The 70,885-nt window shown below is 41.7% G+C and overlaps 14 protein-coding genes across 14 annotated transcripts; 5 read left to right on the top strand and 9 right to left on the bottom strand.

Moving 5' to 3' along the window:
* Positions 1-2,792: 2,792 nt before the first annotated feature.
* On the bottom strand, positions 2,793-3,540 carry SERLADRAFT_404830 (uncharacterized protein; the record flags this gene model as incomplete). The annotated part of the gene is made up of 3 exons (XM_007312653.1): positions 2,793-3,004; positions 3,026-3,144; positions 3,224-3,540. The coding sequence occupies 3 exons, from the start codon at positions 3,538-3,540 to the stop codon at positions 2,793-2,795; spliced, it is 648 nt and encodes a 215-aa protein (XP_007312715.1).
* Positions 3,541-3,766: 226 nt separating this feature from the next.
* SERLADRAFT_404829 (uncharacterized protein) lies at positions 3,767-4,180 on the top strand (the record flags this gene model as incomplete). Its single annotated transcript, XM_007312652.1, has 1 exon — positions 3,767-4,180. One exon carries the CDS (start codon positions 3,767-3,769, stop codon positions 4,178-4,180), a length of 414 nt encoding a protein of 137 aa, XP_007312714.1.
* A 6,968-nt stretch (positions 4,181-11,148) lies between these two features.
* On the bottom strand, positions 11,149-14,402 carry SERLADRAFT_432468 (uncharacterized protein; the record flags this gene model as incomplete). Its single annotated transcript, XM_007312651.1, has 3 exons — positions 11,149-11,520; positions 14,177-14,277; positions 14,327-14,402. 3 exons carry the CDS (start codon positions 14,400-14,402, stop codon positions 11,149-11,151), a joined length of 549 nt encoding a protein of 182 aa, XP_007312713.1.
* Positions 14,403-23,825: 9,423 nt separating this feature from the next.
* Positions 23,826-24,038, top strand: SERLADRAFT_344424 (uncharacterized protein; the record flags this gene model as incomplete). Its single annotated transcript, XM_007312650.1, has 1 exon — positions 23,826-24,038. One exon carries the CDS (start codon positions 23,826-23,828, stop codon positions 24,036-24,038), a length of 213 nt encoding a protein of 70 aa, XP_007312712.1.
* Positions 24,039-25,438: 1,400 nt separating this feature from the next.
* SERLADRAFT_404828 (uncharacterized protein) lies at positions 25,439-26,607 on the top strand (the record flags this gene model as incomplete). Its single annotated transcript, XM_007312649.1, has 5 exons — positions 25,439-25,557; positions 25,758-25,824; positions 25,875-26,255; positions 26,373-26,531; positions 26,560-26,607. The coding sequence occupies 5 exons, from the start codon at positions 25,439-25,441 to the stop codon at positions 26,605-26,607; spliced, it is 774 nt and encodes a 257-aa protein (XP_007312711.1).
* Positions 26,608-30,839: 4,232 nt separating this feature from the next.
* Positions 30,840-31,244, bottom strand: SERLADRAFT_432465 (uncharacterized protein; the record flags this gene model as incomplete). Its single annotated transcript, XM_007312648.1, has 1 exon — positions 30,840-31,244. One exon carries the CDS (start codon positions 31,242-31,244, stop codon positions 30,840-30,842), a length of 405 nt encoding a protein of 134 aa, XP_007312710.1.
* Positions 31,245-33,813: 2,569 nt separating this feature from the next.
* On the bottom strand, positions 33,814-34,428 carry SERLADRAFT_432464 (uncharacterized protein; the record flags this gene model as incomplete). The annotated part of the gene is made up of 1 exon (XM_007312647.1): positions 33,814-34,428. One exon carries the CDS (start codon positions 34,426-34,428, stop codon positions 33,814-33,816), a length of 615 nt encoding a protein of 204 aa, XP_007312709.1.
* Positions 34,429-40,657: 6,229 nt separating this feature from the next.
* On the top strand, positions 40,658-41,768 carry SERLADRAFT_404826 (uncharacterized protein; the record flags this gene model as incomplete). The annotated part of the gene is made up of 7 exons (XM_007312646.1): positions 40,658-40,837; positions 40,862-40,894; positions 41,002-41,088; positions 41,198-41,244; positions 41,275-41,371; positions 41,401-41,562; positions 41,652-41,768. The coding sequence occupies 7 exons, from the start codon at positions 40,658-40,660 to the stop codon at positions 41,766-41,768; spliced, it is 723 nt and encodes a 240-aa protein (XP_007312708.1).
* An 858-nt stretch (positions 41,769-42,626) lies between these two features.
* Positions 42,627-43,131, bottom strand: SERLADRAFT_432463 (uncharacterized protein; the record flags this gene model as incomplete). Its single annotated transcript, XM_007312645.1, has 3 exons — positions 42,627-42,839; positions 42,914-42,998; positions 43,046-43,131. 3 exons carry the CDS (start codon positions 43,129-43,131, stop codon positions 42,627-42,629), a joined length of 384 nt encoding a protein of 127 aa, XP_007312707.1.
* A 4,856-nt stretch (positions 43,132-47,987) lies between these two features.
* Positions 47,988-48,547, bottom strand: SERLADRAFT_376057 (uncharacterized protein; the record flags this gene model as incomplete). The annotated part of the gene is made up of 3 exons (XM_007312644.1): positions 47,988-48,076; positions 48,129-48,345; positions 48,399-48,547. 2 exons carry the CDS (start codon positions 48,483-48,485, stop codon positions 48,145-48,147), a joined length of 288 nt encoding a protein of 95 aa, XP_007312706.1.
* Positions 48,548-49,139: 592 nt separating this feature from the next.
* Positions 49,140-49,782, bottom strand: SERLADRAFT_376055 (uncharacterized protein; the record flags this gene model as incomplete). The annotated part of the gene is made up of 4 exons (XM_007312643.1): positions 49,140-49,198; positions 49,253-49,349; positions 49,411-49,454; positions 49,505-49,782. A coding segment is annotated over one exon (191 nt), but the record flags the coding sequence as incomplete, so codon positions are not given.
* A 571-nt stretch (positions 49,783-50,353) lies between these two features.
* On the bottom strand, positions 50,354-53,537 carry SERLADRAFT_364601 (uncharacterized protein; the record flags this gene model as incomplete). Its single annotated transcript, XM_007312642.1, has 17 exons — positions 50,354-50,530; positions 50,668-50,774; positions 50,830-50,913; positions 50,969-51,003; positions 51,057-51,308; positions 51,358-51,383; positions 51,433-51,567; positions 51,628-51,754; positions 51,933-51,984; positions 52,043-52,338; positions 52,394-52,412; positions 52,468-52,588; positions 52,641-52,762; positions 52,816-52,868; positions 52,931-53,020; positions 53,076-53,279; positions 53,347-53,537. 17 exons carry the CDS (start codon positions 53,535-53,537, stop codon positions 50,354-50,356), a joined length of 2,091 nt encoding a protein of 696 aa, XP_007312704.1.
* Positions 53,538-57,271: 3,734 nt separating this feature from the next.
* SERLADRAFT_412410 (uncharacterized protein) lies at positions 57,272-59,600 on the top strand (the record flags this gene model as incomplete). Its single annotated transcript, XM_007312641.1, has 8 exons — positions 57,272-57,613; positions 57,677-57,790; positions 57,842-58,135; positions 58,208-58,366; positions 58,417-58,613; positions 58,752-58,780; positions 59,095-59,461; positions 59,552-59,600. 8 exons carry the CDS (start codon positions 57,542-57,544, stop codon positions 59,598-59,600), a joined length of 1,281 nt encoding a protein of 426 aa, XP_007312703.1.
* Positions 59,601-59,825: 225 nt separating this feature from the next.
* SERLADRAFT_412409 (uncharacterized protein) lies at positions 59,826-62,394 on the bottom strand (the record flags this gene model as incomplete). Its single annotated transcript, XM_007312640.1, has 5 exons — positions 59,826-60,176; positions 60,226-60,328; positions 60,379-60,679; positions 60,727-61,582; positions 62,034-62,394. The coding sequence occupies 5 exons, from the start codon at positions 62,388-62,390 to the stop codon at positions 59,826-59,828; spliced, it is 1,968 nt and encodes a 655-aa protein (XP_007312702.1).
* Between the last annotated feature and the right edge of the window lie 8,491 nt (positions 62,395-70,885).

Raw genomic sequence — 70,885 nt, 5'->3', positions numbered from 1 at the left:
TTTCTTGTCATCTTCGAGGCCGTTAGCATGATCCTCTCTTCTGGACAAAGTGTCTGCTTTCCCCATAGAGCTTCCAGGCTTATGAATTAATTTATAATTAAACCTTGACAAGTATACCACGTAGCGGGCCTGTCTTTAGTTCAAGTCTTGGGCTGTCATAAAATACTCCAGATCCTTATGATCAGTCCAAATTTCAAAGTGGTGCCTAGCACCTTCTAAATAGTGCCACCAGTGCTCTAAAGCTCAAATGATGGCTAGCATCTCTTTGTCGTAAATTTGATAGTTGCACTCTGTAGGCAACAAACTATTCAATAAATAGGCACAAGGCCTCCAAAGATCGTCAGGGCATTTGAATTGACAAAACAGCCCCAGTAGCAAAATCAGAAGAGTTGGTTTCTAGCTGGAACTCTTTGTCTAATTCTGGAAATGCTAATATGGGCACTGTTGTAAATGCCTTTTTAAGCTTATCAAAAGCTTCTTGTTCTTTGGCGCCCCAGTGCCAAACAATATCCTTTTTAGTGAGATCGTTCAACGGTCTCATGATTTTTGTGAAGTTTTTGATAAACCTTCAGTAGATATTTCCTAAGCCAAGGAAGGCCCTAACTCCTTTGACGCGAGTAGGTTCTGGCCAGTCCAATATAGCTTGAACTTTCTCAGGATCCATCCTGATTCCGTTCTAGCCTATGATCATACTGAGGAAGTCTACTTCCTTCACCTTAAAATTACATTTTTCGGGTTTGATGAATAGGTCCCGTTCCTGTAAGCATCAAAGGACTTCTTGCATGATCCTGTCATGCTCAGCCTCATCATCCAACTTCGTAAATATAAACAAATTGTCAATGTAAATGACGACCCAGTTTTCCATATCCGCAAAGATCTCATTCATCATGGTCTGGAAGGTTGCTGGTGAGTTGGTCAACCCAAAGAACATAATGAGGGGTTCGAAGGATCCTTGGTGGCACGTGAACGCGGCATTCCAAGCATCTTCTTCTTTGATCTGTACATTATTGTACCCCCATCTGAGATCCATCTTTGTTAAGATTTTGGCGCCAGCAAATTTGTCTACTAGCTGACTGATCAAAGGCAGCAGATACACATTTTTAACTGTGTGCTCATTCACGTAACAATAATCCATAATCATGCACTTCTTACCATCCTTTTTAGGGATGAAAAACACCGGGGACGTCATAGGGCTTTTGGAAGGTCTGATGTAACCCTTCCTAAGCTGTTTGTCTATGAAACTTGACACCCCATCTCTTTCTGGAGCAGAGAGTGGTATCATGTGTCCTTTTCTTGGTTTGAAGGTGTCCTTCAAATCTATTGCATGGTCCCAAGGCTTAGCCTCTGGGAAGCGTTCTGATTTATGTTTTGAAAAGACTTTCCAGAAGTCATGATACTCGGGAGGTACCAGCCTCTTAATCTCTTCCTCGAGCTTTACCTCATCATTGTCATTGTCAATCTTTTCTAGAGATCTGAGTTCATAAATGTGAGCAGCATTTATTTTTTCAAAACACTCATTGTGACGGATGCGATTCGGTTTACCCAAGTGATACATTGCGCTCCAACAACTCCACTGCATGTTCATTCCCTAGACCCCCTTGGATGGAGAGGGCCAGGAACCAGGTAACAAAGTCATTCGTCCTCATTTTTCCTTGTTTGAAGGTACGGACTTGCTGACGCGCCCAGTCACGCTCAGCTTGGGGTTTGAAGTATTTTTTGATCTCGACTTTGAGATCATCCCAGGTAGGCCACACTCCCACTGTGTAGCACTCCTGCATTCTTACTTGGGCGTATCAACCCGCCACAGGTCCTTTCAGTCTTGACAGCACAGCCATTGCTATTTCAAAATCATCAGCAAACGCGTCCCAGTTCGCTTTGATCCAAATTTGGAGCTTGATCCACCATTCAGCAAATTGAGCCCTATCTCCTTCGAAAGTGCTGGGGTCAGCAACAATCTTGACTTTCTTGTTGAACTTACGCTCAACCGTAGGTTCCGCTGCTGGGGCAGCCTGAATCTGCGCACACATGTTGTGCAGCAGACTGTTCATATCCAGTTGCAACGACATGTTGACTTGTTCTCTTTGGTAATGTAAAAAAAAAGGCAACTGGGGGTCCCCGCTTGCTATCTGCGGATCAACCTCTTCCCAGCTGAGTATCAGATCTCAATCTCCGACTACCCACACTATAGTATTTGAAAAGTATATAAAAAGTATTTGTAATAAACCCTGGTCCGGACGGTTGTCAGGGGGTGGTCCGCTTGTTAAGCTATCAACCCTTCTCCAGACTGGCGGAGGCAAGTGCCCAGCCTAGTCAGAGGTATCCGAAGAAGAAGTTTTGTGTTCTAAGTTTAATCAACAATAGTGTGCACACTATTGTTGAGCTACAGTACTCCCCTTAATGCTGGGGGCCACGTATCAAAGGTATTGTTTCATCTCCCAAAGCACTACAAGACCGTCGCGAAGAGTGCACCTATCTGCTATGCGGGATATTCCCAAACAATAACCACCCTGGAGTCCGGGTGCCCAGTGGGACTTTTTGCACAACGTGCGAGAGAGTAGAAGAGCGAGTCCTAATGTAACAACCAAGAGTTAGTTACTCTGGCGCACACAGGAACACACTATAAAGGTGGTGATGAGGGAGTGGTTACCCCTTAAGCTACTTGCATATCTTTGTGCCTTGGCCACCAGGGCTTTGGACTGTTTGTATTATGCCCAGGCACCATTCTTCTGCGCTGTGCGGAAGATGTCATCCATCTCTTTGATGGTGCACTCCCTCCCCCCACGGGAATATGTCTAAGGGGAGGAAGGCATTGCTTGAGGACGGCCTTGGCGCCCAGCGAGCTTCATCTCCCACAGTCCCCGGCGTAGGACCATGTGTCCCTCGTCGAGGCGTTTGACAAACATGCCACCGCCAATGTGTAGGCCAGGGAGAGCACGCTGGAAGTACTTGTCCCATTTGTTGTCATCCTTGAGGACTTCAGCATAGTGGTCCCCAGGGGGAGCCTCTATGAAGTCCCAGGACTCACCCACCGGCACTGCCTTATTGTATTGTACAACGGCCCTACTTGAGTAGGGGTGGACTATCTCCTCCACCATGGGTTTGGGCTCAGCGCGAGCTTTGCCCTTTCCCTTGTGCAATGCCGTGCTAGGCGGTTGTTGTGGTGGGGCTGCTGGTGCTGCTAGTTGGGGCGGGGGCGGGCATCACCGTGGCCGCTAGTGCAGACCTCCAGCACGGCAATCTGGACCTCAAGTTCAAGGATACAGGCATTGGCTGCCTTTGCCTTTGCCTCCCCATCCTTGAGGGGGTGGGGGCCTCATCTAATATGTAATGGCAGTTGTCGTATTGGTCAAGGAGGTCCTCAAATTTGGAGGGCGGGTGTTGTCTCAACTCTGCAGCCCTCACAAAGTGAGCCATGCACTCCTCCCTTGCACGACAGTCGGATGGGCTACCAGAGTAGCCATCCTCGTCAAAGTGGTGTTGATAGCTGCTGCACTGTGTGTGCAGAAGTGGTCTGTTTGCTGCCTTTCTTTTTTCTTCCATTTTTACCTCATGAAATTTGACTAACATACATTATTATTCTAGCCATTGAAGGTGACAATCACACTACCCCAGGACTGTACTGGCATAACTCCAGTGATAAACCCAGGCCCTGTGGATTTTATGTACTGTGGCAAACACTTACACTCAGTACTCCGCCAAAATAAAGAGGTTCACACTAGCTTGTTACACACAAAATCAATAATCTTTACTAATATACTGCAAAAAAATGCTGCTGAACCTCCCTATCTCATTCTTGCCCCTTTGGTCCAACTTTAACCCTTACAATATGCAGTGCTGGGTTGAGGTCATGAACAAGATAGAGTGCTGGTTGCTGCTCAAAGTTGTTGATAGGCATTCCCTGGAGTGGAAGTGGGGCGGAGAGACTGTCTGGATGGTTTACGTCTTAGCATATCTGGAGTTTCCTTTTGGCCAATGGACTTGTTGGAGCCCAAAAATTTCCCCTGAAGGATATTTTTTGGAGGGCTGGGTAGCAAAGGGTGCTTTGCCTTCTTGGGATGATAGTAAAGGACTTAGCGAGGACACTGACTTTATATCAGTAAGGGGCGCAATCTGGGACAAATTCCAAGAAACTGTGTTCATGGTTTTTGCTGGCGGGGTGGTTTCTCCTGATAGCTCCTGATATGTAGATCCTTGTTCTCATGTTGTCCCCATGTCTTTGTTACAAGCAACTTGTTGTGATTGTTCAGACATATTTTGAATATACGGTGCCCTTGATTCTGATATTGTGCATGCAAGCTGAGATGTTCACTTTCTAATGGATAGAATTGCAAGGCATTTGAGAGACACAACAAACCCGACCATACCACAATCAAAGGTTGATTATATTGTACAGGTACATATTACACCCAAGTACCTCTGGTAGACTTTTTCTCCAATGCCACCATAGAGGACAAGGGGCCAAGCATCTCACTGAGCTTTTGCTTTATTATTCGGTTAACCCTGGAGGACACTTTTAACAACTGGGCATGTTGATGATATATGAGCGGAATCTTTCATCAAACATGACTAAGGGGTCACCCCAATTTAACGGTGTACACTTTGAGGTTATAGCGAGTTTGATAATGATATTAGTGGAAGTTATCTGAGAGGTTGGCATGGTGTGGCGTTATCGGAGATAAACAACACACAAGAATGAGAGCTCTCAGAGTGAACAGGAAATTCCTGGTACTGTAGGCTACCAGGTCTGCCTCTCAATAAATGCCACTGGATTTTGTGCCGGATCTTTGCCCCAAATACAAAGTGATCAATATTACCCACAATCTTCCTTTTTTTCCATGGTTCTCTGCATGCATCTATAGCTACTCTACTTCTTAGAGGGCAGAGTTTGGTGTTTTGGCTTTCCCTGTAATTTTGATTTTCTGCAGAGTGAACCACAATTTGGTAACCTCTTTTTTTTTTGTGCAATGTTATAATAAGACTAAGTGAAACTCAGCCACTGCCTGAGAGGCTATAGAAACAACTGAGGTATTCCTATATTACTTTCAACTTAAATCTTTTAAAGTGTGAATGTCATCCTGTGATTTTGATCCAAACTAGAATTGAGAGAGTCCCATTGATGCTAGCGAAGTGATAAGTGGGTGATCTATTTGAGATATTTGGCTTCAAGAAGAGCAACAGTTTTTGATGGAATGTTCCATCAAAAACAAGATAGGTGAATAAGTCTCCAAATGGTTGGCCATTTTCTCCGTGCCATGTGATTTGAAGTGGTGAAATGAGTTGTTTGGCTGAAGAGAGGTTATACTGATATTGATATGTTTTGTTAGCACAGATACCTGTTGTTTGTTTTTTGGGGTGAGGAGAACAAAATATGTCGAAGTCATCCACCAATTGCTGGGTGGACTCCAAGAGTATGTCAGATGTCAATAGTGGTATTGGCCACTTTGCCTTGTAGTCCTGAGCCTTAGATGAGATCAAAGAGACATTATGATTGATATGAAAAGAATTTTCTGAGCATACCATGAGAACTCATTTGTGGTCAGGGAGAACTAGAATTGTGCAGTTAGCTCCTCCAACATCCAAAGTGGCTAGTTGAGTGTCTAGATTTGAGTTTGTTATCTGGAGAGATGAGATAGAAGACAAGTGAGTGGAAGTTTTAATTTGATCAAAAGTTGGAGTGAGAGGACAATTTTTTGGGAGGGAGTGTGAGGTATGATCTGAGAGAGGGTGGAGAGAATGAGAAAAATAAGAGAAGAGGATTATTTTTGGGTAAAGGGGGAGAATAAGAGGAGGGAGAGAGGACCATGTGATTATGTTATGTTCCTCAGCAAGTCAAAATGGATAACAATATGGGGAGGGGAAGTCCTCATATGTCACAGAACAACAAGCAAGTTGCACATAATCATGAAGCAGGTAGAGCGAGAGATTAGAATAGAAATGAACTTATGCACTTCAGGCAGCCAAAAAATTGGGGCTCTTAGCTTGATCATCCTCACCAAAAGGTTGGGGCTAAGATCCCCCTTTTCATGGTCTACCTATAGTCATTAGGGACCAGACCTATTTGACATGGGACAGTCCCATCTATTTACATAGGTCCTGTCCCTATACATAGGAATATGCCTTTATATGGTGTGTTATCTGTAATCACTTATTTTATTTTCTCATAATCTTATCCCAAAAACACACCTACTCTATTATCTTTACATTTTGTAATTCTCATTAGCACACATAATCTAATAATATTTTGTCCCACCATCTTTCTGTGAAAGCTGTGGGAAATAGTTGATGAAAGCAAGATTAGTCTAGCAGGTGATACTGCCTTAACAAACTGGACAAATGCAACATGAAAAAATCTACTTATATCTGGTTTCTAGTAGATCTTGAATAACTTGAATTTCATTGACAATAAGAAATTAGGCCATATAACTATGTCTTATCTAAAGGCAGAATATGGTAAACTACCTAAATAATTTTTCAACAAGTTTTTGACATTTAGTCTTGTTACTTGATGAATACATAAACATAATTCATCTATATTGTCTTGTTTGTTTCTCTCTACTTGTTAACTCATCAGTTGAAATCCAACACTATTTTAAATTTTATCCCAAGTGAAAAAAGAGCTTATACCATACCATGTATTAAATTATATATTCTCCCACATGTATAAAGGTCTCATTTTATATGCACTTGGACATTGTCCCACATGTATAGAGTAATGTCTTATCCCATATCACTGTGGGGATCAACTTATATAAGCCCAGCTTATATGCTGAAAATATTCAATTTTAGCTTTTTTCAGCCAATCAAAACGCAGATATCCAATATCTTCAGCATATAAGCTGAGCTCATATAAGTCAATCCCCACAGTGTATGTACTTAAGTCCCATCTTATATATGTTTAGGTCTAGAATAAAGCCTTATGAGGTGATATGTTTGAGGTACTAATTATGAGACCATGTTACCTAGGCAGAGTTCATATTGTTAGGGGGGACTATGGAGGGCACCATTGAGTAGTTAGAATATCATATCTCCAATTGGGGAGAACCATAGAAAAATCCTATGTGGCTTTGGAAGATCTGAATATGCTCAGCAAAAGTTATACAACCATACAGCCACATAAAATCAAAATTTCATTAATTATCCCTTTCCCAAGATTTTCAAGTCAACTAAGCATATAAGTGACAAATAAGAGAGTTATTTATTGCATATATTAGTGTTTTAGTATCAAATTAGTCTAATATATACTAATATCTGGGATGTGACCTACATAACTACCCCATATACACAGCTAAATCCACTTGGAATAACTTCAATAAGCCTAACTTGAAATGGCCTGTCCCATATTAGATTTTAGCATGTGACCTCTAAGTGTCACCTGACCACAGGGAGTGCATGAAAGCAAAGTGGACCAGGTGGGGATTGAGCCCAGGACCTCTACCTATATATAGTGGTGCTCTACCAACTGAGCTACCAGCCTTTGTCCAATACCAACTCAGAATGTATGTTGTCTAACAAGGCTAATAGGATTTGACCTTGACTATTCTAATATCCCAACCTTTACTTGTCAGCTTTGATCATCTAGTAAAGTCCAATGGCTTAGCACTTGGGAGCTAATAGACTAATAGTGAGTGAAGGATGAGGATTTTAGCAATGACAAAGACACTGGTGGAGAACAAATAGAAAGAACTTATCTGAGTGAGAACATTTTGCAGATGACTAATAGTTTCATCAACCTGACTGGCAAGAGAAGTAGCATAAGCAAAAAAAGTGCTGTCCTAGTTTGAAATTAGTGATAAGTTACAGCTGATTTGGAAAATGTTGGCTGCACCAACTTTGTCTCTTGCGTCTGTTCTAGCTTAGTAATATGATCTGAATTCCAAAAAAGGAAATAAGGTGGAATCTCTAGTATGTACTATAGCATGCTGCAGCCTGCAGTCTAGCATGTTCCTTATAGTATAAAGTCTCTACTCTTTGCTAATGAGAATCTCGTCACATTGTTAGGTGCTGCCACTGCCACTCTTTAGAAATGATTCCTTACACTCAAGAACAAAGCTCCCTGCTGCCGCCATGTCATGATCTTGCTCCAAGGTTGTAAATGCCGTTTTACCCTTCTGGTTTTATGAATCATAGACTTACAAGCTAGTAATAGTGATCCTAACACCATCCCTCCCATCTCTATCCTCCAAGATATGCCCAACAGTGAGGATAGCCTGGATGAGGCCGGTATTCAAGTCATCTACCCACCATATCCGCTGGTGCATAGGCCACCAATCAAACCCACTGTTCTGCCAATCAAACTGGCCATTCTCATCCCTCTACCCCCTACTCCTGCTCCAGCCCCTGTCCATTGCACAGGCCACTCATATTGAAGGCGAGGACGAGTATGATTAGGAAGTTGAGGGTGGACTGACTACGGAAAAGGTGATTATAGTCTGGTGTACTAGTTTAGCATACTCATTACTGTTACGATCTCTATTGGACATTTAAAGACTACTCATTTCTTTTTACTCATCAGTTATACCATCGGACAGATGACTCATTTCCTTCACGTACACTTCCGTTCCTCTCGCATTTGCAGTACCTATTATAGTACTTAGTCCTCAATGGACAGACCTGCCCTAGATAGGACCTAACTCCTATCACTGATTCCTTTCCATTATAAATACCATGTAACAGCAGTAGTATTCTCTAATATGATTCTACGCAGTTTACGCTTACAAAGCTACTTCTAAGATCAGACTTCTACTCAGAAGAAGACCAACTCTCGTTGGAAGAACTCCACTCAGAACTACATTCTCGAACTTGTTTTCGGATAAGTCTCTTTACAAACCTCGACGAACCCTCAGACTTTGTTAAGCACTTTGTGCGTAACAATCACAATGTTTTAGTGGAAGCTAGACGGCAAACTAGAGGATTTAGCTAGTAAAATACTGAACAAATAAAAGCCTGGCTTGTGTATTATGCATAAGAGCATCATCGCATGTTTCCACCACCGGGCCAGTGACCTACATTTTGAACTGACACACCCCCACTGTATGGTTTGGGCTGCTGCTATATTGAAAGGTGATGCTACACTTGAAAAAATCCCTACTGGATCACTGTTGTTCAAAGCAAAACAAGTGTTGAAGGTACATACTAATAAAACTAAGTGAAACTCAGCCGCTGCCCGAGAGGCTATAGAAACGACTTTATTATTTACCTCAGTGAAACTACAATAGATGTTAGTTTAAGGTGATCTCTAATAAATGTAATGTAACATACCTCAGCCGCTGCCCAAGAGGCTATAGAAACGACTAAGGTATTCTTATACTAAACCCCCTACTATCTATAGTCGGAGGTGCTACTCGCTACAGTATGATGACTCCTAGGAGTACAATGGTTACTCCATGGAGTGGTGGCTATGCTCCATGGAGAACAATGGCTGCTTCGGCAGAGACCGGGTTTATCCGGTTTTGTCACATACTTTGACAGAAAAGAGGCCCCCCAGATCTCCTGCTGCAAAAACCACCATCGCACCACTCCCATCCTCAATCCATCTGCTAATCCTCTTGCATTCTCTCCATTTGTTGGTTACAACCCTCTAACCGCTTTTCCAATGGGATTTGGTATGCCAATGGGTGGAATGTGTGTGGGAATGAGTGTGGGAATGGGTGGGGGAATGTACATTAGTCCAGGAATGAGTATGGGCATGGGTATGCATGGTGTAGAGTCGCATTTTGTCAGATCCAGCCCACAAAAAGAAGAAATTGAAGAAACAAACCATTTGTCATCCCCGCTAATCGAATCTTGCAGCCTCTTATTGTTTTGTGAGCTGTATAAGCTTGGTGAAGATATCAAAAGTAGCTTGGATTGGTTGGGTTTCATGGTGGGAGACAATCTGGAGGCTGTTACAGAACAACAGCATAGGGAAGCAGGATTCAACCTCTCGCATGGGCTCGTGTTTTGAAAGCCTACCATAGATATAAGAAAGATCACCATATTTAGTCTTACATACACTCATTTACACCCGTAATCGGACAATACAACATTGTTTTGTGCATTTTTACACAAAAAATGGCCAACATACACTAAAATACAGTTTCTACATTATATCCTGAGTGCGTAAACCACTCTTGAGCCTTGTCAGCTGTCACAGTATGTGCAGTGTCAAGCAAAGCAACTTCGGGATACTCGTGTTCTTGAATGCGAACATAGTTACAGCGGATCCAGCTTTTGACTAAAAAAAACCAAGTGTTAGCCTAAAGCGCAAGCTAAAAAGAGAAAATTGTACCACAACTAAAGCTCTCTTCAATTGGATTCAAGTCTGGGGAGTATGGCAGCAAAAAGATCAACACACCCTACACTTTCTACAACTTCACGGACAGCGTTCATTTTGTGTATTGCACAGTTGTCGAGTATAATGATGCTTTTATCTTGAGGATACGGGTTTATCACAGGCAGCTGTAACATGTTAGAATGATGAGCATAAATATAAACAAAAAAAATGTACCACATCATTTACAATAAAATCAAAAAAATCCTCACTATTGACAGAACCGTGGACTACATTCATGGCCAGATATATGTTGAGTGTGAGTGCTGCTACTAAGCTGTAGTGTTCTCCCCAAACAAAATTAGCCTGAACCGCAGCACAACGACCTTTGGGCGCCCGTCTGTAGTGTTGATAAATTGTCCGGTCATCCTTGCTGGTTTTGTCAATCATAGCAAACTGGCTGGCTGTAAAGTGTGTATTGATGTCCTTCAACCACTCCTCCCTCCAATTGTTATCCCTTTCTGCTGCTACTTTTTGTAGAACCTTATAAGTTAGCCCTGCATCTCTAATATGTTCGAAAAGAGCGGTCTTCAATATGTGCACATCATGTGCAAGGTGTTACGATCTCTATTGGACATTTAAGGACTACTCATTTCTTTTTACTCATCGGTTATACCATCGGACCAATGACTCATTTCCTTCACGTACATTTTCATTCCTCTCGCATTCACAGTACCTATTATAGCACTTAGTCCTCAACAGACAGACCTGCCCTAGATAGGACCTAACTCCTATCACCAATTCCTTTCCCTTATAAATACCATGTAACAGCAGTAGTATTCTCTAATACAATTCTACACAGTTTACACTTACAAAGCTAGACTCCTAAGATCAGACTTCTATTCAGAAGAAGACCAACTCCTGTTGGAAGACCTCCACTCAGAACTATGTTCTCGAACTTGTCTTCGGATAAGTCTCTTTACAAACCTCGACGAACCCTCAGACTTTGTTAAGCACTTTGTGCGTAACACAAGGGCTAACCAGTCTTGAATTTTGTCCAGGTATATCTCTGGGGTGTCTTCAAGCAGCGAATATATCCTCTTGGCTTGGTTTGCACCAAGGATAAGAGGTGCTACAGAGCCAAATGCTTCTTGACTGGCCTGCCAGCGGCAAAGGGAACGCTCAAAGATGCCAAAAATGTTGCAGACGTTGGATGGGATGTAGTTATGCTCTATTAACCAAAGAGTGCGCTCCTTGATATCCTTGCTGATCTGTCTGTAGGGTATGGTAGTCAATAGCAAAGTGTTATCGATGGGTTACATGTTTGCAGCTGCTGGGATTCCATGTTGTTTCTATTTTTGGAATTTAGATCATATTACTAAGCTAGAACAGACACGAGAGAAAAAGCTGGCGCAGCCAATGTTTTCCAAATCAGCTATAATATTAAACTGAAACTGTGGTTTTTATAAATTTTATAAACCAGATTAGGGCTTAACTAATAATAACTAATTAAAACCTATCTATAACCAAACTGTGGCAACACTATAAACAATACCCTGGAGCCAACAATAGTACAAAATTCACCGTCTTAAGAAACCTATCATTTTAAATGTATACATACCAAGAAATATACACCAAAACCATAGCATTTGGATCCTCAAAGAACAAGTCCACAATTACAGAAGTTGAGGATTTTGCTACCAAAATACATTTGCTAAATGTTGGTGACCCTATCCATTCAGTGTGTTATATTTGTCTTATATGCTTTGTACTTATAGCTATATAAGTGTAGCTCCTACTTTTATCTCAACATCACTGTAGCAATATTTTCAAACAAAATTTTCCACTGACAACCCAGGAATATCCTTACAAAACCCAGTCAAACTTACCTAACTGCCACTTCTAAAATTCTTCCAGCTATTACATTTGGGACTATAGTGTAATCTGGGAATGTATTTATATATATATAATCATCTGAGAAAGACAATATCTTCAAATAACTAATAGAATAGCTATTCCTATTCCTTTGAATTCTAGAGGACCTGAAACCTCATTTGATAAACAATTCACAGGACCACTCAACAATATATCTGCAGCTAAGCCAACAACTCCTTAAAACGCTAGGTCTGCCCAAACCTGACAACATCAATATTTATTTTTCAATATTGTTGACAATAAGCTACTATGGTCACTGTACAAGATAAGCTAGATAAAGATCAGAGTGCAACTACACTAGCTACAATAAAATTAAATGCAAATGCACCCAGTCCAAGAAAGAAATGACAAAAGACTAAATGGCAGCTTAACTAGAAAAGACCTATATGCTACTAAAACCAACACGCTTGATTTCATCTCCACAGATATTCTCAGTCATAATAAACTCACACTGATGTTTATATATGAATTCAAGGTAGCAAGGCCAGATGTATAAAAAACATGTTTATAAAAAATTACTGAACATAGTGGTCTATAGTGTCACCATTGTGTATTAGCTTGTGGAAGGAATTGGTTGACAACTACAATACCCAACGAAATCTCTTATCAACACCTAGAGCATAAGTCAATGCTATTATGCTATTATGCTCCTCTACTTCCACTAAAAGTGGAGCACACTACATCTTTATAGAAGTCATAAGTCAACCTCAATGTAATTCATCAGGAACTCCACTTCTTGGACAAACAATCAGAAATTTTCATCATATATGGGGATCTCCAGAACAAAATGATTGCACCCAGTAACCAACAAATAGGTATGAGAATGCAGATAGCTAGAAGACCTCCTCAACTTATGGTTGGATGTTTAAAAATGCTCAGAATTGATATTGAAGGAATCAAGGCTTAAATCCCTGTTATGCCAGAAGCTGTTTATTGCCTTCTTCTGAAATAATATTGGCAACAATTGTTACAACTTGCAAGAACTGAAACAGACAACATAGTCCCTGTAATAATACTGTAGACCTTCAACAATGCCAGGACCCACATCTGTACAATGTTACATCATCTTTAGTGCCACACTCAAAAGTTATCCACTATTACTGCTGCCCTTATCACTGACAGGCCTTGGAATGAAATATCAAGCTCCCAAGTAATGCCTAGGTCTCATCCCATATGTGCGTAGGTCTTGTCCCATATGCACCTTGGTCTTGTCCCATATACACCTAGGTCCCATCCCATATACATCTAGGTCTCATCCCATATATGCCTAAATCTTATCCCACATACACTAGGGCTCATCCCATATCTGATTAGGTCCTGTCCCATATGCACCTAGGTTAAAACAATTCTCTCAAGAAAGTATTTCATAATTGCATCAAAAGTTACTTATTGCTCTATTAGCTTTAAAATATGCAAATGCTTATTTTATTCTGTGTTTTGCTATGCTGTACCACTGCATAGTTCCTATTTTGGCTAGATACATATTTCCATTATTCTCCATACTCAAATCTCTCCTGTATTACTTATTATTATCCCACACAATCCACATAGTGCACACCTGTGGGAATTATTATGTAACCTGCAAATTAAATAGCTGGCATTTGTGGTCTTATCCCATTAGATGTCTGGCACCAGGTGAAATATGATATTTGAAGGGACCATCCCTATGTGTATAGGGACAGGACCTATGTAAATAGATGAGACTGTCCCATGTCAAATAGGTCTGGTCCCTAATGGCTATAGGTAGACCATGAAAAGGGGTATTTTAGCCCCAACCTTTTGGTGAGGATGATCAAGCTAAAAGCCCCAATTTTTTGGCTGCCTGAAGTGACTTATAACTTATGCTACTTCAGGTACCATACACCACCAAGTAGGAAAATTGACTGGATTAATTGAGCTGTTTATTGATTTTTTGAGTGTGCCTTTGAAGGATAGGTGGAGACATACTCAATATTTTGGTGCGTCTCCTGGAGCACCATCCTTGGTGGCTACTTGAAAGGGACAGTATTGGAATAGGCCAATTTTCTGTTCAAAAGTGGGTTGGGAGAAAGGACCAGAGAAGTGTGCCAAGAGGAGTTCCTCCGTGATATAATCTCAAATAGTATCAATATGAAGGAAGTGTTAGAATATACTCTGACGTACCAATACTCCATAGGATAATACCTCTGATTTGTAAGCCAGCCCAACATGCAGCAGCTATACTGTGTAAGACGTCCATGGTTACACATCAAGTTTAAGGTCCTACATTGTATAACCTTGGTCATATAGCTCAATTGGTAGAGCAGCTGGCATGTATCCAGGTTCAATCCCTAGTCTGGTCAATATCCAATTTTATTAGGAAGGCCCCAGGTAGGTTATCCGGAGCATAAGTTGTGACAATGGGATCTATTGGACCAATAGGGAAACAATGTTGTAATTTAAAAGAAAGTTCGGGATAAGAGTCAAAGAGATTGAATTTTTTGAGGAATATGGGGTATATATTTTGTGGAGGTCTGGGTCTTTATCATAATGAGTGGGGGAAATATTGAGATTGCTATAATATACATGATGTGTATCTGTTCAATATATAATCTTACATCACACTATATTTGGTACTATCTTCAAGGTTGTGCACTTAGCTCAGCAGACATTATCTCTTGAGAAAGTTTCAGTCCTAGCTGCAGCTATCCTAGTTTACGAATTGGTCATGTCTAGATGAGAGTTGCTGTATTACAAGATAGACAGATGAGAATCTAGCTTATGTTATTTTAATGAGTATCTTTTTCTTTTTCTTTTCATTTATCATTTATATGTTCAACTTCCATTTTTATAGTCTTAAACCCTGCTGTTAAATATAGCTGGATACCTGAGAAATGGGGGATAGAGTATATGGAACCAGCATAGGCTCATATTGTGAACTGTATGGGTAGTTTTATCCTATTTAGGTTGACCTTTACTGAAACAAATGTTTCTAGTTACAAAAATATCACCGTACTATATCTACTCCTAGTACACAGCCTAACTAGCCATAAACACAGCAATTTCAAACATCTCAACTATATGGATCTACAAACTGTCAAGCTGTCGACATCATTTGTTCTTTGACTGAGGAGTACAGATTATTAGACATGGGCTTAGCTAATGTTTCCCCTGAATTGAGATCAATTAAGGAGGAGCATAATGCCTAACTGGCATTACCTAGAGAAATATACAATATTGTTGAGTGGTGGGAGGTAAGGATAATTCATACTTTATCTGTTTGATTCTAATTTCTTGCATCTGTATATCAGATGAATTCCCACAGATTCCCCACATTATTTTCTATGGCATTGGACTACCTCCCAATTCAAGGAACCTCAGTCCCTTGTGAGTGGGTTTTTCCTTCAGCTGTTTTGACTGCCACACCAAGAAGAAATCACCTCAGTGCTGACATTATGGAAGCTTTACAAATGCTCAAAGTGTAACAACCAAGAGTTAGTTACTCTGGCGCACACAAGAACACACTATAAGGAAGATGTAGAGGGAGTGGTTACCCCTTAAGCTGCAGAGAGTTTGTTGGTATACAACAGGAGGACTCGCTGAGGAGTCTCCTGGATCTATTGGGGTATATATACTACTACAGGTTGTTTGTACATGTGTACTATACAGTTGATGAAGGCAGTGGCTGATGATGTCATAGGGCCTAGCCCGTATGGCCAGCTCCACTGTGTGAGAGAGTTAAGTCTAAAAGTAAAAGAAAGGCAACGCGGCGCGAGAAAGGGAAATGCCGCGTGGCACTTAAAGTATAAAGTTAAAGCGGAGAATAAAAAGGAAAGGAGATGTCCGGAAATTGTGTTATCGTAACACAAAGTCTCTGCATGCCATGATGAATCTAACTTATTGTCATTTTGGAATACTCCAGAGGAAATATTATTACCTGAGTTAGAAGATATAACTGCTTCCGTACATTCTACTCTGAAAACATGAATTGGGGTGTTTATGATTTACATTTGGTGGCTTGCTGTGAATGTACTATGCCTTTTTTTTTCTTCATTTTAGGTCTAGGCTGTATTCAAAAATTCATACTTTTGTGGTTACTGAGGTCCTCTTTTGCATATCATGTTTTCCCAGGCAGCTAAATATAGTAAAAGGCTTTTGTTCTTTCAAACTCCAACTTTAAGTCCAACTAATTCTTCCTCAACTTTTGTTCTGCCTTATTTCTGTGTATATCTTGGTGTATATAGGCTCCCTTTTTCCTCAGGATGACTGCCTCAAAGGACAAACTTGATCTGTCCATGATTATCAATTATCAGTACTGTTTGGAGGAGCATATTGCCACAGGATCTTTTGGTAAATATTTACATATTCTATAAACTTGTTTTTAATCATACCAATATCATAAAAGAGAGGTTTGGTGTGGCTTTGATATGCTCAATCACGAGGATTTTGCTATTAAGCTAGAAGCTGGTGATATCTTATTAACCCATCTTTAAACAAAGGTGCAGATATACAGTATGAACGACTTGGAGGTTACATAGGATTCCCCAAGTTATATTGGTATGGATTTTGTGAAGACAACAGTGTAATGGTCATGGATTTATTGGGAGCTTCACTGGAACAATTTTTTAATCTATGTGGCCATAAGTTTAGCCTTAAGACAGTGCTAATATTGCTTGATCAAATGGCAAGTATTTTTTATTACTACAAGAATGTAGCTGACATCTACTCAGACCTCATGGATTCAAACTCTTTATTCCTATCATCTTTTTCACCATGATCCAAAGCCAGAAAAATTTCTTCTTGGTGTCAATAGAAGTGCTGATATCCTGCATTTTGTTGATCTTAACTTAAGCACGGAAAACATACACCCAATCACTGGTGAACATATTCCCTACAAAGATGGCCAGAAGTTGCTTGGTACTATTTGCTATTTATCATGCAATGCTCACATAGCATGGGCATCCAACAATCCCGGCACAATGACTTGGAAGCAATTGTCTATATTATAACTTACTTTCTCTGTGAATCTCTTCTGTGGCAGGGAATCAAGGGCAGCAAAGAGAAAAAGTACAGACTTATTAAGAAGAAGAAACTTCACACTACACCTGCTGCACTATGTCATGGTCTTCCCAAAGAATTTCATGACTTTCTCTTGTATACCTGTTCACTTGCCTACAATCAGGATCCTGACTATCGTTATATTCATAATCTATTTTGCAACCTTACAGCACGTCATAGCTTCCTGTACAACTATTCCCATGACTGGATCAGAAAAAACTAACATCATCATATCTACCAACTTGCAAAGTTCATCTATATAACAACTAACAGTTTTGGGTGAAGAGTATTACTCAGAAGTTGGGGGTAAAGGGATTTGAAGGTGTGGTATTCAAAATGCTATCACATAAGGATATTACCTCACTTTTTTCTGTTTTTATTTATAGTACAACAAGTTATATTTTTTTCTTTTTTACTACAAACTTCTGAAGTCATTTTTTTGACATATTAATAGCCACAGCTTAATTTAAAAAAGTTGCAGCCTACTTAAAGCCACAGCACTGACAAAATGTGACTTATTGAGCAGCAGCTTGGTGAAGCCAGCTGCAGCAATACTACTCCACTATCACCTCCTTCTATGGTAGCGGGGCAACCCCAACCCTCCGGAATTGCGTGATAATATGAATACTGATGCCACCAAGACCGCATGATTAATTGGCTAGAGTCCATCATAAAAAGCAAGCTGCCTAGTATGATTGATGTGCTGACTAAGAACCCTAGGGATCATCTTACTAGATGTCTTTGCCCTTCAGATTTACAAAACCCTTGTGTTTGCAGTGCACCTTGTAACCTCAAAGATGACAAAGAGTCTGAGAACAAATTCCAATTGTTTGTGAAAGAGCTCGCCATCACCTGCAAATGGCATGAGCACACTGATATGAGCTGGAAGCACCTCAAGGCAGGGGAACCGCGTGACAACTCACATTGTAGAATATGTATTGATGGTTCTACTCATTCCCTCTCAGAAATAGACCCAACCACTCAATCAATGCTATTTTCACCCTTGCATTAACAATTTCAACAATGTTGTCATATTTTTGATGCATTGCAATGTGGACGTAAAATACATAGGTTCTGATCAAGCCATGAAAGCTCTTGTTTATTCTATTTCACACTACATTACCATGTGTTCCTTGCCCGTCTACGTTGGATTTGATGCCCTGAGATATGCAATAAAACAGAATGGGACTAAATATTAAGGATTGAGCAAATACAATATTATGGAACACACCAAAGTCTCTTCACCAAAGCAGTGAATGTGATTATGGCTCGTTAAGAGTTGTGTCATCAGTAAGCCATGAGTTATTTGGTTGGTGGTGGTGACTGCTACAAAAGCCACAATTTTAAGTTGCTACGTTGGAGTGATGTAGACCGCTACATACAAAGTCAAGAATTTTGAAGTCCCCACAATCCCGCTTTGTCAGATTCTGGCCATTGTGTTGAAGGGGACAATGATATTCACACATCTAACAACAAAGAATCTGCAAGCAAAAGTGAATTTGAAGTGCCTGAATCTTCCATGCAGGATGTACTTATCTCCTTTGATGGTCAAAATTTTGCCGTGAACATGGACATTGAAGATTATTGCTATCACAGTCATGGCTATTCCTTTGGAAATTTGTTATTCTAAGTATATACTGAGTTGGCACAGAAGATGCCTTTAAGCCAAGAAAATGCTCGCCTTGCAAAGCTTGATGAAAATGTGAATATGTGTGAACAGACATCTACTCAGGGAAAAAAACCCAAGGCTCGTGGTCATTTTATGCATCCACGTGCTGATGTCAATTATAACCTTTGGTGTTACAATATGTTGATATTGTTTAAGAAGCCATGGTGCTCTATTACTGATCTAAAAAACCTTCAAGAAACATGGAGTGCGGCTTTTGACCACTATGTGTTCCCTTCAAATTTGCGTGGTACATCAAAAACATGGACGTTGAACATGAATGCAAAAACACACACAACCTTTATGAGCATCAGCGTTAAAGTGATCATGGGAATCTCCCCAACCTCTCAACCACTTTTCACGCTTCAAAAGTGCAGGACAACATTGCTGGTGAGTGTACTGGTCAATTGAATGTGTCTGATGTGATAAACATGCCTATTAACCCTTTTTATGCATTAGAGACTGTGCCTTTGTCAAATAACCAGAATGACAAAGTAAACAAAGTAGTGAGTTCCTTACTCCGAGCAGAAATGTTCAATAACAACACACAACACACGTCCACTGTGCTATATACACCACCTTCTGTGGCTACAGATGAAAATATGACAAAAATTTGTTTGGCAAGTGTGCTAATGAAAAAAATGAGGAAAATGAAATGTTATTGACCTTCAGAGAATGTACTAAGTCATGAAAAAGTTGCACGCAAGTGTCAAAGAGTAGACATTGCACACTCTGCTCCACACTGGTGATTTTGTAGATGTTAAGCTTTCCATTGCACTCTGTTCATGCTCCTCTCAAAATGGAACATGTCCTGCAACTCGCTCCTGTCAATCAATTGTGCACTGTGGGTATCAAATTCCTTCCACCACTTTTTTCCCAACTCATTTTTCCATTCATATCTTATCATCATTGGGCATTCCAATGCCATAAAAGCCCCAAAACCCTTGGCTTATGTGTCATCATTGCTTTCAAAGCCACAATTAGTATTTGAAAATGATGAATAAATGTGAAATATTTTACATTTAGTTTTGCAGCATATGTATAGTTTCTCTAGAAACTCTGACTGACATCTTTTCGCTCAGCATTGCAGAAAAAAAATATTATTTGTTTCACCTTGCAATTGCAATAAAACAAGTGACTCAGGCTTGACCACTACTCCATTTTTTTGTGGCTGGTTCACTGCCGACATCTCCTAAATCTCTAAAGGTTCACCCTATGATTGAAACTTTTTCATTGCAACAACATTTTCTGTGGCCTTCTTTTCTTTGAGCTCTTTATAAGACTTTTCCCCTTAGAATGTGCTTCAAATTCAAGTTCTTTCTGATCAGATCCCCACAATGTGAATTCATTCAAACCTTCTTCACACCAAAAACTTGCTCCACTGCCCCTTGCCCTCACATCTGATACAATTTGCGCCCAAACAAAAACCACTACATACATATTTACACATCTTTGCCAACATTGCAATCATTAAAACTAAACAATGGAGATTTTTACTAGCATTGCACTACCCACCTACCATTCTACAAAAATGCCTGCAACTAAGTGTAATGCTCCTGCATTTTCTCCCTCTCCCCATTTCACTTCTTTGAAGAAACCCAGAATTTCCTGAAGTCAATCTTACCTGCTAATGGGTGTGTTTTCTGAGACTGATCCTTCAAAACCGTCCCAAACTCTTGCTTGACACACTGAAGCATCTGACCAGACCACTGTAATGTAGGTCCTTTTCGCTTTCACCCAGGATATCTTTACCACTGCCCACAGTTATTTTCAAGACAAAAATCACTTGATTAGTGACAAAATACAAAAACTAACATCTAATTTGCTACCAGACAGGTATGTTCTTGCTCAGGTTTGCACCAACATCTATAATAACCATTACACAGTGATTCACATTCCAAAAATCAAAGCAATAATAACAAGGTGCAATTTGCTGTTGGTTGAATGGCACATTCTTAACAACAATCTGATTCAATATAACACCTTCTCAACCTCTGCTGCACCAACTTTAATGATCATATCAGGCAAATCCATGTCTTTTCTAATTACAATAATCATGCATTTTATATTTACAACTTCAACGACCTGCCCCTCAAATATAATTAGGGTGTGAAAACACACAAGAAGGACTTGTTGTACTATCTGTGAGACATCATAACAACTGCACCTTTCACATTTTGGATCATTGGAAGACTCAGAAAAATCTGGTTGTTCAAACGGGGTGTTAATGGTACCCCTCACCCCAAATCAATCTGGCCATTGACCTTTTTAGCATTTTGGCTGCTGCAAACTGTAAGTGCTATTGGGAAAACTTCACAAACCTACACAAGGTACAACTTGTTCCTTCTCTCCTGGTCATAACTGAACCTTTGTATAACATATATATCTGCGAGTGAATGGCACAACATCATGGCCTGGTGATTTTAAACTCCTTTCAACAAGAGCGGCACCCCACAAAGAGTGAGCCCCATACACTAACTTACTTACAGGCCCAGCTCTTCACTGAAATATACGATGCTTGCAAAAATTTCATGGCCAGATGCAACATAGATGCATTCCAGCCTCACTAATTGAAAATCAATGATATAGCTCTCATAGAATCCATGTAAAATGGTGCAAACGCAAAAAATCTATGGCAAATTGGGAGAGTTAGAATGTACTACTGGAATTGCAAGAAGTATCCATTGTGCACTCCACCTTTCCCAATTTCAGCATTTAACAACTCTTCTGAGCTTTGGTCCTGGCTGTAGGAACAAAAGAATATCTAGAGATGAAGCAAATTGATGTAGTGTATAGCTTACCCACTTATTTTCCTGTAGGGATCAGACGTGCAAAAGCACATTTAATCACAACCATAACAAAGCCACAGAACAAGTTTGTTCCATGGCTAAGAGAAACAAAAAAGAGCAATTAGCCCCACAAAAGAGAAGGACAGAGATAAAGTTTGCACAGCAGATGACTGCTATACAAATAATGGAGGAAGAGAACCCAATGCAAGAAGTAAAGGGGCAGACTCCTGGACAGGAGTTGTTGGAGGACCAAAGAACCCAACTAAGGGAAAAATGGTTCTCACAATGTAAGAACATACTGGGAGGAGTTCCACCCAGGATGCCCCCATTTAGGGAAGTGAATCACAAAATACCACTTATCAATCCCAATAAGAAGTATGTGGCACATTTACCAAGATGCTCAGATGCTATGAAGCCCCAGCTCATAGCAAAAATAGAAAAGTATACCACTGCAGGGTGGTGGGAAATGACCAGTGTACCGCAGGCATCCCCAATGTTGTGCATTCCCAAAAAGAATAGCACATTGAGAACAGTCATAGATTGCAGGAGACAAAATAATAATACTCAGAAGGATATTACCCCATTCCCTGATCAGGGTCAGATTAGAATGCATGTCTCCAGAGCAAAGTACCACTCAAAAATTGACATGCCTAATGCGTACAAACAAGTACAAATTAAACTGGAAGATGTCTGGAAGACAGCCTTTTCCACGGTATATGGGACTTTTATCAGTCATGTAATGCAACAAGGCAATTGAAACGCCCCTGCAACGTTCCAACGCCTAATGGCAGTAATATTCCAAAAATACATCGGAATATTTCTGCACATACTTCTCGATGATATGTTCCTCACAAACAATACCTGACATTGGTGTTTGAGAAATTAAGAGAAGCACAACCCTTTCTAGAGAAAGAGAAGTGCGATCTTTATTCCACAAGCTTGGACTGCCTTGGTTATATGGTCGATGACAGGGGCCTTCATGCTGACACAGATAAGATGTCTAAGATCAGGAATTGGAGGACAGTGTGCAATCTGCACAATATCCAAAAATTCCTGGGCTTGACAGAGTATCTGGTGCACTTCATGCCTGATGTGTCGGCCTATACTGGCCCCATTTCAGGGATGATGAGGAATGGGCACCTGTTCCACTGGAGACCTTTACATGAGCAATGTTTCAAACACATTAAGGTTATGGCATATAAATACCCTATTCTTAAGGCAGTAGACCCGAGCATGGGAAAACCCATATGGGTGATCTGCAACACCTCAGTATCAGGGGTAGGCTGGCAGGCTTCATGTCAAAGAAGTTGACTGATGCTCAGCATCATTACCATGTCTTCAAGTTAGAGACTTTGGCAATACTTGAAGCCCTCCTCAAATGGGAAGAGAAGCTACTCGGGTATAAAATAAAAATGGTGACAGATCACCAAGCCTTGAAGTTTTTTCAAAACCCAAAGAAATCTATTGAGTTGTCAGACTCAATGGATAGAATGTCTCATTTGGTTTGATTTTGAGATTATTTATGTCCCTGGGGACACAAATAGGGTGGCAGACTGCTTATCACACTACTTCAAAAATGATAATGCAGAGGACAGCTACCCTTGGTAGGACTACGTCAATGCAGATACACAACTAGACCCTCAGGGAGATGACCTGCCCATAGACAGGTTATTAGAATTGTGAGCCATTTGTACCATTAGGAATGAAAGGGAACACAAGGGACAGAAAGTGTCAGATAGACACAAAGACAGGAAACAGCAAGCTCGAGAGCTTGCTGTAACATCAAAAAAAGGTCCAGGAGCCCCTTATATCAATCAATAGATGAAGAGAACAATCCTACAATAATGGAGTTCTCAGGGGGTCCAAAATTGCAGGATTTCAGAGAGAAAACTGATTTGTTTCAACAGAAGATCAAGAATAGCTATAGCACTTATGTTGTCCTAACGAAGATAGTTTAATCTATCAAACAACATCCTCTGCCATCAAGTTGAAGGAGGGGCTGCTGTTCATAAAAAACCGGAATGGACAGGAAGCACTCTGCATTCCGAGGAGGATCACAAAAGACAAGGGTCTGACAGGATCTATCATGGACCAAGCACATGAGGTGCTTGGCCATTTTGGACCAAACAAAACAGCAAACTATATACATTGCTGGTATTGGTAGCCCAAAATGGGGATACAAATTGACAAATTCTTTAAAACATGCGGAACCTGTCAGATCACAAAGAGCAGTACGCAAAGACCTATGGGTCTCCTGTATAGTCTGCCAACCCCATGGAGATCATGGGGGTCAATAGGAATGGACTTTGTAGGCCCATTTCTAGTATCAAGGGAACATAACTACCTATTGATAAAATTGGATAATGACCAGACCAGGGATTGAACCTGGAACCTTCTGGAAACATGCCAGCTGCTCTACCAATTGAGCTATATGGCCAAGGTTATACAATGTAGGATCTTAAACATGACATGCAAACACGGACGTCTTACACAGAATAGCTGCTGCATACTGGGCTGGCTTACAAATCAGAGGTATTATTCTATGGGGTATTGGTATGTCAGAGTATATTCTAACACCTATGGGTAATCATGTGTAGACTAACGTCCACGGTACACTTAGTACCAGTGAACACAACCATAAAAGTGAGCAAGCTAGAAAACTGACCAAAAAATGGATTGGCCCTTACCGGATTAAGGAAGTCAAACCCAACGCAGTGGAGCCGGAACTCCCAAAACAAATGAGGGTAGTACCCACGGTCAACATTAGCCGTGTGAAACCCTACGAAGGACCGCTGCCGGGACAGCGTATAGACTGGCCCGGACCGGTTGTAGTCACCCAGGAAGGTGAAGAAGAGTTCAAAGTCGAACGGGTAGTGGATGCACGCTTGAAGCGTGGAAAATTAGAGTTCCTAGTCCTATGGAAGGGCTATGGAGATGAGGACAGAACATGGGAACCAGAAGCCCATCTGGACAATTCCCGTGACGCTGTTCACAAATTTTATTCTAAGAACCCCTCAGCTCCTAGGAAGCTTAGAGGCATGGACTCAAAACTTTTTAATTCCCATTTTCAACCTATGCCCAAAAATTTAACTACCACCTCCGGTATTTGGTCTTGCCTGGAAGTTGAGCCTTAGAAGGGGGGTAGTGCATACACCCTGAAACTCCCGGAGGAGCTCAGGGTAAGGCATATACACCCAATGTTCCACGTAGGATTATTGAGGAAACATGAGCCAAACAATGACTCATTATTCCTGAGAAGAGACCATACAGTCTTCTACGACTTTGGACAAGACAACAATACCAAATGGGTACATCAACTCAATTACTGCCCACCGATGGGAGGGCAGTAAAATCAAATTCCTGGTTCAATAGAACCTAGAAATCAGACAGGTGATACAGAGATTTTGGTGCTTGGCCACCCAGTAGTTTGTTCACAGGTATGTAATTTCTTATATTTATTAACAGGCTCAAAATTTGAAATATTATTCAGGCAGGTTTAATTTGTTGATCCTGAGCGTGACATTGCATCAACACCAACATTTCTTTGTACATTCCAAGAAATCCAGGAAAATCCACAGGAGTTTGCAGGACCGGGTAGGTTTAATTTTTATTGCCTTTTTGTGACCTTCTGAAGATTGATGTGATAGAGTCATCTGCACACTTTGCAAGCCAGATGCCCAACCCTTTTGGTGGCTGGCTGGCCCTATCTGTCCCACTAGTTATATTCATGGACAATGTTTCTGTAACATATCAAAACAGTGGCATAAACATCATGTAGTGTATATGTCTAATGCATTAATGCGTCGGGAGATGTTAGGAAAGGAGTTCTGGGTCCATTTTGTCTCATTGTCCCCACATGCTGCACCCATGGAGTTGATAAAGGGAGTCACTGACTCAATCAGGTTAGTCTCCTACTTTGTATTTATGAACTCTCATACCAACAAAATATAGCAAAGCAGCTAAATTGGGTACAATAACTTGGGGATTGCAAGTATGAGCAAGAAATCATATTACTACCTTATGTTCTTTTTGTTGCAGGGGATAACCCTATGCATGCCGAGGAATGTGGCTGTATGGGGCTCAAAAGTAATTTCTTTTGCAGAACCTGTAAAGTTGGTGGTACTCAAGCTCAGAAAAAAACTGACAAAGGCTATCAGAACATATTCAGAGTACGTTGTTTCATTTTATCTTGGTTTAATCTCACTCGCTTTCTCTAAAGTGTCAGGAAGCTCAAACTCCTCAAGAAATGCAAGCACAAATCTTGCAACAACTAGATTATTCTCTAGAGTCCAGTGAGACTGAAAAAGTCAAAGTGGCTGGCACTAATTCAGGTATATGTGACAGCAATACTGCATCAATTATCCAACATTTACTGGTGCTTGGCAAGCAACTGCGTAAATACAACTCAGTAAAGACTGATATTCCTGAAACAGAAGTGCGACTACAGCTAGAATGGGAGCTTGAAAGTCTACTTGATGACTCAACAATTGAAGACCATATTAACCCGCTATTGGGGATGCCTGGGGTTAATATCCATCAAGACAACCCCACCAAGGTCTTGCACACTGTGGGTGTAGTCAAGTATTTCTGGGCACAAAAGGTTTGGCTCCTTGAAAAAGCATATTTACTGACTACTTTCCAAACAAGGCGCAATTGATCAGCAAGGATGGCCTCAAATTTGGTGCAATTGAGTGCAGAATATATTTGTTGATTCAAGGATGGCCTCATTGGCAAGCACTTCAAAAGTCTTGCACAGGTGATGCCATATCTTATTTACGACTTGGTTTTGCAAGATGTCCTCAATGGTTGGTGTGTCATTGGAAACTTGGTTGTGCTTCTCCGGCACACCAAGATAGACAATGCTGAGGTGTATTTGGTGAGCCTGGTTTCACTTTTTATCACAGGCATTTAACAGGCCAAAAGAATTAAGCTCAACTCTCATGTACCATTGAAGACTTTCTCAATATCACTGCAAAATACGCACCCAGCATACTAATAAAGAAGCCAAAGTTTCATTTCCTACTTCACTTACAAGGCTTTTGTATGCAGATTTGGACCTGCATTATTATTTTCAACCAAACAAAATGAATCTTTCAACCACATTTTCAGGCTCTCTTCAGTATACAGCAATCATTTGCTTTGCAAGACGCTATTAAACATATTGCTACACATATTGCTACAGGAGGCTACTGGCAGGACAACACTACCAAAAACTGGCTAAATACTGGTCAAGCTATACAGGAATACAGTGCTAACCACCCAGAGCAATGACACTTGTTGGGACTGACTTAGGTTTGGCCAGATTCATAATAACCACGCCGGGCAAGCAATCAGACCCTATTTCCTGGAAATCAACACTCTTGACATTCTGTAGTTCCCCTCATCTTTGCACAAACATAATTTGGGTTACCAACCTACAACAGGTTCAACTTAATGCTGCAAAACTTATACGTCAAAAGAAGGCCACTCAAATTGTGCAAGAGGAAGATGGCTCTGGCGCGGTTGACATCCAACAGGTCCCTGACACGCCAACGCCGGATGTACCAACCCCCACCTTTAACAGTACCCCAACAAGAAGAGCCCCCCAAAAAGGACAAGGTACTAGGCCCTCAAAGAATAAACAAGTTTCCCCATTCTCCACACTGCAGCCTGCATCATCACAGCCTGGCCCATCCAACCTCGACTAGCTGTTCACATTGTCGGTGTCACCTCAGCCTAGCCCATCCCACTACCGCCACCACCAGCATCTGTTTGCATCACCTGCATCAGCACAACCTGGCCCATCCCGCCTTCACCAGTCTTTCACATTGCCAGTGTCACCTCAGCCTAGCTCATCTCACTACCACTACCACCAGTGTCCATTTGCTTTGCCTAATTCACCACAATTTGGACCTTCTCACTATCACAGAAAAACTTGATTTTGGCATTATTATCCTGTTAAGTATCATCTTTCTGTGTCTATTGTTGGCTGCCTTACAGGATAATTTGTTCTCTGGCTCTATTGTGTTTGCAGAAACATGGAGCTAAAAGTTTTGCATCTTTTCTCTCCCAGCTCAAGCATCAACAAGTGTCTGATGGGGTTTTATCAACCCCTTCACTCTCCATGCCTGCTTTTTGTGGGAATCCAAGAACCCTCAGTCCTCCTGGAACGCCTGAAGCCTTTCTTGCCCCCGCTCTGGTTCATCAAATGATTTTGATCAACCAAGCATAAAATGCCTGAAGGGGCTTGGCATAGAACCCAGCAAATTGTGCAAGCTCCCTCCCCGGAGCCTTGATAACTTTGCAGAGGTATGTACATCCTTTTCTAGGTGACCTGCCAAATGGTGACCTGCCAAATGATGGTTTTACCAGCTTGGCAGTACAGTCAGAATGCTACTCAACATCAAGGGGCATCTTCTTGCCATGGAATCAGTCACTTGGGATTCTGAATGAGACAAGGCCTTGGAAATGCTAGGCTTGGCAGATTTTAGGGCAAATAGATTTGCTCTTTTCATTCACACCACACTAAAATATCACCAATATTTAGAAACTCCTGAACAACCATCTTTGAGCCTGTGTATTCTCCCAAAACCTCCCAACTTATTTACAGCTTATGTAACAGACCTTAGTGACTGCATTTTTGTAAGTAAAATTTGTTCTTCCTTCTTTTTTTTGCTAACTATCCATAGGAATTTCTCGAGAAAAATCCGACTGTCTTGAAGATCAAGGCAGAGGTCCTTTAAGATCCCAAAATGAGAAGTAAGTTGGGATCCTTGATTAAGGACTTGCTGACTTTGGGAAGAGGGAACATTAAACCAAAGGTATATGTATTTGATTGTTCTCTTTCTCTTAAATTGACATTGTTTCATTCATAGCCGAGGACAAGCATACAGAAGAAACAAAATATTGCTTTGCTCACAAAAGGCCTCATTCTACCCGGACTAATAAAGGTTACTCTGGCCCACTGGGCCAGAATAACATTCTTAGTGATTTGTTCATACATTTTGAGTTCTAATATGCTGATCCCTGAGAGTAGTGTGCCTCGCTGGTGGAATTCTGAAGGCTTATTGCCTCCCAAACCTCCTAAAGTATTTATGAGGAGCAAGATAACACCGGAAGCAACACTGATGGAAATGATCAACAAGAAGATAGAGCCACACCAAATGGTGATTAAGACACAGAGGAGAGGGGCAGCAGCATAGGAGCTCCCCAAGTGTGGAAAGATGAGCAGTCTGGATGTATGTGTCACAACCAAAGTTTTGATACTCTGGTGCACAACTCAGACAAAGCTATAAAGGTAGTGAGGGGAGTGGTTACCCTTTTAGATAGGACCGAGTTTGTTGTGGGTAAACAACAGGAGGACCCGCTGAGGAGTCTCCTTGATCTATTGGGGTATATATACTACTACAGGTTGTTTGTACATGTATACTGTACAGTTGATGGAGGCAGTGGCTGATGATGTCATGGGGCACAGCCCGTGTGGACAGCTCCACTGTGTAAGATACTTGTATCTAAAAATAAGAAAAAGGCAGCACAGCACGAGAAGTGGAGTTTGAACAATAATGGAAAGTGCCGCATGGCACAGGGTGTGAAAACTACAAAAGAAGGTTGAAGAGGAGAATGAAATTTAAAGGTCTGGAAATTGTGTTATTGTAACAGTATGTGGACCAGCTCCTCTATGAAATTCAGGAACATGCAAAAAAGGGCACTGTGACTACCAAGGAATGGGAGGATAATGTAAAAGTGTGTGTACATACTAATCTGTACATATGATGCAGTATTCTTACTTGAAAATAGCTGATGAAGCACTCCATCCTGCCACAATACTCACCTTTTTTCTGCACTGCTACAAGGGCCTCAGAGTTGTAGCTCAAGCATTGCCATAATGTCAATTTATCATTATAATGTCGCTAACAATATTATAAACTGATCAATTGCTGCTGATAACCTCCTCAGATCATTTGGACTTGGCCTCATACAACCATTGTAGACAGTTGCGCAGTGTGCGTAAGTACTATCTATTTAAGTTTTATTGCTCACATGTCGACAAATTAGGTCTTACAATTATCTGTGTAGACCTCTGACAGACGTAAGGGCCCGTTCAGCAGCCACCGTTTTGAAATGTTGCCCGCCAAAAAAGTCTTGTTTCATTTCAAAAGGTGCCCTTTCAAAACGGGCCTGTTTCGGAACAAGCTGACATGTTTGGCGACACAACTTATTTTGGAAAAAGCTTGTCACACCACTGAGTACCCATAAAATAAGATAGGCCTTTGATGCTATCATGTGATCATGTGACAAAAAGTGTTACACTTGGTGACAAACTAGAAAAAGCTACCTTCTTGCTCGATATGAACTACTTAAGTTTTTTTTTGCGAGAAAAGCTGGACTTGATAATTAGATAGATTTCTGCGAGCAGAACTCAAAAGAAAGTGGTGCCTTATAAAGACGAGGTAGATTTTCTGTGGCAAAGATAACAAAAAATCAAACTGATGTGCCTCGTTGCGCCAATTGTCACAGGCCAAATCACATCATGTGATAGCATTAATTATGGATGAGACCTAAGCTTACTTAATTTACAATCCTGAAATTTGTGTAACATGATGTGACATAGCGTGAGAAATTTTGTTTGCCTCTCACACATCACAGTGAGGAGCATTTTGACGTTCTAAAATGTTATCCAAAACTGCAAATAAAATATATAGTTTTACATTAACATTTCAATCATCTGAAATTTAAAATTGTGCTCGGGCCCAAAATTGTATTCAAAGTAGTATATTTTATTGAACATTCAACTCTTTCAAAAAACATATATATATATATATAATTCATTTGTTGAAAAATAGACACCTATTGTTACAAATTTCACTCAAGATTTGAGTGAGTCCCAAAATTTGTGCACAAAAAGTCGGTGTGAATATGATATCTTATCTGCCATGTGTAAAAGTTCTAAATATGAAATTCTGGTTCTCATTTTGGTAGCACCTGTAATATGACATTTTGAGTGCTATCAAAAGGCATTGCCCACTCATTAGCCCCTGATCGCCCCTCCCTTACCCAATGCTTGCCCAAGCAATACCCGCTCTTTCTATGCTTTACATACGGTGTCACCATATCATATATTCTGTTATAATATACCTATACATCAATAGCATTAACTACTTGTGAAATAATTGTCAGCATTTTTAGAAAGGTTTCCCTGAGTAAATCATCCAAGACATCCAGTAATTGTGATAAAGGCCTCAACATTTTCCCAATTGGTGTCATGAGGTGTTGTAACATTTGGATGTGAGAGTATAGGCCAAGGTACCTTCATAGCTGAGGGAGGGACCTTGGATGTATTAAAGAAGTTCCACACTGCAACAAACCGTTGAATAGCGAGGGCATTGTCCCATTTTCCATCCAGATTCTCACGTAATACCTGCTGCTTCTTTGCTTCAAATTTTTGTTTCTTATGTTCTTCTTCCTGCTTTAGATGCTGTTTCTTTTTAATTCTCTTCTGGTATTTCTGCTTCTGCCACTCCTGAACTGACTTTGCCTCAAGCTCTGCTTGTGCAGCAAATGCTTCCTCCATCACTTTCATATCATCAAACTTTGCTTGGTTGACTTTCATGTGTTCTCATCGCAATTTTTGGACTTCTTTCAACCGCTGATATTGTTTGAAAACACCTCGAGCCATTCTCCCAGCTATGTCATTGGGGGATATGTTGCAGGTTTGTTTGGGGCTCGGCTGAGGGGAAGATACCTTCCTTGGACTCGTGTACTTTTCTGGGATTATGTAGCTGCTATCTATCTCAGATGCTATAGAATTTTGAGTTTACTAAATTGGGTGAAGTGTGAACCAAACCAAACAAGGTTACATTTTTGTTTGGGAACACTGGCTTGAGATGCACCAGGAAGACTACTGGCATCATTATTGCTACACACACCTGCTTCAATATTTTTGTTGACTGACATGGCACTGCTTGTACCCAGTGTTGCAGAATATTTCTCTTGTAGGCAGTCCAACGGAATGATTGTCAAAATTTGGGGTGCCAGATAGACATGGCATTTATACGCCGGATCCAATTTATATATATCCCACTGATCCATCATACAATATAAAAGCTCCCTGGAGATCTGGTCAGAAATAAAGAATGCTCAATGGAAAGAGTATCTACCCATTGAGATTAACCAGCTGAGGCCAGGACCCTTCATCATCTACCTCAGGTTCCAATATTGCTTTGGGAACATATTGCCATGTCAAATCTCCAGAAGGGAAAACCTCAAGTACAATCCTTCTATGAGTAATATTACAGCCCTGGGATGTGACGCGGTTGTTGCTGGCGGTGAATTTGTTGTAATTGACAAACACGAGCCTAGAGGCTGGATGCCGCAGTAAGTGTGATGACTGCGACAGGTCAATGACACCAGGTAAAGAGCCGCTAAGGAGTCAAAGGTTAACTTGTGAACACAAAATTGAGCAATGTGAGGTGTAGTAACACCCCAGATTGCAACAGCCAGCTGAATGAATGAGACCAAGTGCACTGCACTGGCCTTACTAAAAAATAAAATAAGTGTGAGGTGGGAACAACAGATTCTGATGTGCAGCAACAGAACTAGTCTGAAATATTTCCTTTGGTTCTTGGACATCACTTGAAGGTCCTGATAAGATGGCTTCTGGGGAAAGGACATCTACAGCAAGACACTATACAATCCTGCCTTGCAGAAAAGCAACACATCTATGAGTGCTGAGCAGAAGTTTGTTGCAGGCATCCTGATAACAACTATAGTCAATAACATCAAGTTTATAACCTTCCCTTCAATACCCCAGAGTGATGTGATGTGGCGGGACAACACTGGGCGGTGTTTCCACTTGCAGAAGAGTTTTAAATGGCATAGCCATTGATGTGAGCTGTAGAGTGACATCTTCCAAACTAGGCCCAAATCCTTGCTGTATACATTCCAACATAGATGAAGATTTTCTCAGACAAATTTTCCATTTTGGGCTTGTTGCTAGGCCAAGAGAGCTGAGTAGTTAGTGGTCTTGTGAAGTGTCTTTGAAGCAAATGGGGGTGATTTGAAAAGGAAAATTGTGTCCTTGAATGTAGTGTGGAAAAGAATTGCTCATGTCCCAGACAGGTGGCAGTGCACCTCTAGCCGTTTTATATTGACTAAGGGATAGAAAAGCAGATGTAAAGTAGCAAGCGGAGGAGGACCAGCTGGGGAGCTGTGCATTTAAGCCAATATCTCCCCCTATTTCTTTAACGTCTTTTCATTTAACGAGCTCAATTATGTGACACTCACCAACTGAGAATATATCTTTTGGTACAAAACTGTAACGGAATTGCAGGATATCCTCTGCTGAAGGTACAGTAAGCTGAAACACAGCCAAACATTCTTGAGCCAAGGACAAGTCGACTTGTAAGGAAGAGCTGATCTGTTTGCAAAATTCAGGTAGCATCGGGGCTTGTCCTTTGAGTTCCTCATGATTGCCTTTTTCTGACAACATATTATCTTGCCCCGCATCCGCAATGAATTTGTGACATATATCCCAGCAGTAGGAGAAACTGTCATAAAATCTGTGCTGATCTGGAATCAACAACCAACATTGACAGACAATGTTGAATGGCATACGTCTTCACACCCAGTAAATTGCACCATCTTTCTCAAAGTTCCACATATAAACACAACACTTCCGTGTCTCTGGCATCGGGAAACTGGCCATCTTCTCCTTGATATTGAGACAAAGTTGCTGATGGCAACTGGATTCATGAGCACAAATCACAGCATTTTCATCATCTCTTTGGGCCATAAAATCTCTCCAATGCTCTCCAAGCCTCTGTCTGCTTCCTTTTTCAACTTGATATTCCAGTGTATTGTTGTAGTTGTACAAGCCAGCGAGCTGGTGCAGTAGGCAGTGTACATAGACTCCATCTTGCACTGCATTTGTTCCAGCCTATCTGCTCCTTATCCGCCTTTACTGTGTTCACGGCTCGCAATGAAAGGTAGTACTTCAGGATAGGGGCCATTATAGTTGAGGGTTATATTTGGCTCTGCCCATATATTCCATAATAGAACCATACAGGAATGTTGGCTTGTATTGTACGGGATACCATTTCCATTTAATCATAGGATTGTGAAGCATGTATGAACACCCCGCATCATTTCGTCAACTTGGAAAAGTCACCAACAACTGAGAATCATAGATTTTTAACCCATTCTGGATGAACTCTGCAAGAGTCTTGCAGTACACGAGCCCAAGGTGGGTGAGGATCTCCTAAACACTTTCCTTTGCTAAACATCGCCAGGACAAAAGAACAAAGGCCAAAGAAGGGAATGAAGGCAAAACGGGAGACCAAAGCAGCCTTGGATGCTTTAGCTTCACTCTGGTGCCCCTTGAGGTATCCAAAGTTTTTAATATAGGGGTATGTCTCGCAGTCAAGGGGCCAAAGAATTGGCTGTAATTGCTCAAGATAGTACATTGCTCGAGTGATACTGTCTTCAAGCCTTGCCCATGACACGCGTACTTTTTTTTCAAGATAATAGACGCTGTCAATTTTTTCAAGCGGAATTTTGGAGGGAAGTTTCAAGCAACCAGTGAGTAGGCCATCAGATTTGATTTCCAGTGGTGTAAAACCAATGTAGGAGTAGGCGGCAGAAACCCAATGTGGAACAAGGGTTTCACGGGGGTGCATGCTAGCACGAAGGACATCATCCGGAGATGGAACGTAGGGAAGGAAATTGGCAGTAGGTGATGCATAAATGCAAAGAGTCTCGTCCAGATGAACAAAGGAGTGATCTGTTGACTGCGCCATCTGTATGTAGTACAATGGGGGTGTTTTTTTGTTTATGAAGTGATGAAGGACCTTGTCCTGTTCTTGGGAGGGGCTTTTGGGTATTTTTCCTCTCTAGAACATCTGTGGTGTACAAATGCCACAGGCGTAGAGGATCAATTGGTGGTGGTGGTCCGCAGTGAAGTAACTTGAAAGCTGGTGACAGATAAAGACACGCAAATTATTTGTCATGTGCAATGACCAAATATGGGAAAGGCCTGTTGCGCGACTGTGATCATGACATGTCTGAGTCCCCATTGCCCAATTATTGCCCACTGCATTTCTACCCTCCACGGTCACCGTCACTGCTATTGCATGATGCAACTGGGGGGTTTCTACCTCCCAGTTGTATATTCTTTGTGGACAATAAACCTAGGCCCAGGACCACTGCAATCTCAAATCAGAGAATGCTACCCATGTCAATTATCCGAGCTATCGCAGGGCAGCCATTTGTTGTGTGCTAGGTCATCTGGGGTGTTCCTACCTCCCAGATGCTGCTGCTATGGCTCATTTTTGCCACCATCCAGTTATGTTATTTCACGTGAGTCAACACCCTTGTTGGAAAGGATAGCAGGAGGAGCACCACTAGATGGGATGCCCATAACAAAGGGTGGTGAAGGCAGAAAATGAATAAAGGAAAGGAAAAAGGAGTATGAGAGGAATGTGCAAGAGATAGGACAGAATGTAGAAAAGGAAGCACACAGTTTGATTTACGAGAAAAATCTGTTAGTTTTGGTGATTCTGCACCTTAGTGCTTTCTACTTATTTTCATTCCTTTCACTATCTATTCCTATATCATTTATTATTGGTTGTGTTCTCTATTATTTTGCCTCTGTGGCTCCTTTGTTTACCTTTGTTTAGAAGACTAAGAAGACTGAGCACAACCAATTCATATTCCACACAAATTGTGAGTCAAACATTTCCTATTATTATACTGCAACCTCACAAATATTGGCTAGGGTGAACAATCTGAAGCCCTGGATTTGCTTGGTTCTGATGCAGAAAACCATGAATATGAGGGTTGAGCCTCATCAGCGGGTGAAGATTCTCAATCAACCCCCTTCAACATGCATTCAGAAGAGGGAAATCAAGATGATGGATTGCAGGTCTATGGTCTCAACAATGAGAGTGATGGAAATGTTGATTAGTTGAAAATAATGTTTACTTACAGTATTTTTTATGCTATAACATCTTTGCCTGTTAACTTGCAAGTATCTGCCAGTGAGACCAATGCACATATATATCACACTGATAATTATAGAGGCAAAGTAGCAGTCTGGTTGTATATTAGAAGGCTAGATAAGCTAGCTTGCATGGTAATTATACTATTTTTTCTGACTACCCAACAGTGCCAGTAGTGTATAAAAGCTGATACAACTATGTCAATCTTACTCTCATATTATAATCATAGGTATAACCTGACAGTCAGATGTAAGACTTGGGACGGATTGTAAATTTTGCCTGGTAATATCAGCACCTCACCATTCTCCTGATGATGGAATGATTACCTTTATTTATATTAACTATACAGTACCACATGTATTTTAGTACATATACCCTTGCAATAGATAGAAACTGACTTGTTCCTAACAACTTGAGTCTACAAACTCTCATCTTCTTCATCATCATCCTCTTGAGTTCTTTTGTGTGTCCACCAGAGTATACAAACTTTGGGGTATTGTGTTACAACCAAAGTTTTTATTATACTCTGGCGTACAGAGAACACAAACAGAGAGGAGTGAGTAAACTCCCTTAAGGTTGGACCGATTTAGTTGTGGGTAAACAACAGGAGGACTTACTGGGGTGTGGTGGCTGATGATGTCATAGGGTGTAGCCCTTGTAACCAGCTCCACCACATGAGAGAGTTGTAGCTATGGGTCAAGGAAGGTGGTGCAGCATAAGAAAGTAAAAGGATAAGTGGTGTTTGGATATAAAAGGAAAGTGCCGCATAGCATAAGTGTCCAAAAATGATAAAGAAAGTTAAAAAGGAGAATAAAAGTTGAAAGTCCAAAAATTGTGTAACAGCGAGTGCCATAGTGGTAATGCCAATTCCTGCCTGGCTTCTTACCACTGATTATGTAGGCATACATACAAGGGTTTCTTGGGTTGAAAGGATTCGCCTCCATGGTGTGACATTGAGTCCATTCCATCAGCAGCTTCTTCTCTGGTGTTGTTAGCAGCTGATTTGCTGCCTGTCCATCCTGTTGGGGTTTGTGTAAGCCAGTTGCACAATCATGTAAAGTCTGGCAGATGACCTGATTAGGAAAACAAGGTATTAGAACCCTTGATAAGCATTTGATTTATCAGTTTGATGTTGATTAATTACTCATGTCATGTGCTCGGTCAGCACTAGCATATGATTTATATTTGCCAGCATTTTGGTTTTGCTGTGATTATTGAGGCGTGTCATAATTTGGCAATGAGCTCAATGAATAAGACAAGTTTGTCTGTGTCAGAACTGTGACCTTCAGAGTGATCAGAGTTCACAGTTCAGAGATGAGGTGGGAGGCAGAACAGAGTACAAGATTGGGAGTTGACTTAACTTGTGCACTAGGCCCGTTTTCTCCACACATTCTCATACTCCTTATGGACTCTGTATTTTAGACCGTATGGTATACTCCCCTCACATAGAATTTCCCCTCACTAGGTAATTGTCTGCATGAAACTCAATACCTACATTACAAGTTACTCCTTATGAACTCCAATCCCTCCAATAGTATATCAGCTGTAGCTTCTGCACTCCATTCCTGCAGTTTGAATATCTACTAGTTCCTCCACCTTTCATCCAAGCTTTTTTCTAAGTCTTCCTGTCCTTCTCCAAAGGATCATTACTCCTCTCCACCTGTAACAACCAAGAGTTATTTACTCTGGCGCACACAGGAACACACTATAGAGAAGATGATGGGGAGTGGTTACCCCTTAGGCTGCAGTGAGTTAGTTGTGCTAGACAACAGGAGGACTCGCTGAGTCCTTCCCCATGTATTGCTCTTGTATATATACTAAAATACATGAGGTACTGTACAGTTGTAAATAAAGTTCAAAGTCCAATGTCTAGCATGTGACTGGTCATGTGACTATGAAAAGTCGAAAATGTAAAGTAAAGTAAATGGTCACATGACTGGTCATGTGACTTGGAAAATAAAAGTAGAAGTACAAAAGTGAAGCGTAAGTAGGTACTGGTATGTTAATTGTAACACCACCTTTCATCCTCTACTCTCACACATTCACTCTGTCAAGTTAGGGACTAAGGTCTGTGGAAGTATGGCAGACTAGAAGTCCAGTGCAAGAGAATCAGAGCAGATATCCGGAGTACCATGTGGAGGTGGGGTACAGGGCTATGCCAAATGGCAGAGCACGAGGAGTGTAATTCCGAGAGTACTAAAGATTTGGGAGTTCAGACTTGAGGGTCTCTGACTTTTTGGAGGTCTGGAAATCATAGCCTGTGGCATGGATATAACGGTCTGTCAATGTATAGTATAGTGTGTGCCTGGTGGTCTTGGAAAGTTGAAACTACAATTGCGCTGTGTTTGGCAGAGTGTTACTTTGTTGAAAATCATGCAAAATAAGGGACTCACTCAATAATGCAAATTTGGAGGTAGGAAAACTTGGGTTATTCATTTGGAAGGCATAAAATTGTGTCTAATAAGTGTATTTAGCTATTGAGGTAGCAGAATTATTGTATCTCAAAAATATCCAAATAGCCCCCCCCATCTGAACTGCACCTTGGACAGCTCTTCTCAGACCCACTCGTAGTCACTGAGATGTGTTTTTTTGTTGTGGGAAATCTGTCTTTGAGATGAACAATCTGTGTTTCTTTGATGAACCTTATTCTAAAAATAGACCACACCCTCTTACCTTTCCTCCTCAATAGTGTCTGGACTTTGACAAGCCTTTGGGCACATTATGGAAAGCCACCTGAAGAATATAGCCTTACTAGTACTGTATCATATACAATTTTAGCTTGCCATGAAAATATTATGCTAAATCTTTTCATTTACTCACCATGGGCCCCCCTTCAGGTAGCCGTGCAGCCCAACCTATATCTTCAGGACTGGGAAATCACTTTGCTAGCCCACAAAAGAAGAAAAACATAAGGAAAACTAAAGCCTTATTAAGATTCCCCAGAAAAGAAGCCAAACACCATCAACTGCTTGATAAAATAGAGGAGCTAATGCATTCAAAGCCGCCAGAGCTCCAGCCCTTCAAAATCACAGATATCAGCAGTGCAAGAATTGATGCAGATAAGGGGATGGCTTCCTTATACAATACACTGCAGAGTGCTAATGTCGATTATGGTGAAAATTTGTTAGATATTGACTCTGGGCTTGAAGACTCCAAGGTTACATCATCCCCCAGCCATTGTTGTATTCTCCCAGACATGTCAACCCTGTGCCTGTATGACTCCTAGAAAGCACTAATACTTAGTTTTGTTGACCCATACATAGATTATCTGTTGTGCACTCTCTTGAAGCCACTTTCAACAGTGCATTCAAGCTCTGTATTTTTAATTTGTCCAAAGTCTAATTGTGTGCAAAAATAAATATTAATGATGTCTCTTCTTTGGGTGTATGTAGTCTATTTTTCTCTCCACACGTTGTATGCTTATTTTGATATCAGACCTTGCTTGTATTTATATACCTAGTTGTCAATGTGTGATGCTCCCTCAAGTCCTAATCTATCATGGTTTATTTCCATTCACGCCATCAAAGCCCTGGATGGCTATATACATTGACCTGCTAACATTCTATTGCACACTTTTTGAGTGGTCATGCAATGTGATTAATGTGCTGGCAGCAGCTCTTCAAACCCACTATATTGGCAGAGGCTTTAGAATGACAACACCTTGGGTAAGTCTCACTAACCACTCACTGTGCAAACCTATTCACACTTTCACACAGGGAGAGGCTATCCACGAGCCTTTCTAACAAAGCCTTGGTCAAGTAGTGCAATGGTACAATGTTCTTCACATTGAAGTTGAATGACGGACCGATGCAGCTATACAGCATTGTCGCAGTCAAGTAGCTGCTGCATAAGAGCCTCTGCACTTGTACAATACAGTATGCCCTCAACAAGGCACATAATCTCAGCTGTACTTTTGGCACCTACATGAGAGGCTCTCAGTTTATCCTCTCCATCACTCAGATCACCAGTACAATCCCTCACACCACCCACACTATCACATGGTCATTGCAGGACAATCAGTTTATTTTCAATCCTTGCATGTCCCTTGGCCTTGGCCTGTTCTGATGGAGAAGGCACAAAAAGGTTATGGTCCCATTTTATCAGGCTCATTGGTGTTGAATGGTCATCTTTGGTACATTTCCTCCCTCACCACCATGTGCATATTTATATGTACACCTTTGATCAGCCCAAAAGCCCATTGTAACACAGGCTCTTGGGCTGTGGAGTGCTTATACAGGTGGGTACATATCATTGTGGCACTACATACCAATGTCTTTTGTGCTAATATGTGCTCTGGTTTATTGCTTTCTAGGACTGCCTGGATCAAGTCCAAGATTAATAACCCATTGTCTTGCATGTTCTGCAGAATATTGTTCACTCTGTGAGCTTTGTTCATTGGGGTCATATACTTATTTGTAGACATAGATTTGTTTAAGTATTAAATATTAGCTTTTCATTGCAGCATGTTTCCATTATTGTAATATCATGTTCTTAATCTACCTGGCTGTTGTAATTACTACTTTATTCAAGAGGTATCCTGTCACGTCACCCAATTTGTCTATTACAGCCAATTTTATTATTAGCTGACCAAGGATGTGTCAGACTCGGTGTTGGAATATGGTGGTATAAATAGACAATAATGTAGCACCACTGCAAGTTTTGCCAGTCAGTTAGGTGTGTTAAGCCCATCTCAAGTTTTGGTACAATCTCGGACATATCAACTTGCTCTAGAATTTGCTTAACACACCCACCGACTGGTTGTAGTCTGGCTTAGCGGCAAAGGTGTCTATGCCGCAGAGCAAAGACCAGCAGCACAAGGCATCTTAGATGGATGTCGAGATACAGTCACAGATTTACAAATGCAATGGTCTGAACATAAGGAGTTGCAGTCATTGGTACAATCTCATGTGTGACAATATCAATGGTAGAGGCCTTAATACTTATTTTCCTGCATTTCAGATGCTTCTGCACAGCTCAAGGAAGAGCTTGATGTTGTTTTGGCTCTTCAGACTGGTTTGGACACACTAATATGATGCTACAAGCAGCCAAAGCGGTGATCGAGAAATGCACTACCCCTGATAGTGCTCTTAAGGTGCTTGGTAGCCTTGAGAGGGGCCATGAGCATTTGCTAAAGAAGGCTGAAACACTGTATGCCTCTCTCAATGTTCAGGACAAATTCCCAGAGCTCAAAGGGATCAACTTGGAGTTTGTGCGTATACTATTGATGGCACAGAACCTTAGAATCAACACACGCAAGGGGGCAATTGTAAGCTTTTTTGAATGGGACAAGCTTGATTGTGCAGTTAGAGGAACACAGAAAGCACTCAGTAATGCCCCTTATTTCTTGTCTTTTCTATCTGATGCTCATTGTAGATTATAGGTACAAAACTCCACCAACAAACCCAAAAAGCCATAGCAAAGCGGCAACCAGCTCTTACGACAGCTCTTTGCAAGTTCAATGTATATTGTGAGCGGTTACTTGACCTTTATAATCCATCCTAGGCAATTCCACTTCCAACACCTCTTCTCACTAAACTCAATGACTCATGAAACAATCAAACCCTCATAGAAGGCATTTGAATCACACCAGCACCCGGAGAGATACCATGATGGGATGTGTGTATTGTTGAAACACAATGGGTGTAGGGAAGAGCAGAGGTGCCTTGGTGTAGAGGCTAATAACATCTGTCAATGTTTTGGGGAGGAGCTTGCAGCTATTGAGTTAGCTCCGTTTACACCACTTGTAAGTAATACAAGCTCATATTCTTACAGAGATCTATTATGCTTTACAGATATGCGGCTCCATCTTACATTGCACCAGAACCAGGAGCACATGCTGGTAAACCCATTGGTATCACTAACATGCTTCAAGAGCCAGGCAAACAAAGGCATCAAATTGGCCATCAGGCTCTTAGGAGGCTCAACTGCAACCACGTATCATTGGATAAATACTACAACTATGCTATTACCCAACTTAACTACTATAAAAATTGATGCTGATGTTGAAACAGTTATTCTAACAGAGAATAATTTTTGCACTTGACCCAGAACAAGTCACCCTGGGCATATTGGCTGGAGATAATAGAGAGGCAGACAAGGAACAAGACAATGAAGAAAATGAAAATATAGCTGATGTGTAGATCATTTGGGAGGCTCTAGAGGTATGCTTGATATCATCTTAACAACAGCACATTGACAGAAAGATATTCACAAGGACCTTGACATTGGAAAATTCCCTATCTTGTCCTACAATGAAATAGTAATTGCAGCAGGTTTAACTATGAAGAGAGTGCAAGCACCTCAAGATGGATTCTGGCAGCTGATAATTGAAGCTGAAAATATCACAATGCTCTCCTCTCTATCTGCTTGACTCAATGATACATGTGTTAATGACTGCACCACCTTGTTATACTCAGAGTTTCTATTGCCACATACTCAACAATGTGCTACTTTTTCCACCCACAATCTCCCATGTATTCAATACCATGTGTCCAATGACATCCTTTGGTGAACCATGTCCTAGTGTTTGTATTGGGAGAAAGATATATGGATAATACCTATACACCGCCCATTGCTAGTGGGACATTGGGTCTCCTGTATTGCTCACCTCTCAACCAAACAGCTTCATCTGTTTGATAGTTTGGGAGACAGAAGGGAATGGAAAGCGGATGTCAAGGTAAGTGGACTCTCTTGCACTAGGCAACCATTAAAAGATTCAATAGGATACTATGACACTAATAATAAGGCTGCAAGCCATAGCCAATCAACACCATGAATGCTGTTGAGTGGACACAAAAAGATGGGTAGCTAGGCCTATCATTGTGAGTCTGGTTAATTTGTTTGGTTAACATCCCTCACATCAGTTTTAATGCAACTATGAAAAGTAAAGTAAATGATCACATGATCAGTCACGTGACTTGGAAAATGAAAAGTAAAAGTGAAGTGTACAGTAGGTGCTGGTATATCAATTATGATACCAGCTCTGAAAACCTACCACACTATGCCTCCTTCTCCAGCCCAAAGTGGTGCCCATGCATCACATCAACAAGAGAGGATGTGAATTGAGCTTTTCCTGGTGTATTGGAAGGATCTGGTAGTTTGTAAGGAGGTACCGAGTCCCACAGGGGAAGTTCAGATTCATCCACATAGTCTGGCCCTCGCAATGCTTCATGAAAAAGGTGTTCAGCTGAAAGAGGTCTTGCAGCAATAAGCTAAACAAATATAGTGGGTAGCTGTTGGAGCTCCCAAAGCTTAGACTTGTATTGGTGATACAAAGCTTCATTACAACCTGGAAGAGAAGGGTTTTTGGTGTGTCATCTGTGAGACTTAGCATAATGGTGATTTTTCTGTATTTTTTGCATAACTTTTCTCTGTATATTGGTTAATATATGTTTCAAGTGTTGTTGCATAAGCTTACCCTGTTGTAAGAGCATATTGATCTTTGCACTCTTGAATTGTGGTGAGGCTGTCTGCGAGGCTTAGATATTTTGCCACACATCCCATGGTGTTAAAACCAAAGAAATCAAGCCCATGATATGTATGCAAGAGCTACATGCAGACTGCAAGATTTTCAGTCCTTGGATTATGATATTTGTATGAAGCCTCTGGAGAAATTGATATCAATGTGATGGGGTGGCTCCCCTGTATTTATTCAATGTAGTATACTGGTCATGGAGTCATGTTTGCATCTTCCAGATATGTTTTACATTCAGTAGGTCATTTATTCATATTGTGTGATTAGCCATTAGCCCATTGATGGAAGAAACAGGCCAGGCGGAGCTACTACTGTAGTAGAAAAGTGTATTTCCCATGCCCAGAACATTCAATTGTCCATACACCAAGCTTGCACTTTCTGTGTTGCTCTCTGCACGCTTGCACAGTGCTCCTCCGAGCCTCTCAGTAAAGGTAAGTTGCCAATTCTGACAACTATGGTCATCTTCACTTCTATTTTGTTTTCTTTCAGCAAATCCCACCACCTTTTTCTTTTTTCAAAGAATATCTTGACAGTATGGAAAGCTTAAAAGCACACTGGCATCTCAAAATTTCCCAAAGTTTTCCCCTCATCATTGTCCTCTCAAGTGTCTGTAGCTCATCTCAGTAGAAATGGTACCTCACCCTGCACTATCTGCCGTGTCGGTCAATTTTTCTATTGTCAGGTAAGTTATACATACATATATCTTGATGTAATATATCTAGTATGCTTAATACACCCCGACATGTTAGCATTTGTTGCAAGGACCTAAAAAACACTCCTGGTCAACCAATCATGTTTTCTGTATTGGTATTGACATACAGTATATCCTCTTTGTCTTGTGATATATCTACTATCTTGGTAAGTGCCTTCCTAATCCTTCCAACAAAGACTTTGATTCAGAAACAATTTCCTTAACAGAAAAATGAATGAAGATCTTGACAGCATATTCCAAACACCACCTCAATATTGTCCAATTTTCTTGTCAGCTCCAGATGTCCCAGAGAATGCCAAAAGTACAACCAATAGCAGCTATGGTTATTCACAAATTAAAAGGGGTCACCAATCATCTCCTATTATTGCAATGCATACTTGACTTTAGAGCCAACATCAAGGCAATTTAGCATGATTTATGGCTTATTTGCAAAGCTCAAGGCTGGAAAACAAGACTTCTCACTGCCTCTGAGGCCCTGCCAAAGGATGAGCCATTGATTGACCCATTCCTGTCCAGCCCAAACCAAGTAGATTATCACACTGCATTTTCTGCGCAAGACCAACAATCTTCCCAAAATTTGTGCAAGAAGGGCAGATACGTTGAGATTAACTCTCCCGAGGATTTGTTTGCTGTGGATACGGATCCTCCACATCCTCCCAGCCCTGACATTCATATCACACTCCAGAGGCCCTCTGCGCCACTTCATCCATTCCTCCTTGAGTATCTGTGTGTGCACCAGAGTCTACAAACTTTGGGTATTGTTGTTGTCACATAATGGACTTAGCTTTTGATGATTGAGCCTCACGCACCACTGGCACCAGCCACCTCCCTCTAGGTGGTGTGGTTGGGAAAATACTTACTGTTTAGGACATTGGACTTTTCCGTAACTTAAGAACTCAGACTCAACGCTTTCTTGACACCTCAGTTTTCACATCAGAGACTAAGGTGAGTTTGGAAACTTTTATATATACAATCTTAGTTTTACTGAAGCAAATACCTAGTATTTCTTGTATCAGGTATTTGCTAATAAACAGAGTCTTTACATCAGAGACTGGGTACCTCTTGTATCAGGTACTAAAAACATGAATCATTCCTACTCCCAATACCATTTCTATCCAACCCACTCCTTTATCATATGTCATCCAGCCCACACATTCTATGCTCAATTTGTCATACAGCCTGCTCCACCCACACTGCCAATGGATACAGTCTGCACAATCCGCATTTTGACTTCATTCAAATTACATAATCTGCACTTTGGACTCGTTGGGTTTGCACCAAGCACAGCAGACAGTCTTATGCAGGGATAATGCACATATGCAGTAGTTTGGACACGTCAATCCACACTTCCACACAGTCCACACCCATGGGAAATTCAATCCACAAGTTGGACTCCCTCAATCTGCACTTCAGTCAGCACTTTCATACAGTCTGCAGAGTTTGTGTTTGTAGACACATAGACTCTGCATTTGCGGACACATAGGGTCCGTACTTGGACTTCAGACCCATAGGACGAGGAGCTAACTCAGCACTCCATGTACGTGCAAGCCTCCACATGGACTCCAGAGCATTATGACTGTCCACAACTTGACTACCACTTTTCTTTTATGGATTATAGGAGTTGTCCCTCACGGTATGGGACTATCTGGATGCAGGAAATGGCTCGCTGTTTCTTACATTTTCATATGGACACTTTCTAATGTTTATCCTTTGTTTCACCCATTGGTTCTCATATGATTTACACTATTTTTGCTATTTCCTTTTTGGTATTACTATAAAACTGTACTTCCAAAAGGAAGGAATACAATCTTTTGATCACCCATATACTCAGAAGTGCGGACTCTGCGAACTCATTTGCGGACCTGTGGACCTACGGACTCATCTGTGGACTCAGTTGATCCTTGTCTTCAGCACTTTCTTCTGAATCCACCGGGTTGATCCCTGTGGGTTGAATGACACATAGGTGTTTGGACGTCAGGACTATACTCAGTTCTCTCTCAGACGCCTTTAGCATCTTACACCGGGTTAACAAGTAGACAAGCCAGGACTGGTAAAAGTGACACAGAAAGGCCATGAAGGGTTTGAAGTTGAAAAAGTGGTAGATGCATACTTGAAGAGGGGAAAATTATAATTCCTAGTCCACTGGAAGGACTATGGAGATGAGGACAGAACTTGGGAACCACAAGTTCATCTGGGTCATTCTTGAGACAGTGTGCATGATTTCTATAAATTAAAACCCTCAGCTCCTAGAAAGTTTCATAGAATGGACTTAAATCTTTTCTCCTCTTTATTTCAAATAATGCCTGAAAATCTTACCACAACACTTGGTATTTGGTCCCACCTGGAAGTCAAGCCATAGGAGGGGGGTAACGTTACAACAGTATTTTTGGCATATATTTTCACTTTTATTTTCCTTCTATTTTTCTTTTATTTGGACTTTTACTTTAGGAAGTTATGTGACTAATCACATGATACATCATATAGCTGGTCATGTGCTATGACATCGTATAGAATACAATGGAACACCACAGAATATTTACCTTTATTTATATTAACTATACAATACCACATGTATTTAGGTATATATACCCTTGCAATATGCAATAAATGGAGGCTCCTCAGCGAGTCCTCTTGTTGTTTACCCACAATATACTTGGTCCTATCATAAGGGGTATTCACTCCCACTCACTTCACTCTTGCTTGTCTGAGTTGTGCGCCAGAGTATACAAACTCTTGGTTGTAACAAAAAGTGGTCAACCAGAGAAAAAAGAATAGTGTATGGGAAATGAAGAAATAAAGGAAAGGATGTGAGCATGTTATAAACAGAATATGCCAACAGGTCCTCTATTACCTACAAGGACCTATGAGGCACACACTTTTGTGATGTCTGCTCAGCATTCACTGCATATAATGGTGGGGGTGCAATTGGCATTATAGGTGTCTGTGGGTGCCCATATGCCTGCATGCCTTGTTGAACCACTGGATATGTACCTGGATGGCCATACTGCATAGCAAAGGGATGATTAGAGTATCTGATTGCTGATGTGGGATAGCCAACATAACCAGGGGGAGCCCGAGGTAGTTGATACCCCGTAACAGATGGTGCATGTTTTGTGGGTTGTTAATATAGTTGAAGTTGGCTGGTTGAGAGGCTATTGCAGTGACTTTTTTTTGCCCTACCACTGCTTGTAATTGGATATTCACTGTTACAATAACACAAATTTTCGGACCTTTCCTTTAATTTTCATTCTCCGCTTTAACCTTTTACTATAGTTCACACTCCATGCCATGCGGCACTTTCCTTTTCATTCTAACTCCAGTTTCTTGCGCAACACTGCCTTTATTCTTCTTTTAGACACAAAGTCTCTCACACAGTGGAGCTGGTCACGCGGGCTGCATCCTCTGACATCATCAGCCACTGCTTTTATCAACTGTACAGTACATAGGTACAAACACTCTGTATTAGTATAAATACCCCAATAGATCAAGGAGACTCCTCAGCGAGTCCTCCTGTTGTATACCAACAAACTCTCCGCAGCTTAAGGGGTAACCACTCCCCATTCACTATCTTTATAGTGTGTTCTTGTGTGCGCCAGAGTAACTAACTCTTGGTTGTTACATTCACCTCCATAGTTTATCGGCAATATGGAATTCACATCAAACAATTTTTTGTCCATTTACAATGTGTTTTCTCGCTATATAAGTACTAGTCTTGGACTTTGACTTCACAAGCTCTCATGCTTTCAGCCACAGCGTACTTTAGTCTTTTTAAAAAAATTTAGTCTTATATTCAAGCTCAGTTTAAGGTCAGTCAATTTCCTACATATGTGACCTTCAAAATTTCCGACCTATCAATATGAATTTTGACTTCCAGCCGCGCAGGCTCTTAATAAGTTAGTAAGTCATCTTACAGCTAAATTCATATTGATAAGCCACCACGTGAGAGCACACGTACAGGAAGACGAAATGGAGTGCGAATAGTTTTAAGTGCCGGCCACCTGCATGTGACTCTGTCAGAGTCTAACCACATCAGTTTAGCCTTTTTTTTAAGATTTAGTCTAATATTCCAACTCAATTCAACTCAGTAGAAAGTCAGTCAAACTCCTATGCGTGTGATTTTTCAAAATATCGGTCTATCGATATGAATTTAGCTGTAAGTTGTACCAGGAAACTATGCAGTTTACCTATGTATCACAATCTAACAATCTACAATTTAGATGAAGAAGAAGAAAATAGTCCCTTTATAAACAGCTAATCAAGTCCTTGTAAGTAAGATAAGTAAAAACATCCTTGATAAACAGCAAAAGACATTACGTTGCAAATACACAAACTAATATCTACCGCTAGAACTACCAGACGAACTCCAGCCATATGGCTTTGCCGAGCTTGAAGAAGCGTAAATATTGGATTCAGAGCTGGGTTTATTCCAGTAAGTGGAACTTGAACTGTGGTCCCACGCAGTCGCGGTCGGTGTAGCATACGTATTCCAACCATCACTGTTGCCAGTTGCCATTCCCCAGTAAAGTTCGCACTGATGAGCGTAACATATCAGTAACAATCATCAAGGAATAAAACACTACCTACCTTCCAGAGGCACGAGGAAAGAGCAGTTTCATACACAGTCTGAGTTTTTGTCGCAGTGTCTGTCAGTGTAGCGGTGGCTGTTGTCATGTAAGTGGTCGTCTGAAGGTAAGTTTTATCCTCTGTAATAGTAGATGTCTTCGTGTTCTCTACAGTTTGATTCTTAAAATGCAACTTTAGGCACAGCGCATGGGCCTGAACATATTGAATCCACATACGCTATCCACAGTTTGGGTTTCGACCCAAGTTGATAAATAGGTCGTAGGCTTAACGAGTGTGCTTGTCTTAGTCATTGTCACCATATCCGTTAGGGTATCTGTTTGTGTGGCAGTCGAGATGTAGGTCATCTTATCCGTTACAGTAGCCGTGTGTGTCTCAAAGACAGTTGATGTCTACAAGCAAACACGAATTATTTTCTTTCATATTCATTAGCGCGCATGTGGACTTACCTCGTCGACAACTGCGGTGCTGACCCAAACGCTAGTGTATGTTGTTGGCACCACCATCGTGCTCACTTCTGTCAACGTGATGAAGTCAGTGGCTGTCTGCCTGAGGGTTTCCGTTGCTGTGTCGGTCTGAGTGGCAGTATCAGTGACAGTCCAGAGTTTTGTTGATGTGTCGGTTGCAGTCAAGGTGTATTCCTGGGTCTTAGTTTGGTCGATTATTTCAGTAGATGTCCAAATGCGAGTCGTTGGCACTAGTTCAGTCGATGTCAAAACTTCTGTCTTAGTGGCTGTTTCGAAATCAGTTCGAGTATTTGTTTTAGTCTCGGTCCAATAGACAGTGGTAGGTACAGTTTCTGTCTGAGACTAGAGGATCAGCAAAGAGTTGAAGAACGAAGCAATGAATGAGCATACTGATGTCGTTGTCGCAGTAACCGTCCAGTACTCGGTCTTCGTCGAGGTCTCCGTCACCGTAGAGGTTTCCGTATAGCATGAACTGTAATAATCGTAGCTTTGAACCAGATTAACAGATTAAAAGGCAAGCCCATTTTGAATATAGGCTGAAGAACTACCTGTGATTGATGATGATTGTCTCATAACATCCTTCGGTGGACCACTAGAATAAGAGATATATTGAGAGGAATGATAAGTCAGCGTTGCGCTCACCCATGATTCAGATTGACAAGTCCCGTCAGAACTTTTGGTATAACCGTAACCACAGTTCATGCTACTGTAGCCACCCGAGACGAAAGAAGAATACGGCATCGTGGACCAAGTACCAGCCGAAGACACGGTGGGGGGCGAAGTGTACTGCGACGAAGCTGCCCACGAAGCCGGAGTGGCAGCTGCAGACTGAGCATATGCTGAACCTGAACTTGAATAGGAACCAGCAGGGGATGCACTTGGGGAGCTGTACATGCTAGAAATGTACGCAGATACACTGGCAGCAGGTACCATTGAAGCTCCATTGGGCTGTTGGGCAATGGTCGCACCAACAAGCGAAATGATAAAAATTGGGAATTTCATATTCAAAGAGAATATTAGTGGATGGAAATAAAATCGTGCTTGGAGTCCTTGAAGGGCTGTCTAGCAGCAGGTTGATAGGCTCCACTAACGCAAGCGCTGTAAGCAAAAGAAAATTATAAATTGCCAAAAAGTAACGATCCCCTGCTGACCGGAGTAGAGGACGAAGTGGAGGAGAAAAGAGACGAAAAGAACGAAAAGAAACAAAAAACCGAAGGAGGGAATGAGGAACTAATTGCTTTGGTACTCTTAAGCACTAGAGCCATTATTATACTTACCTTCTCTCTCTCGTCACTACGGATATCAAGGAGGCCGAAAACTCCCACGTCGTGGTCTCCTTAGTGATTGAAGGGAGTGGAGATGTGTATTGGAAATGGACACGACATGATTAATCAATACACATGTTCCATCATTTCACAGTTCAAAAAAAATAGAACATTACGGTTGGTAGTCATCAACGAAAGAGATGCCCATCTATCAAGCTAACTTTGATCATGAAGACGAGGAGCGAATCAACGGTAAAGATACTGTGGCCGCACGGCGCCCAAATTCTCCATGAACATCTAATAAAATCTTGAGAGCATTCCGTGCACGTATCCTGGACATATCATCTTGCGTGGATGCCGTAAGTACAGTTTCCACCCCCTGTGATTTTTCTTGCCACGGATACTACAAAAATATACATCAGAAAAGCAAACAGCGCAACAGAAAACGTTACCCACGGGAAAGAACTGCGGCAGCAAGGGGAAGTTTGCCCCATCATCACTAAGTATAGCAAAACGTTGATTGTAGGTTAAGTTGCATACCTTATGTAAATACTCATAGGCCAACAAAGTGAATCCGAACTGAGGACTGCTTCTAACAACTCGAGCCGGTCCACCCTTAAATAGAGCCTGGAAACCTTCCTCCCGGTCTATGCAGAAGATGAAAACCAATTCGATTGCGTAATAGCCCTTTAAAATACCCACATATTTTGATGAATGCATCAGTTAGCCCCTTGTAGTTAGTTTGACCTTGACGTGCTTCCACCTGAAGGCGAGTTTTTACAACATCTAGTAGCATTTGATGAGCGCAAAAAGGAACAAGGGATATGGCTAATGGTTTTACCTGCTGGTGTCGTAAAGTACGCCGCGGGCATACCACTGCAAAGGGATAAATCTCACGATAATTTTGTCATATAATTGACTCGACTCACGCGATAGCAGCTGAACCAAGAGTTTCCAGGAACGACAGCTGCTTTCCATTGTAACCTTCACGGAAAACGTCTTTCTTCAAATGTGCATACGCAGGGAAATAGATAGCGGAGAATGGAATGTCGCGGAGTAAGCATGCACTTGCTCCTCTATACAAACCAAATATACCCAATTGGCGCACAATATGTATAGCCCCTTTCGGTACAGCTCCCTCTAATTTAGCTGCCTCTCCTTGAATTTGGAGACGAATTTTGCTAAAAGAAGTTCAGCGTGATTGTGAAGTAGGAATAATTGGCACCATACACAATTTCCAAAGGGTTAGTAAACACCTGGGCAAAATTTTCAATACTAACGTGCAGTCAGAAAAGGCTTACAGACCACTTGGCAACCACCAGCAGCGCCGCCGGCAAACAGTTCCCATGCTAGCTTGATACGACCAGTTTCGGGATCCGTAGTGCGACCACGAATGAGATCGTTCACAGTAAGTTTAATAGCTTTTTCAGGCGCGACACCCTGATTATCTAAGGTCAACTAATTTGCGCAAGGACGAAAATGTACTGAAAGGCACCGTACAATAAGCTGAGGACCCAAACCACGATAAAAACCAAGGAACCCTTCGTTACGGAATATCTTCTTGGCACAATCAATACTGTTCTTGTACAACATCTGACCGACAACGGTACTACGTTGATTTTGCATGCTGCAAAGCAAAAATGAGCGTATATGTTCCGGACCAAGAATGAAATGCTTACCGAGTCTTGTATAACGTTAACTTTGGATCAATATAATCGCGATAAAACAAAGACAGGGTAACATACCTTAACTATGTACGACGCAATTGAAGGTTAGAATGAAATAACCTTTAAACTGCATATCGCTTACCCATGTCAATTGGGTAGACTATAGTGGCACCTAATGCCCCGGCTGCACCTAATAAAAATGGTGAGTGCATAACACATACTCTCTAGAACACACGTCTGTAACGTACCTCCTTGAACAAAATTATATGCGGAATGCAGGAGACCTTCGACAAACGAGTCTCCCTTGCTTGTAGGCTTCACGGCTTGTTCTTCGTGAGGAGCTCTCCATCGCGGATGCAGCAATTGCGCAAATTCCACCAATGCCAGCCGTTTCCCACCACTTCCCCTTCCGGCAAAGTGGAAAATTATGGAAGCTTCCATCGGGGTGAATAGAGAATACCGAGCATTTGCGGCGGAGTGATTTAGGAAATCGGACTGGTCAATTCGTCCATCTTTGGATTTTGCAGTGGCCTCCCGAAGAATACTAATAGGCCCATAAGAGAGAGAAAAAATGAACTATGACGATAAGATTGACGTACCGTTCAACCATGTCCATCTCTACAATATAAGACACAATGGGTGTGAGATTTCCCAAATTGAGTAATTTACTCACCTCGGACAACGTTATGGAATGCAACGACTTCAGAATATGATATCTTGCCTCCTGGTGACAACGTACATAACGTCGGCAACCGCTCTATCACCGCGTCCGAGAGTTTGTGACCTGCGATGTCCTTTATCCATTTATTAAGTGTCATCGTACACCACAGTAAAGGAAGCACACACCAGTACGATCTGCTTAAACTGGTCAGGTCGAATAAAACCATCCTGATCCGAGTCGAGGTATTTGAAGGCTTGACGAAGACGTTCTCCTTGCAAACCCTTCATCAACTGCGTAAACTCATTATCTAACGACAAGTTAAAAATAATTGCGAACAAGCTTTAGAACATGTATACATACACCCTAAGACGTGTGTGCCATTCTTTTTTCCTAGATATAGTTTAACCCAGTCGCTAAACAAATAAATAAAAAAGACAGTAAGTGACATTCGACGGGTTCCGTGTAAAAGACTTGCCAATCAAAATCGAAAGGAATGACATCGGGCCCAACGTTGGCCGTGAACACATGTATGAATTCATCATAAGTTATAGTACCAGAGCTGTCGCTGTACTCGAAAATAGAAATCAGTGAAAAGCTCGTAATCGGATAGAAATACTCACGCATCGAAGTACTGAAAAGCGATCCAATAGTCTGCGTCGGGACGCTTCAGCAGAGTCTCGAAGACGGTGAAGTCATCCCAAGATACCAAGCCCCGCCTTGAGGTATCGGCAACACGGAAAAGGATAGTAAATTGGGCACGAGCGACTTTTGTGAGGTCACTCTTCGGAGCTATAGCATCGACAAAGCTTTCTGGGTCAAGGAACCTACACCATGTATGTTTTTGTTCAGAACATGCACTATCACGACGAACGTTAATATGATTGTCCTCACTTTTCGCCATTAACCACTACTTTTGCATTTCCCTCAAAGACACGCTTCCAGCGCTTTAATTCGCTTTCTGGAGTAGCCACTACACTCCGGACGCTCTTGAGGGCCGAGTTAGTTATTGAAGACGACCCAGAGCCCGCGTTAGTGTCACAGTGGATGGTCGGAAGGATGCGCGATAACAGTGACTCGGACATATTTTCTAGTGTCCACAAGAACTCTAGGAATTATTGTCTAGCGGTATTATGGGTATCTCTAGGAGAGAAAACAAGGGAAAGACCACAAGTATACTTGTTGCAGTCCCGCCAGGGAATACTGTAACGTTCGGTCACGGTGGGCTAAGCAACAGGTGCGGGGATAAGAACCGAGTACTACTGTACACGTTACATAAGCTGGTCTAATGGATGGCCAAAAAACGTTCCCACACCAAATAGTACGTACATGATCCCCGAATCTCACAGGGGGGAAATATCAATTTTTCCTTGAAAAAAATGCTGATAAAATTGTATCTAAAGACAAAGTAAACACACCTTTTTCCCCCAGATAAAACGGTAATATGATCCAAAACTATTACTTGAATTTCTCCCTTTTATCTTAGGATGTAGTGGCAAAAAACATCGGACCTTGAATTATCATTTTTCTCACATTAAAATGTTATATGTATTAGATCATTTCATTAATATTGCTCAAAAGTTTTGTTGAAACTTTTTCACAGTCAAGTTGGTGACTAAATGACAATTCAATTCATGATTTATCTCAGCATAACAATGTAGATCTTCTCCTTCTTTCTTTACAATTTTCTCTACCCCAAATTTTAAATTTTTCTTCAAAGAAAATGAAAATGTAAGCATACAAAACAGGTTAAATGTAGAACTGATTATTTTATGATGTTGTACTGTGAAGGATATACATTTTACTAGGCCAAAACCCTTTGAATTTTATTAACCCAAGGATCTAGCAATCATTGGACTAACATTCAAAAATTACTTCATTTTTTCTTTTTTTTATACACATTTTGTTTCAAGTTTTCTTTTCAGTTCAACAGCCTTCTAATTTGTGTAGATATGTGATTCACATATATAATATTCTTTTCATCATTTAACATTTTTCTCACCAGAATAAATGATACTATAAACAGCTTCTTTCCCAAAATAAATTCTAGAAAAGTTCAATTTCAACAGTACACTCTACTTTCAACTCATCATTGATAGTTGATTCTAGACAATCACTAGTTTACACAGTCAAGTCAACAATCAACAATCTGTTACGATAACACAATTTCCGGACATCTCCTTTCCTTTTTATTCTCCGCTTTAACTTTATACTTTAAGTGCCACGCGGCATTTCCCTTTCTCGCGCCGCGTTGCCTTTCTTTTACTTTTAGACTTAACTCTCTCACGCAGTGGAGCTGGCCATACGGGCTAGACCCTATGACATCATCAGCCACTGCCTTCATCAACTGTATAGTACACATGTACAAACAAACCTGTAGTAGTATATATACCCCAATAGATCCAGGAGACTCCTCAGCGAGTCCTCCTGTTGTATACCAACTAACTCACTGCAGCCCAAGGGGTACCCACTCCCCATCTTCCACTACCTTTGTAGTGTGTTCCTGTGTGCGCCAGAGTAACTAACTCTTGGTTGTTACACAATCAGTGTTGATAGTCAGCAGTATTACAATTTATTCACAATTTAATCCATATTATTCTGGCCAGTATCATTCTAAATATATACCCCATATTCTTCACAATGTGTATCACATTTTATCAAAATTTACTTATCATAATATGACCTTAGGCACTGTTTGAACTGCAATGTGAATGTCATTTTATCTGTTTTCATTCCTTGATGAGTTCATGCAAGCCTCCTGATACAACCTTAGGGAATGAATGACAAGTATAAAAAGCTGAGGTACCTGTTTCTCACAAATAGCTTAGTTTAGTTTTTGCTGAACTACAACATTGACCTGTGTCCTGGCCCTCACACAGCACCCTCATGGTGTATCTTTCATTTTATCCTTGGTGAAGGTGAGGTGGTACAAAGCACCATTGAAATGTGAACACTCTTATATGCTAACATGGAAATAAGTGATTACTTTTATTTCTCCTTTGAGCATGAAGCTGTATAGAGCATTTTTGACTAAACTGAGACAGCATAGGTATGATTTTGAGTATAAACCGAATGTGATTAGTGCAAAGGTCATTCCACATGTTAAGGACCCAGAGCCAGGATTTATTCCTTGTACTTTCTATATAGTTTGATTGTGGACAACACCCACCAAGCTGACCACTTTATCAAAAAAAAAGATATTGGTCCCCAAAGTTGTGTGAAAGTAAATTTTATAAAAAATACAAAAAGGTATAAGATCCTCACCTCAAACTTTGTGGGTAAAGCTCTGAGGTGAAGAGTCCTTGCTACGAGGGTTTATAAAACCAAACAGAAGTATAATTAAGGAGAGGATATTGCCCATCAAAGCATATAGGCCAACCAACCACTATATCTTCCTAGTATGATGCTCTGCACCATACTTTCCCCTTGGACATTGTTTGTTGTCATTGACTCACAATTTCTAACACTCCCCCTAAAGCACTATGCAGGCCCAAGGCAGCCACAAAATGTTTACCTTTGCAAAAGGCAAGGACTTGGTAGGCACATCGGCTGTCATCTTTTTGAAGGCATGTCAAATGAAACAATACCGAATATCAATATGCTTGGTTTGTGCATGGTATTGACCGTCCTTTGAGAGGGATATTCATCAGGAAAACATGATTTTACTACCATTAGATATAGTTTGATATGATCAGGTAATAGACCAAATATAGCATTTGTGGCAAATAGTGCACTATAGATTGATATAGATGCCACTACTGTTACATATAAAGTATCTTTATTGCAATTAAAGCCAATCAGATCAGTTCAAAGTTGTTGATTATAAAATGATAGACTTCGAGTTACTGTGCTACAACAAATAAATTCTATACTACCATATTGTTTGGTATGCAAATTTACTAGCCCAATTATTAATCAAAAATGATCCACAAAAATCCAGTACATTATCTGTCCTCCAAGTAGATGGCGAAATAATCCCAGGTCCAGTAAGAGGAACCAGATAACAACTTTGATGTATGGTCCCCAGTAGAATAATAGCGCCAGGTACAACACCATATGGCTGAGGGACTGGCTTGGTAACAACATACATGTTATGAAATTGCCCAGGATTTCTAGATATTTTGTACCACTCCACATAAGCCAAAGGGCCTTTGGTCCATGAATGAGATACAATGTTGTAAGGATGAAGAATATCTGGGAGTGAGAATATGACCCTCAATCTCCCAACCTTGATCCCTATAGTGACATAGCAAGCAAAGAAGCAGTGGAGGGACAATACAGTTTGACATACCTTGTAGGCCCATTGCCTCAGCTTCATTAGTATGTGTTACAATAACAGTGTCAAATCTGCCCTCCTCTCCTCTTTTTCCAGGCTTTGCCTTTATACCATCCATACTTTGGATGCTATCTATATCATTACCTAGACTATCTAACACAAATTTGAATAAGTGCGAAATATTAAGTTGATCAAATGGAAGCTGAGCCAAGGCTACTTGATTTCTAGGGATTGTGTTCCCGCTGCTGTCATATCTGTACCGGAAGACAGAACTCTGGCACCTCTGAAGGACTTGTTCTCCGAGTCTGAAACTCCCGAACCATTAGTCTCGAACCCAGGCGTTTTGGGAAGCAGTCAAACTCAGACGCATTCCCAAAATGTCTGGTGACTTCCGTCTCAGGACAAGTGCATCGAGTCACACTGTCACACTTTTTGCTCTTTTTGGGTTGAAGTTTTAGATTCTCGTCATCATGCTTATTAGGACACCAAATAAAATATGATGCGTGACTCTAAGTTGTAGTATGAGCAACAGAGACAATTTTCAGTGAACAACAAGTCAATGCCAGCCTCGTCATATCCTTCATCACATGCTGAGGCTATAAAACACTCCTACAAGCTCCTCACTGAAGCCCGAAGGGCAAAAACCAACTACTCCTCCCAGGAAACTCGTGCAAAGCTGATTCAGTCTGTCGGAGCACAATGCAATGGCCGGACACCTTATGAATGGCAGCTGGATGCCTCTGAGGCATTTACACTGGGATAGACTGTATAATAATAGCGGGTACTGGCGCCGGTAAGACACTTGCCTTTGCTATGCCTTTGTTACTTCACAAAGAGCGTATACTTGTCATCATCTCGCCTTTGAAAAGTCTGGAGGAAGAACAGGTAAGCTTTTTGTAACATATCTCAGTCACTTACCTTTGCTTCATATCAATCCAGGCTGCATAGTTCTATCAGTGGGGAATACAGTCTGCAGATGTCAATGAAGACACATATGACGAGCACTTACACAAGGAGCTCAACGAGCAAAAATATAATACCATCTTCGCTTCCCCAGAAATAGTTATAAAAAATCCTTGTTTAAAAGGCTTGTTATGCTCACCTGCATTCCAGCGACACATGCTTGGCTATATCATTGACGAGGCCCACTGCATCTCACAGTGGGGAGGGGATTTCCGCCCTGCATATTCCCAGGTTGACCAATTGCGATCCTTTCTACCACTCAATATCCCTGTATATGCAACTTTGGCCACAATGACTCCTAATGTTCTTGCCGATGTTCGGTCAAAGCTACATATTGACTCAGCAAAATCTTTTCATTTAAACTTGGGGAATGACCGACTGAATATCACTCATGAAGTTCGTTATATCCCCAACTCCAAAGACTATTCACCTTTAAATTTTCTGGTGAGTAACGCCAAAAGACTGGAAGATATACCACGGACCTTGGTATTTGTAAATACTGTAAAAGAATTGCAGGCTGCACACCGGCATCTCAGGAAACTCTTACCTGAGAGTTTACAGGCTCAAGTCAACTTCTTGAATTCACGATGTTCTGTGCGCACCAAGAAGACTGCCTTACAAAGATTTCGTGAAGCGACAACCAGATTGTTGGTTGTAACAGAGATTGGTGGGATGGTAAGGTGAAAAAAGCATTAGTTGAACAACCGCTTAAAATGTTTGTGTAGGGTTTGGACATACCTGATGTTGAATTGGTAATCCAGTTTGGAGTGCCCAAATCCCTCACCAATTGGATGCAGAGAGCTGGTCAGGCAGCAGGGCTCCATTCAATGCAAGGTCGAGCCATTTTGCTTGTCAAGGCCTCAGTGCTCCGTAAGGTAGGTGTTAGTGTGGTGGTCAAAGAAGAACCTTTGTCAGATGGAGAGTGTGTAGTTGAAGGAGAGAAAAAAACCGACCTGGAGCTTGAAACACCAGAAGAAGACCTACAGTTCAAGAAATAAATTGAGGCATCCTTGCGTGAATGGATCGGAACAAAAGGTTGTCGAAGGCTTGTTGCTAATAGGCATTTTGACAACCCACCAGGACAATCAGGTAAGGCAAGCTATGTATCACTAACACCTATTTACGCCCATTAGCTCCCACAGGTCCTTGCTGCAATAACTGCGAGAAGATGCACTCAGATACACCCCCATCCTCATCTCCCAACAGTCCCATCAGTATACATACAGAACTGTCTAATGACACGCCCAGCACAGCTATCAATGAAACAGGCAAAAGACCCATGCACACCATAACTCAAGAACCTGTGTGACAAATATTACAGCACTTGAGCCGTGCCAAGGCTGCACTCCAGCATTGGTGTGCTCAAGTCCGGTGCTGTGACTTCTTATACTGTTCATTCACAGGTGTTGTCCTTATCCCTGACCCCACATTGACGTCCCTTGCTTCAAACCGCCGGTGGAAAACACTTGAAGAGATTCGTGAGGGCCTGCCTGCACCTTGGGCACTTGTGGATCAATATGGGGAGGAAGCTTTGAAGGTGTTGGCTGATGTAGATCATCAGGACAAGGAGCTGCGGGAAGCAGCCAAGATAGAGAAGCAAGAGTTGAAGAGGCAGGCCACAGAAGCTGCAAAGTTGAAGAGGCAGGAGGAGGTCAGGACGGAGGAGGATGCAAGAGTCATCAAGACGAAGAGCAAGGATGATACAAGGGCTATCCAAAAAAAGCCTCGCACAAGTCAGAAGGAAAATGTACCCCTTCCAGGGTTTTCTCAGTAAGTTGTTGATTCTTCGAGTGTAAAGGTTGTGCATAGCCTCATGTATCTGTTAGAGTTCAGGCCAAGCTTGACCCTCTTGTCCCACAGACACCCTCACCGCAAACCGGCCCTTGTTTATACACCAACTGGCCTGTAGATAGACTGCCAGTGTACATTGCCGATCCATCCCCCTTCATGCCAAGTGACTATAACTACACTGTTCCATACACCGCACACTCCCCATTCACTCCCATTTTCCTTTGTAAGTCACATGTGAGGAGGCCTTAGGTGTAATACTGAAGTCCTTAGCATAATGTTGTGTAGTCATAGTCGCACATAATATATATTTCATTTTTCTGCCTACACAGTGAAAATAACCAGCCTACCAAGTCTCCTCCATAGATTGCTTGTAATCACGGTTGTCCCACCAGTTCGACATTGTTTTGAGGGTGACAATGTTGAGTGCACTATTAGTAACGACATCTGGAATGATATCTGCTTTGGTTTTAGCTGTATGACCCTCTACTTCAATGTCAACCTGTGAGCTTGTGTAGGCATCATGCAGACGCTCAAGATCCTTCCCTTTGCTAGGATCTGTAAGGGAGATGCCTCGTCGGAGGGGTTGGATTTGTGTCTCCAAGTGTTTTCGGACAGCTCGAAGTGTTGGCAGTGCAGGTGCTCGATCTTTCATGAGATCCCAAGTAGCATGAACACCATGCACAGCAAATGTCACCTGCAAAAACTGTGTAATTGAAACACCTGCATAGAATAGAAATACTGACCTTACTTTCTTTGATGTTGTGCTCCTGGCCTTTGTCTATAGCGAAGAATTGGTGTGGCAGGCCAGTGGTGTTCATTAGCCAGAATCTGTCTTGTATAAACTGCCTGTGTGCCTGTCAGTGCGCTGTCAATTCTGTTATAGTTAAGCAACTTACTTGACTTGGGGGGGCCATTCATGATGGATACATTGAAGAAGTTTGAGTATTTCAATTGTATACTTTGAGTTACCCCCTTCTGCGAAGTGAAAGAGTAGGTGAGGTAGTGATTGTTCCATAACTCCAACATCTCCATTCTTGATGGCATCATGGAGGTCCAAATACCTCAACACGTCATGGTTCCACATCACAGATTGGCGGAATACCTGATCTTGCTTCTCAGCTGGCTGTAGTTTGATATTGTCGAGCACATCTGTTGATGTCAACTTTTGAATGATTGATTCAGCTATTTGTTGTGAGCCTTGGCAACATGAGTGATAGTGTCACGTAAGCTTTGATGAAACGGACCCTTGGTCTGTACATAGTTCAGTCCTTTGCGTTCCAGCAATGTGAATGCATGCATTAATCCACGACCAGCTGTAGCCCCAAGGTATTGCTTATGGAGTGAATTGGCGAAGGCCATTTGTAAGTGGAACCAGCCAAACACTGGGATGATCCAATCCATTCGGTCAAAAGCATTATGATCCTGGGCACAAAACTTGTATAGGCCACAGAGGCGCTCAATAGTGAGCTGGTCACCCACCCATGGAATGACACGCTCCATGCCAGTTTGGCGTTGTTCTTCATCAGAATGCAGCCCAAGCTGCTTAAACCATTCTGTCAATAGTTTATCGTTCCCTTCATAACTTGCTTCTTCGATATGGACTGTCCCAAGCATGTACTGTTGTGTAACATATGCTTGGCCAGAATGAAGTTGTTGAATTGGCAGAGGAGGGGTGAACACCAGATCATCTTGGTGTGAATAGGTTGCAAAGTTGAATTCAGGACATTCAATCAAATACCGTAAAACACGGAATGTGTCTCGAACATGTCTTGAAGGTGCCGCTTCACATTCCAATGCAAATATTTCAGATGTACTTAGGGGAGTTAAACGACCAGCTGCACGGTATTCCTGTAGTGTACAATTACACAGAGGAGCAATAGGTGGAGCATCTGGTTGGAAATATACAGTTGCTGCAGTCCCAGAGTCAAAGTGGCTTTGGTTGTCGATACGCTGTGAATATACACGAAATGGGATGTTGAGGTTGTCGTGGGATATGACAAATGGGTGGGATTTGACAAGGTGTTGAACCTTGTCCATTTGGTTGGAAGAATGGCAGAAATGCCCTGAGAGCGAAGGAAGGTAGTGAGAAGCTTTGGCCACCTATTATGATGATGTGAGCAGGAAAACATTAGCTGAAAAATGATTGAGATGATCACCTGGGCCGAATGAGAAAAGAAAAACATATAGAGACTGTAAAAGCACTCACAAGATATGTATTTTGCCCAGAGTTTCATTTCTCTTGTGTAGGGGTTCTTGTTAGTTGCTGAAGGAGCTCCCACAGCTTGGGTGTGCCTCCAAAGCCAGGACTCTGGAGTTTGAGGACCAAGTCGTCAATTAACAGGCTGGTAAAACCCTCTTCACTGACATCTTCGGGCAGGCACTTTGCTAACTCCTGTATGCTATTTAATTCTCTTTCAATAGCTTCCCTAACACATGGGAAGGCAAACACCTTGAGTACATCCTTTCCCCCAGTTGCACGTGCATTGTGAGTGCCCTTGGTCTGGGGTGGTTTATGCCAGCGGGCCAGTATCACTGGAAGCTCATCACTTACCATGAGAGCTGTCCTTTCATAGCGGATCTTGGGGTCCGTGATGCAGTTGTAGTTGCCCCAGCTGAGATAATCTAAGAATAAGGGAAGGTTGAGCCCAAGCATGTTCATGTATTCCAGCACCAAGCGAACTTTGGAAGCAGGAGTGCCAGTGAGTTGTGTCTTGAGTTGAGATGTGTATTGTAGCTGGACAGGGCGTATATTTAAGTTCTCTGGGTCACTACTGGGCTCTGTATCAGTGGATGATAATGAATTATGTGTATTATTAACCGCTAAGGGGGCAAATGGATTGTTATCGTCCTCGAAAGCCTCACTGCTATTGCAATTAGACAGGCTCTCACGTTCAGTGGGATCGATCATGGTTTGAAAGATAAGATAAGATTTTGATTTGTAAGCTACTGCTCGGTTCTTGTAACAATATTGCCAAACGCAGCCAACAGGTGTGACTCGATGCACTCGTCACCTATCAAAAGTCACCAGACGCTAGGACATTCCCTCCTAGCTCTGGTCACGAGACTACCAAACCATCAGTATACTCCGCATTATGTTCCTTGTGGGCTGCCAGTCAGCATAACTCTACGCTCCATTTCCACATGTGGTTGTCCACTCCGATACTCCTGCACCAAACCTCTAGTCCGCCATACATCCTCCTCGCACGTTCTAGTATTCCTTGTGGAATCTGTAGTTAGACCTTATGATACACTCCTTGCACATACATTTTCCTCTCGCTAGATAATTGTCCGCATGGAACTCCATACCTACATTACAAGTTCCTCCTTACAAGCTCCTGCTTCCCCAACAGTAAATAAGTTGTAACTCCTGTACCCCGATCCTGCAGTTTGAATATCAACTAGATTCCCTCGCCTTCTTACCAGTCCTTTTCTAAGTTCTTTTCCGATTCTTCTCCGAAGAATCTCTACTCTGCTCCTTTTCATCCTCTACTTCTCCTCCATCCACTTCTAACAAGCTAGGGACCAAGGTCCGTGAAAGGGCCTAGCACACAAGCTAAGCCGATTCCCCATCTTTCCCCCCATACTCTGTTACTCTGCCCCTGTACTCCGCAGCTCTGTTACTCCAAAGAGGCCACGGTTCTGATAGCTGCCCATGAATTTGTTAAGGAAAGTATGTAGGTGATATGTGAAAAATGGACATTAATGACTTGTTTGAATGTTTTTCAGTGTCTGGCCAGGGGAATGTGGGCATTTAGCCAGGAAAATTGATAGGGGTTTGGTTGAAAATGATGAACTGGCCTCTATACTTCCTTCCAGCTCTGCTTGTTTCTCTTCTTCTCTCTTGTAGTTGTTCAGGTAGCTTTCAAATATAGCTACTTTCTCCTGCTTACTAAGCTACTGAGTCATCTGAGAAATTTCATCCTGAAAGTTTAATGCCCTCCCAGAAAGGATGACGGACACGCCCAGACACATTTTAACCTTTGCATCTCTCCTAGAAATTGTTGATAGAAGTTGCACAAGCTTTGGCTGTTAATATAACCTCAGTGGTCTTTTTCTGGGTCCTCTATCTCCCTGGACGTCTTTTTCTCATTGTATCTTCAGAGGCATTGCATTTAGGACAGGTCCCTTATTTTGCACAGGTAATGAGGCATTGTTCTGGATAATCAGCTATGTAGCAGGCTAGAATGGGATGTATCCTCCTAACCCTTCCATCTCCCCCTGTGACTTTCATTCCACACTTGCCAGGCTCTATCAGAGGCTCCAAGAATATGCCTATTAAGTCATGAAAGAGTTGTTGAATATGTGCTGACTTTTGCTTTTTGGATAGATCATCTCCTACATGTTTGCTGACAGAAAAATAGGCAATGAGAATACAGGCATGTTTGGAAGGTTTACGGCGCATAAATCTGGGCAAATTTCCCAGAGTTAGATACACCAGATAAGCAGACTTGTTGCCAGAGAACTGGGTGAGTTATGTCTTATCTGTGGCTATGATAACAGGGGCTACACAGGCACCTTCAGGTAAGAAATTCTAGGTGAGAATATTATTATCAAATATCTGAAATGACATATTTGGATTCATGCCACCTGCCTGTACTGTGTTCCACCAATCTCCGGTCCACATCTCATTGTAAAACTTGTGCAATTTTAAAGCATTGGTGAAGATGCGCTTGGGCCTATAAACAATGTCCTTGGCATAAGCTGGATTTCCTAGCAAGGACTTGATAGCTTCAATAGAATCACAATGATAAACAATATGCTTATGCTCGGGACTATTCCTGAACCACAATTCTCTAGTCTTCCAAGTAACTAATAAAACTAAGTGAAACTCAGCCGCTGCCCAAGAGGCTATAAAAACGACTGTATTATTTACCTAAGTGAAACTACAATAGATGTTAGTTTAAGGTGATCTCTAATAAATGTAATGTAACATACCTCAGCCGCTGCCCAAGAGGCTATAGAAATGACTGAGGTATTCCTATACTAAACCCCCTACTACTTATAGTCGGAGGTGCTACTCGCTACAGTACAATGACTCCTAGGAGAACAATGGCTGCTTTGGCAGAGACCGGGTTTATCCAGTTTTGTCACTCCCACTCGAGTGCAACCGTAGTCCCATAGCTTTAGAGAATTTCCAGTGTTTTTCATGAGTGAGGGGTTTAGTGAGAATGTCTGCAACCATATCTCCTGTAGGAACATATCTGATTACTGCCTCTCCCTTTGATACTAAGTCATCTCGGATAAAATGATATTTCTGTTGAATGTGTTTTGTGCGAGCACGGAACTGTGGATCTCGTGTAAGAATGATAGCTGCTTGATTGTCACAGTGCAATGTTGTAGGTCCATTTTGAGCATGTCCAATTTCTTCAAAAAATGTCCGAAGCCATGCAAGGTGTTGTCCAGCATTGCTCAATCCAATATACTCTGACTCCGTGGAGGATAAAGCTACCATGCTTTGTCTTTTGCTTGTCCAGGAAATTGCTCCTTGGATGGTGATAAAGACAAACCCTGATGTTGATCGAGACGTGTCTGGGTCTCCAGACCAATCTGCATCTGAATATCCATAGAAATCCATGTCCATGGAGACATCTGTGCCATCATATCGTAGTTCCATGTCCCATGTTGCTTTCAGATATCGGAGGACACATTTTGCAGCTTCCCAGTGATGGCTCCTTGGAGCTGAGCTATGCCTGCTTAGTATTCCAACAACGTAGGCAATGTCTGGGCGGGTTCCAAGCATGGCATACATGAGGGAGCCTACAATTGAGAGGTATGACACTTGACGCCCTTCAATATGCATCTTGTGTTGCACAATATCTTCCCCTGGAGCATTTGCAAGGAGTTTTAATCCATGGGCCATTGGTGTCCATACTGGTTTGCAGTTCTTCATTCCAGTACGCTCCAGGACTGTGTCAATGAATTGGCGTTGCAATAGGGATATTGTTTTGTTTGAATGATCACGTTGGATTTCTATTCCGAGGATGTATTTTGCTTCTCCAAGGTCCTGCATTTTGAATATGGATTCGAGTTTGGCTTTTGTGATATCCATGAATTTCCGGGATGAAGCTCCTAGGAGGAGGTCATCTATATAGACAACAACAAAGCATATTTGTTTGTTGTCCCGGAATACATAGAGACATGTTTCTGCATTTAGTCTTGTGAAACCGAGCTCCTGGAGCTTGCGATCAAAAGTTTTGTTCCATGTACGACCAGCTTGTTTTAACCCGTAGATGGATTTCTTAAATCTCCAGCAGTATCCAGGTTGGATAGGAACACCCCTTGGAGGAAGCATGTACAGTTCTTCTTCAGGTTCTCCATTGAGATAAGCTGTGGATACGTCCATTTGATCAAGTTCTAGGTCGTACTTTGCTGCCAGGGCTAGAATAATTCGGATTGACTCTGAGTTTGCAACCGGAGCAAAAACCTCCTGGTAATCAATCCCCTCCCTTTGAGTAAAACCTCGTGCAACAATCCGGAGTTTGTATCTCTCAATGTTTCCATTTTGATCAAACTTGATCTGGAACATAGGTTTTGATGTGATGGGTTTTACTCCCTTTGGAAGTGGAACAGTGTCATATACTGCATTAGTATTGAGACTCAGGAGTTCCTCCTCCAAGGCAGACTTCCATAATTCTCCATCCGGACGTGATAAGGCTTCCTTTAGTGTCCTTGGAAGGTCTGTGTTAGATGGACCGGTACTTGCTATTCCAGCAAAGAATGTCTCCTCTGTATCAGATGTTTCTTCATGAACCTCAGGAGTGTTAGGTTTCTCCATGGAGTTATCATGCTGCTCTTTTCGAGACTGTTCCTCATCTAGAGTCCTTTGATAATCTCGGTTTTTGTCTGCAGGACGGGTCTGGCGACTGCTTCTGCGTACTCCTAGGACTTTAGCAGGCATGACTGCTCTTTTAGGAACTTGTGCAGGTACTCCAGGGAGTAGCAGCATTTGTGTATTTGTTGCCCCACTCACTCCTGAAGGTGTTGAATCACTCCTTGGAGGTGTTGTATGCCTTCCAGAAGCTGATCCAATGGACAGGCTGTCTAGCTGTATTCGGACTTTTTCCACATCAGCTGGCTGTATGTTGTGGGGCTGAAGTTTTCTTCTCCCAAATGAGTCCGGAAGAATATTTGGACATCTTCTTTCCATTGCTTGTATTGTTCCAGAGCTTCACTTTTATGTTTAGGAAATATATCCATGGAAATTTGGAGAAATCATCTACAATGATAATCCAGTACCAAAAACCCTCCCTGGAAGTTGGTTTGATTGGTCCTTCAACATCTGTGTGCACAATTTGTATGGGGTGCTTGGCTCGGTTTCCTCCAGTGGACTTGAAAGGTAATTTCTTCATCTTTCCTAAAGCACAAGGTTCACAAAACTCCAGGGTTCCGGTAAGGGTGTCTATGTCCTGGAGCTGTCTTTTTGTAACCATTCGTTGCAAGCGGTCCATTCCAATGTGTCCCATTCTCCTGTGCAATAAATTTACATCTACTGCTGCAAAAGCTGAATCCAGGTTGATTTCGGGTTTTGCTTGGATGTGATAAAGTCCTCGCTTGTGTAACGCAGTGAGGATAAGTTCCTCCTTTTTCCGAACTTCACAAGCATTTGACCCTGCTGGAAAAAGTGTTGATAACCCCGTTTTGGACAATTTGTGGACAGAGACGAGTGCTAACGTGAAGTTTGGCACAAGTAAGACATTTGACAGTGCAATGTTGTAGTCCTTTTTGCCAACAGTTGCTTGTAGGATTACTGTTCCAATGCCAATAGCATTTACAGAGGATTCATCCCCAAAACTGATCGTCCTCGGAGGATGCAGAACATGGTATGTTCCTGGCTCAAACCAGGAGCGGTGAGGGACCATGTGGGATGTTGCTCCGGAGTCAATAATAATTGTTGTTTTGGTCTTATCGGGTTCCGACACAAGGTAAGCTTGAATGTGTTTAGCAAGGGGCTTGGAAATATGTACATGATCCAATGCAATATGACTCTGTTCCTCCTCGGAGTCAGATCTGGATGATTGCTCTGCTGTATTTGCCTTTTCCTTCTCTTTTCCTTTATTCTTGTGTCTTTCCTTTCCCTTCTTCCTTTGACCTTTTTCAGCTGACTGAAGTGTTCGACACTCCGAGGTGTTGTGTGATTTGGCTTTGTGGAAGTTACACCATTTCTCCTCGGATTTGAGTGCTGATTCGGAACCTCCAGGGGCCTTCCCTGACTGTCGTGCAACTTCTGCAGTGATCCAGATCTCAACTGCATCAAAGGTAAATCTATTTTCTTCAATCGTGTTGATTACTGATGACTGAAATATTTGCCATTCAGGAGTGCATGGGAGAGATTGGAGAATAGCGAAAGCCATGCATCCGGATATTCCTGATTCTTGTCAAACTGATCAAAAATCTTCTGTGTTTGTGCATTGCAATATTTCATCAATTCAGCCCTATCAGGATGACGCCAGAGGGCTTGAAGCTGTGATCCAATGGGTATGGTATGGAAGGTCTGTCTTGCTACCTTTTTTGTCCCTCTGCTCAGCCTTAACTTGTCTTGATCATATCTTAGTTCGTGGAAGATTGGACATTCGTCAAGATTAGTATATACCCCCGTGTAGGCAAGACATGTGCCTATGCACATGTCATGAACGACAGATTGGACACCACTTAGTTTGGATACAGCTTGTTCCACTTGGTAGTATAATAGGATCTTGTGTGCGTGTTCTGGATGTAGTTCACAATATGCTTGATGTGTGCTATTGTAGCAATCTTCAGACAAATTTCTCCCTTTCAGGTAGAATAGTATGGAAAACTTGAGGAAGGGGTCATCATTGAGGCTAAGATTGTCTTGAAGTGGGTTGCAGAGGCTATAGAGGTAGTTGGGGTCAAGTCCTGCACGCTGTCTTCAAAAGAAGCATTCTCCATGGCTCGTAGAAACGCTGTCATATTTTTGAGGTCTTCTAGCCAAGCATGACATTCAATTTCTTCAAGGTCATACTCACTGGGAAATTCTTGGTCATGCAGATTGTTATCTTCAGACCCAGAGTCATTGTTTCTTGGCTGATTCTGAGGTGCTGGTGTAATTGAGTTTGAATCTTGATTTTTGGTGTTTATATCCTGGTGAAGATGATGCTGGTCTTGCATGGATGACTCAGGTTTTTTTCAGTCCAACTGTCAGGATAGAGTAGCGGTGGTAAATTGAATATTGTTAGCATGTGATATAGAGATTCTGAAAATGCAAAACCTGCCTCATATGGCTATTTCCTTGAACTAGTGAAGGCCCTGCTTGGTTTTTTTGATGACTAGAGGGTGCTTGAGCTTGTGATGTTTGAAAGGCGCTTGCACTGAGATCAAAAATCACTTTTTGATGCCTCTGGTAGGCGCCCTTGTGTACCCATTTTCCTGCACCACAATTATGCTTGCAGGTACAGTACCGGTTGACTCTTCTTTCAATTGTCTTCAAGCTGCCTAGGAGAGGTTTATCCTGACAAAACCGGATAAACCTGGTATCTGCCAAAGCAGCCATTGTTCTCCATGGAGCATAGCCACCACTCCATGGAGTAACCATTGTTCTCCTAGGAGTTATTATACTGTAGCGAGTAGCACCTCCGACTATAAGTAGTAGGGGGTTTAGTATAGGAATACCTCAGTTGTTTCTATAGCCTCTTGGGCAGCGGCTGAGGTATGTTACATTACATTTATTAGAGATCACCTTAAACTAACATCTATTGTAGTTTCACTTAGTTTTATTAGGTTATGAGCCCTGGTGCGCAAAAGCTACGCAGGAAATAATTCTTATTTGAAATGGCAACCTCAGAACCATGACCACAGCACGCGATACATCCGCATGTCCAGTTCTCACTGGACCCAACAATTTTCAGATATGGAAACTCCGGATCATCTCAAAGCTACGTCGGGAAAAAGTTCTCCGGGTTGTTACTGGAGAGGAGCTTAAGCCCTCACCAGGAAAACCTACCTCCTTGGAGGATCCTGAAATCACCTGGATACTTAAGGATGAGAAGGCACATGAAGTCATCCAGGACCACATCTCTGATGCCCTCCTAATGAGGACTGGAGACCTCACCAGCTCCAAGGAGTTATTTGATAAACTTGTCCCGCTCCATCAAATGTCCAACATTGCCTTGGCCTTCTATTCATTCCAGCAACTCACCAAATTGTCCTGGGATGGGACATCACCTATCCAGGACCACATTGCAAAAATCCGGACAATTAATTCACACCTCTCTGGAATGAAACTAGGAGTTGATAACAAACTCATGGCTTTCACTCTTCTCCAATCTCTCTCATGCACTCCTGAATGGCAAATATTTCAGTCATCAGTAATCAACACGATTGAAGAAAATAGATTTACCTTTGATGCAGTTGAGATCTGGATCACTGCAGAAGTTGCACGACAGTCAGGGAAGGCCCCTGGAGGTTCCGAATCAGCACTCAAATCCGAGGAGAAATGGTGTAACTTCCACAAAGCCAAATCACACAACACCTCGGAGTGTCGAACACTTCAGTCAGCTGAAAAAGGTCAAAGGAAGAAGGGAAAGGAAAGACACAAGAATAAAGGAAAAGAGAAGGAAAAGGCAAATACAGCAGAGCAATCATCCAGATCTGACTCCGAGGAGGAACAGAGTCATATTGCATTGGATCATGTACATATTTCCAAGCCCCTTGCTAAACACATTCAAGCTTACCTTGTGTCGGAACCCGATAAGACCAAAACAACAATTATTATTGACTCCGGAGCAACATCCCACATGGTCCCTCACCGCTCCTGGTTTGAGCCAGGAACATACCATGTTCTGCATCCTCCGAGGACGATCAGTTTTGGGGATGAATCCTCTGTAAATGCTATTGGCATTGGAACAGTAATCCTACAAGCAACTGTTGGCAAAAAGGACTACAACATTGCACTGTCAAATGTCTTACTTGTGCCAAACTTCACGTTAGCACTCGTCTCTGTCCACAAATTGTCCAAAACGGGGTTATCAACACTTTTTCCAGCAGGGTCAAATGCTTGTGAAGTTCGGAAAAAGGAGGAACTTATCCTCACTGCGTTACACAAGCGAGGACTTTATCACATCCAAGCAAAACCCGAAATCAACCTGGATTCAGCTTTTGCAGCAGTAGATGTAAATTTATTGCACAGGAGAATGGGACACATTGGAATGGACCGCTTGCAACGAATGGTTACAAAAAGACAGCTCCAGGACATAGACACCCTTACCGGAACCCTGGAGTTTTGTGAACCTTGTGCTTTAGGAAAGATGAAGAAATTACCTTTCAAGTCCACTGGAGGAAACCGAGCCAAGCACCCCATACAAATTGTGCACACAGATGTTGGAGGACTAATCAAACCAACTTCCAGGGAGGGTTTTTGGTACTGGATTATCATTGTAGATGATTTTT

The sequence above is a fragment of the Serpula lacrymans genome, assembly GCF_000218685.1.
Source record: "Serpula lacrymans var. lacrymans S7.9 unplaced genomic scaffold SERLAscaffold_1, whole genome shotgun sequence".
Lineage (NCBI taxonomy): Eukaryota > Fungi > Basidiomycota > Agaricomycetes > Boletales > Serpulaceae > Serpula > Serpula lacrymans.
Note: the sequence above shows the minus strand (reverse complement) of the source record. Positions and strands in the feature narration are given on the sequence as shown.